The 55,238-nt window shown below is 40.2% G+C and overlaps 2 protein-coding genes across 2 annotated transcripts; both read left to right on the forward strand.

Annotated features, from left to right (window-relative positions):
• The first annotated feature begins 4,845 nt into the window (after window positions 1-4,845).
• On the forward strand, window positions 4,846-13,143 carry PSMA1 (proteasome 20S subunit alpha 1). Its single transcript, XM_032188956.1, has 10 exons — window positions 4,846-4,929; window positions 5,130-5,174; window positions 8,031-8,132; window positions 8,643-8,746; window positions 9,545-9,633; window positions 9,967-10,037; window positions 10,502-10,631; window positions 11,255-11,334; window positions 12,250-12,354; window positions 12,797-13,143. Exons 1-10 carry the CDS (start codon window positions 4,927-4,929, stop codon window positions 12,851-12,853), a joined length of 786 nt encoding a protein of 261 aa, XP_032044847.1. The 5' UTR covers window positions 4,846-4,926; the 3' UTR covers window positions 12,854-13,143.
• A 426-nt stretch (window positions 13,144-13,569) lies between these two features.
• On the forward strand, window positions 13,570-31,856 carry COPB1 (COPI coat complex subunit beta 1). Its single transcript, XM_032188400.1, has 22 exons — window positions 13,570-13,645; window positions 15,376-15,527; window positions 16,181-16,410; window positions 17,022-17,191; window positions 17,857-17,971; window positions 18,578-18,670; window positions 19,014-19,151; window positions 20,194-20,313; window positions 20,740-20,847; window positions 20,941-21,087; window positions 21,512-21,657; window positions 22,623-22,719; window positions 22,951-23,111; window positions 23,803-23,923; window positions 24,322-24,549; window positions 24,721-24,900; window positions 25,482-25,626; window positions 27,143-27,262; window positions 27,711-27,856; window positions 29,311-29,400; window positions 30,135-30,290; window positions 31,532-31,856. Exons 2-22 carry the CDS (start codon window positions 15,437-15,439, stop codon window positions 31,589-31,591), a joined length of 2,862 nt encoding a protein of 953 aa, XP_032044291.1. The 5' UTR covers window positions 13,570-13,645; window positions 15,376-15,436; the 3' UTR covers window positions 31,592-31,856.
• Window positions 31,857-55,238: the final 23,382 nt, after the last annotated feature.

Below are 55,238 nucleotides of genomic sequence, written 5' to 3' on the forward strand. Positions count from 1 at the left end.
TCTAGGGTCAAGTATGTATGTTTACAGCAGCTGTCATAAATATTTGCTGTCAGTCTTAACCTAGTTGATGGACATGTCATCATATTTGACTGTCCCATGCAGATGCTTAAAATTAAGTAATTCTAGATGTTATAAAGTAGCCATTAATGATAGCCATTAATAGCCATAAATTTATTAGCTGTATTGCTTCCGAGTATAGACAGTTTGCAGTTTGCATTGTCAAGAGAGTAAGACAGCTCTCAAAAAAAAAAAAAAACAAAAAAACCCACCAAAAATCAAAATGTACAGTCCTGAATGTGTTGTGACAATATCCAATTTAATCTTAAGTAGCCTTATTTTGATAAAACATTCATGAAGATGGAACATTGGCTTCACATTTCTGTCTAAATAAGGGTATTTGGGGCATTCTTAAGGCCAGTTTTACCGTATATATTGAGATCCAGGTTCATGGCATTAAAATCAAAGGACAAAAATCATCAACTTGAGAAATGTAAGAGTTTAATGTGAGGTGATGGTGAATCATGGTGACTTGAGACTAAATTAGGTTTAAACGTAGTCCTACTAAATATGGCATATAAAGTAAAGGGTCTTCTACAACATGTGATTGCTATTTCTGCCCTATGTATTTGTAGACTACAGTGGATAAGATTTAATAGGGGAGTGAAGACTACTTTTCAAGGCCTGTTCATTTTCCTGATTATCATTTCTAAGAGAGTCTTGTACTCATTTTCAGAAAAGCGTACCCACCATTTCATATATTGGCCTAGGTGACTTGAGTATCAAATGTACTTGGACCATAGGATAGAAAAAAAGATCTAACTGTACAAATAAAATTCTTCCTGTCTCAAGATTTTGTTATTCTTAGTTTCTTACAACATCCCACATTTCCCTTTAACAGGTGTAGCATTGTTACAAAGCCACAACAAAGACTGCCTAAAACTTTTTGTTTCATTAATAATTTATTTTTTATTGTTTGTTTGTTGTCGTTTGTTTGTTACCTAATATTTAAATTTGCAATGGCAAAATGGAAAGGCAGTATGTGAAACAGCGGTATTTTGTAGCTTCTATTGGTATGCTGGCATACTTATTATAGAGCATCAATGTTATTTCATAGCAGCTTCTAATATTTTGTTTCCACGTGTTCTTGGTTATGCCACCTGTTGTAGGAGTGGTCTGTCACTTTGCCTGGCTCGTGACCTTTTCTCCATTCATTTTCTTTAGCTAACCCAGTACCTTACAAGTCTCCTGAGGCTAATATTGACCACTTATTTTGCCCAGTAATAATAATCAAATTCCCAACACCTACTAGATATTAAACAATGGTTTTCATTATTATTATTATTTGAGGAATATTGAGATTAATTGATAATGCTCTTATTCTTATATGTAAACAGCTACTTACTGGAGAAAGCTGTACAACACAAGTCATGAAATGCAGGCTAAGGAAATTAAAGTAATGGATTTGAATCTTACAGTGGTACCATTCCTACCTGTTAAAAGGTAACAGCACTGCCGTTTGCCAGTAATAAGTCGTCCATCTGCCAGGAGTGGCTCCATTATCTCCCTGTCCTTTCCCCTTTCCCAAGGGGATGAAGATGCCACCTTAATTCAGTCTGTCTCTTATTTTAGCACAACAGTTTTCTTTCCTTTTTTTTGCAGTCTGCCGTCCCTACACAGCACAAAATGTGCAGATGCTGGGTGTGTTACTGTTGGAGCCAAAAAAAAACACACCGTAAAACTACAGGATCATAGTACTCAGCAGCACAATGGTTAATGCAGATTGATCATGAGTGGTATCCCAAAGGTGGACTTGGTGGAATATCATTTCCTCTAATGAATCAGCAGTAGGGAGGGCGTAAGTGCCCTTCCCTTTTAGTTCCTGTATGTTAATCTCTTCAGAGCCAGCCTGCCATTGCTCAGATGTCAGATGCTGTTTATAACTACGTTGGGAATGTAACAGAACAAAAGAGCATCATTAATTTCTCTTGAGACTTTATATGCTCATTTTAGGTTTGCTGTTTTTTTCCCTGCTGCAATTGATTCAAATATTGTATCAGCAGTTTTGCAAGGTGGCCTGAAAAGGCATCCTGTCTATGAATTTGTCCAGCTGATCTTTGAATCTGTGACCAAATTGTGTTCAGTTGCAAGCATTTCCACAGTGCAGATATTCTGTGTCTCTGTAAGTATCCTTGTCTTTTCTTGAACCTGCTGCTTTTAATGGCACCCAATTCCAGCATCGGAGGAGAAGTGAGAAGCACACATTTTCCTGCTGTGTCAATCAGCTATGCCTGCATTGCTCTAATCTTTTGGCAAGGATTTTTATCTCCTATGAAGCTGTCTAAAACTGTCAGATCACTTCATGCATGCCACTGTACACCATTAAATATATCAGGAGTGACATTTTCCCTAGTGCAGAGGTCACCACCACACTTGTCCATTGCTTAAACTTTACTGACACCATAATTTAAGGCCTTCATTCAAATTTTCGTAACAACTTTAGATGACTGGAAAACCACAAACTTCATTCATTTCAGTAACTGTTTGTTCAGTAATATGTACATTTGGGAAAAATATATATAATTATTTTTTTTTTGGTTTGATAACTTCGTTAACTGAAAAAGAGCTATTTGATTTTGCCTTGCTGATTCCTTTCTCTCATTTTTGTACTTTTAAACGGTAGTGCACCCAAGATGTGAATAGAAATAAACTGCAAAAGCACTGGAATTGCACCTGCTTGTAAAGGGCTCAGACTGAGCCTAAGGACACGGGAGTACTCAGAGGGAAGTGAATGACTTCCTTGCCCTCTAAGCACTTCCTGGTTCGTAGAGAATACTCCTGTCTCTAATAACCTCCTGGCGTTGCTGCCTTGGGAATGTGGTAGCAGTTACGCTGTCTGAAGCACTCGGGGGAGCAGCTGAAACTCCATCCAGTGCCTGCCTCGCTGCTTTGCCCAGCTCATCAGTAAAGGAGGGAAAGAAGCTCCCGTGCAACACTTTTCACTGCCACAGTACTTGAGCCAGTTTGGTTTTGAGGAATTTCTTAATAGCTGGACTTCATAGCTTGAAGTTTTGGATGTATTTTTCTATCCACACATTTAAAAAAAAAAAAATGCAGGAAAATGCTGAAGTTGCAATTTAATGTACCTATGTAATAGTTGATATGGCCTCTAAAAATTCTTCATTTGTATAGATTTCCTCTAATTCTCTAGTGTGAAGTTTTAAAAAATCCTGCCTCTTTATTACCAGAAATGTGGTTCCTAACATTACTTCCTGTTCTTATCAGTATATATACAGAACAATAGAGTCTTGGCGTAGTTTAGCATTCTATGAAAACTAATATACTTTTGCCAAAAGAAAGGAAATATCTGTCTTGTTCCGTTACTGCAGGTGGAGTAAGCAGACCTTTCGGGAGTCACTTATTGCTGTAAGGAAGTTGTTACAGAATGGCATTATAGCGGAGACTACAGGAGTATTTGCTGAAAGTTCACTGTAACTTGAAGGCTGGTAGGCTCACTTAAAATGTTTATATATCCTGTTTATATATCAGTGTTGAAGAAAGAAAGTTATTTCACATCAAAGTATTTTTTTTATTATTATTTATTAATCACAAAGCTTAAACGTAAGTTAGATAATTAAAATTAGTCTGTTTAGATTTCTTTTCTAGACAACACTGTGATCCTCTGCAATGAAAAGTTTTGTACAAATTCACCAGCGCTAAGAGAAATGTTATCGTTGGTCCCACAATAACCAAAAGGTACACACGCAGTACGGGTTTGATTTGAGTCTTGTGATTCCAGCACCCGGTACATGTTGAAAAAATAAAACATACAAATATGGTACCACCTGATTCTTGTTTGTCTTCACGCTTGAGTCCTCCAACCCTACAGAGAAGTTTTCCTAGTAACTTTTTTGTAACTTTTTTTTTTTTTTTTACTCGCTTTTCAGTTACAGTTGTACACACATTGTAACCATCCAAAATAAGAGCTCTGGTAAGCAATTCATTTCTGTTAAACACTATTAGTTTTCTACTTTTAGTGTGAGAGCAAAAAGGCCCAATTAGAAATGTAATGGCATCTTAGCTGGAATTCAGACACAGTGGCTACACTTAGTGTGTCACTAAGACACCCCATTTTCTAGCATTATTCACAACAGTGCTTGTCATTTGGCTGTTATATTATTTCAGAGGCTTCCTGTACTTTTTTTTTTCCCAAAACATAAGAGGATATCCAGGCTGCTGGAGCTGATTAACAGTGGCTGGTGTTTTGCTCCTACCAGCTGTTGTTGCTGTTGTTGTTTTTTGTTTAGTGTTAGCTACTTAAGCTTATGACCTTTGTTAGCATGGATGCTGTATGAAAATGTAATTGCAGATTGGGAAGCCCAACACATCGTACGCTTTGTGCTTGCGATAAAAGGGCAAGGGCTAAAAATACAGCTTTAAAACGGGCTTCTAGTGACTTCAGAATAAGTAGCTCTGAACCCTTTGGTCTCCTGAGGCAAGATGTGCGATTTGTGCGTTCAGGACCGTGTTTAATTCTGTCTGCGTGGATAATTCACACCCTGGCTTCAGGTGTACAAAGCTTGGCTTGTTTCTGTGCCAGGCCAGCAGCTCTCACTGCTTCCAGCCTCCTTTCAGCTCCAGGAGCTGGGGTTCTCCCCATCCTTTCCCCTTCTGCTCTCACAAAACCCGTCATTTTGAGGAGAAAACCATTAAGACTGGGAAATAAATAAATAAATAAAGTGTGTGGGGGGGGATAAGGAGAGGCGGGCCGGGGCGGGGCCGGGCCGCTCGGTGAGTCGGGGCGCGGCTGGTGCCGCCTGGCCGCCCGCAGCCCGAGCCGTCGCTGCCCGAGCGCCGCAGCCGCCGCTTCGCAGCCCCGGAGGAGCCGGAGCCGGAGCCGCCGTCGGGGGAGGCGGAGGCGGGGGCAGGATGGTGGGAGGCCGCGGCGGGCACCGGGGCACCGGGGGGAGGCCGGGGGGCTGCGGCGGCGGCTGTGGGGGGGGAGAACGGAGACGGAAGGGAGCGAGGCCGTGAGTCAGCACCCGGCGGGGCCTGGGGATGGGGCCTGGGGATGGGGACGGGGACGGGGCTGGGGCCGGGGCCGTGCTGATGGCCGTGCTTTGTGCCCGCAGTTCCGCAACCAGTACGACAACGACGTGACCGTGTGGAGCCCGCAGGTGAGGCCCCGCCGCAGGCCGCAGCGGGAGCCCGGCGCCATCGCGGCCCGGCGGGGATTTTGGGGGGGTCGGGGGGGTGGGAGCGGTCCCGGTCATTAGTGGGAAAGCGTTTTCCCCTAATTGATCCACCAAGGGCTTCCCTGGTGGATAATAACACAAACTAATAACACAAAATAATAACGCGGACTAAGTCCAGGCCTAGTGCTCAGGAGGAAATGTGCTGGCTGCTTCAAGCAAGGCACAACAGCAGCCGCGCATCCTCCTGACCCGAAGCATGGAAATCCTGACTTATTTTATTATTTTTAGAAGAAATAAGCGAATCTTAAAGTTAAAATGCCCGCAAGCATCCCTGTTCAATAAATGCTAACCCTAAAGCTTATAATCATAGCGCTGAGAGACTGCTCAGCTGTGGGTGTCCTCAGCTTCCCACATGGTGCAGTGTTAGGGAGGCTTCGTGCTACCTGTGTGCGAGGCCATGTGAGATTTGCACTTGAATTGGTAACTCCATTACCTTTGAATCACACAGAATCACAGAATTTTCTAGGTTGGAAGAGACCTCAAGATCATCGAGTCCAACCTCTGACCTAACGCTAGCAGTCCCCACTAAACCATTTCCCTAAGCTCTACATCTAAACGTATTTTGAAGACTTCCAGGGATGGTGACTCCACCACTTCCCTGGGCAGCCTCAGTTCCACATTGTACGTGTGTTCTTCTAAAACTTACAAAGGCTGTGCTGAGTTAAGAACAGGTGTCTTAGGGTTTTAGAAGCAAACACCTGATGGAGCTGAGGTGGTTAATTGCCTCTTTTTCTGCTATGCATGCTTCAAAGTAAGGAACTTATGGAAAATAGGAGTCTTTTCTCCACTTGGTAAAGCTCAAGACGTGTTTTAACTACAGCAACGTGGCTTGTTTTTTACAAACCTACTATACCACTGGTTTGTGGGTTTGTATTACTACTGAAAATTTTCATCTCGTGGTATTGTTTTCGAAAGATACATTTTAAAATAATTGAAACAACCTTTTGGTGCTTTTCATCCTACACGAACATAACCTTGAATGTTTGAATGTACTTTAGTCAATGCCATGATAGCTGTAGATGGCTTCGAACTGCTTTGAGAAATCCAATTGTTTATCTCAAAGGATGATGAAAGCTTTGAGGAGATTTAACATACAAGAATGTGCCAATGATACAAGCAGCAACTTTTGGTTAAGGAGATGTGCACTGGAAAATGTTCAGTGCAGATATTTACTGTTACCTTCAAACTTCAGTGCATGCTGTGAATAACGTGCAGCTAAATTGTCTTTGTCCAGTTCACACGGACACGCACGTGTGCATAAGCGTGTTATTCCACGTGTTCAATACATTCTGTGTGTGCCTTGTATATTCCTTACAGCAGTCTGTATTACTCTCTGTTACTAATGTCTTTTTAGTATCTGAAAAGTTAAAAGTCAGAATTCTAATCCAGAATTGGAAACCTACATCTGTCTCTCATCCCTCTTAATGATCGTCTTTCCTGACAGATTCTGTATCAGAAACTTTAGTTTTGTTTTTTCATCTCTTACTTTAAAATTACTTTCAGTAGACTTGTACGGTTTTTAGGCTTTCAGTAGCTATCATGAAATGATCAGCAACACTCATTGCTACTTTTTCCATAAAGTGCCTTGAAAATATGAACAGCACTTTGATAAAAGCAGTTTAAAATCACTGCTCCACACATTCCTGCAGGTGGCTGGGTCACCGAGGCTATTATGTGACACCATAATAATTCTGGGCATTGTTAGTAGAGGAGCGAAGAATAACCGTTTTGGGGGAATATTTTCTAATATGGTTTTAAAGGGAAGGGGATACAAGATTAAAGGCTAGGCAGGGCTTCCTGGCTTTATAGCCTTGCAAGTCGTTCATGACAGTTGATAAATATCTGCTGGATGGGTCACCATGTTTCTACACTGCTCTTGGACATGAAGTACCTGTGTGTAGGATATGCTAAGCATCTAGGAGATCTCTCTAAATAAATCAAAACCCTTTTACAAACCATATACATATATATATATAACGGAACTAATAAATGGAACTAATGCGAGGTGATTTTCTTTGCGTTATCACTAGCACATTCCTGTTGTAACAGCTCCAGCAGCGTGCTGTGTTTTAATACATCGCAACTGATAGGGGACAACCGTGTGCTGCATTTGGTAATTCCCGTTCTTGCACAGCAGCAGCGAACACACTGATTATTTGAAATAGGCTGGCCAACTAGGGTGTGGAAAATTAGCTGCGTTGCCCTCCGTGATAGTACTGAAAGGATGTCACCTTGTTTTCCCACAAAGCTGCAGGCTGACTCTGCAGAACTTGGGGGGGAATTAATTTTCTTTGAGACCTCTACTCCTCTTTCAGGCTTTACTGCAGTTGACTAATAACTTGTTCAGAAGTTATTGGGGAATGGATGGTGAGACACAACAATTGCGTAAGACTCGTTTCTTCAGGAAACTCGATTAAAAGTTACATGTCCAGCTGGAAGTTCCATCTTTGAATCGCTTTGTCTTCAGTAGAGTCAGTATCTAACACAACGACAAAAGTTTTGTGATCCTGACAACATCAGACTAGTTCACCCTTTCAATTTTTTTTTCATGTTTCTTTATATGCAATAGTGAGTGTCTCAGGGGCAGCCAGATTTGTGTGGGTTAGTGGTGACGAGTTTGTAAAAGAAAGAGGAAATAATTGCTTGTAGACTTAAACTGCTATGCAGTCAGTTTACCTGTTGGGGTGGGGGGAATCAAAGGTCTGTACATCAAAAAAACATTGAAAGTTAATATTGAGGATTAATTTTAAAATGATTACCTTTGATTTTATTCTTCAGGGGCGAATCCATCAAATCGAATATGCCATGGAAGCTGTGAAACAAGGCTCAGCTACTGTGGGGCTGAAATCAAAAACGCATGCCGTCCTGGTAGCTTTAAAGGTAAGTTTAAAACTTTGTTTTTAAAATGGCAATGTTAGTACGAAAGTTCTAGTTTGTCAAATTAGTTTAACACAGTCTGCACTTACTTATGTAACGTAAATGTAATCCCAGTTTCCTTTTGCTTTAGTACCAGTATAGAAACGTATTTTCAGTACCTATGCTAAGCAGATTTTCACAAAATCGTGAATGAAGTGAGTGAAAATTTTTCCTTTTAAAAGATAAACACTCCTCTATTTTTTTTTTGTTAGTTATTAAGTAGTAAAACTTCATTTTCTTTAAAATTTGAGCAAGTGTCTGTTCTTTCTTCCTCTTAGTCTCCTACTGAAATGGAGCTAGGTTTTTTTTTTTGGTCTTCTGTTGCAAGTTTATAGGTTGTGGGTTTATTTTTGTTGTTGTTTTTTTGACTGTTTCATGATTATATTCAGTTCTTGCAGTAAATGTTAGCAGATTTCTCCACAGTGCTTGGCAAACTGGTCAGTCTGCCACGTAGCTTTCTCCTTTTATGCGTAGAGAGCACAGTCTGAGCTGGCAGCCCATCAGAAAAAAATCCTGTACGTAGACAACCATATCGGTATCTCCATTGCTGGACTTACTGCTGATGCAAGACTCTTGTGGTGAGTGTCTTAGTTGTTGACATACACAGTTCTGCAATAATAAGTGAAAGTTCATTTGTAGACTATTGCGAATGAAATCTTATGGTCAGCTAAGGATTAGTCTCGCTCTGTTCTACTATGCCAAAGACCTCAGTATGAAATTCTGGCAGATTTTTAAGTTGTTGGCAGAAATCTTGTTTGTTTGGCACTAAATTTTGCTCTTTGGTTTTGTTATAAGTAAGGCAGTCCTGTCTGGTTTCCTCCGTGTGATGGGGTTTCCAAGCCATCTGAGAGTGTGCATCACCTATATCCCTCTAGTAGCTGCTACAGTGTACATGCACTTAAAGTTACTAAAAGCATACAGTGCCTTGTGTGTCAGCTAGAGGGGTTTGCCTTTTACCTGTAGGCCACATAATTTCATCAAATGAGGTAAATATACGCTGAAAGAGGTTTGATGAGAAAAGACAAAGAAGGCATCGGAATAATTACCAAAATAAAACCTAATTGCTGTAATGTTGCAAAGAAATGTTACCATCTAACTGTGTTTTTTTTCCAGATGACCCATCTGTAGCCTGTGTGAACTTCCACCCTCCCTTTATTTGTATGGCTGAAGTACTAATACTTCTTAAAGCTTGTGGTCTGCTTTCTAAATAACAGCTATAGGTCAGATGAAACGAAATTATGTAATGCCTCTGACCCTTTTTCTCAACAAGCTGAGCAGAAACAAAAATACGCTTACCTTAACAGGCGAATATTGAGAAACTCATTGTGACTTTAATCTGTGCATTGATTTTATTTTTATTTTTTTTTTCCTCCTAGCAATTTCATGCGTCAGGAGTGTCTGGATTCTAGATTTGTGTTCGATAGACCTCTTCCAGTGTCTCGATTAGTGTCACTAATCGGAAGCAGTATCCTTTTTTTCTTTTAACACTCCTTCACATTTTAAGGTTATTTTACACTTGCTCTCAAAATTAGTTTTACATGTCACAACTTAAAAGTCGTACTAAAATGAAAAAGTTAATTCAAAGTTAAATTTTTCTTTATTTAAGATGCTTGTATATTCTCTCAGAGAGTGTTGATATTCAAGATGAGTCCTGAGATCTATTTCTTCAAGCATAGCCTTTGATACTACAAGAGGCTTTGCACAAACTACACAGTGATTTTGGTGCATCTCTGCTTCTTTCTTAAGAAAATGTTTTAGGTGCGTGTTCCTTTGAGATTGTTTCCTTAGCTTTCTTCAGAAACGCAGATACCGACCCAGCGTTACGGCAGACGACCATATGGCGTGGGACTGCTTATTGCAGGTTATGATGTAAGTAAGATTTTTGACGTGAAGAAGGTTGAAGGAAATTGTCAGTGTGCCTGAAATCTGCTGTACAATGAGCCTTGCCATTGTGCAGATAAGGCAGTGTGTGTAAAATACCTTTTGCAAGCCATGAAGTAGGAAGCATACACAAGCATGATACAGTTTATGGAGCAGAGAAGGCAATGGTTTCGGTGCCAGCTATATTCTCTGTGTAAAAACTGCATTTTAATGAAAAAAGTGTAAACAAAGGTTTCTGTAGAGCACTATGTTTTACATTTTTTTACAATAGCTCTGAATGAACTGGATAAGAACAGTGGTATGATAAGCAGTACAGAATTACTCAGTGCATACATATAAGCTAATGTATCATGAAACAAAACTGTTAGAAAATATCATGTGTTCTAGCAGCAGACAGACTTGCTACGAGTTTATACGTTTGTTTAATGGTTTGTGTTTTTTCTTCCTTTTAGGATATGGGCCCTCACATCTTCCAAACTTGTCCCTCTGCAAACTATTTTGACTGTAAAGCCATGTCCATTGGTGCTCGTTCACAGTCAGCACGAACTTACTTGGAGAGACACATGACTGAATTTACTGACTGTGAGTAAAGAAGCCCTGGCTATCTAGTGGTCTTTATCAGTTACACAGTTTTTCTGCTACTGCTTCATTCTTTGGATCTTAGTAAGACAAGAAAATAAATTTGGGGGGCCGAGTTTGGCACAAGTGTAAATCTGCACGAGGACAAAACTGTAAAGCAAGTATTACAAATTTTCCTGTCTAACATCTGGATGCTTGTTCAATCTAATGAAAAGAGAAGTTGTGCTCAGAAAAGCAGAGCAAAAAGTAAGAGGCCTCTGTCCTGTTTAACCCAGGGAAATACTTCTTTCTGTATCAGAGCAGGCATAGTATGTCAGAGCAAATACTTAGGTGGTACATCTAAAATTGCAAATTTATTTTTATATGAAACCAATGATGTGAAGACAAAAAAGGTGGAAAGATAGCTTGATTATTGCCGCTTTGGAGGCAGTGCGGTTGCCAAAACCAGATGCATTCAATTTCAGATGTACAGCTTCCAAAGGTATATTTTTTTTTAACCAACTCTGCGTTTAGTACCAGAAATACCGAAGGAGAGGGGTTGCATCAACTGAGAATGGGAGTAAGGGGAAAATGAGTCTAGAGGTAATGCCATGTTCTGTATTTATCTTCCTGCTTTTATTTTTAAGGTAATCTAAATGAGCTAGTTAAACATGGACTGCGTGCTCTCAGAGAGACTCTTCCTGCTGAACAGGATCTGACCACCAAGGTATATATGCTGGGTTTACTTAATAAGAAATTGTACTGCCATTGTTTTTGGTAATGGCCATGACAAAACTGACATAAAGTATGGCTGGGACTGAAACCTGGAAGCCAAACACTTGGTAGATAGTATCATCTGTGTTTTGTATGGCACCAGTTTGCTTACAGCTTCCTTAACTATCTGCGATTTATTTTTCTTTACAGAAGTGATACTTTATCTAAATATGACATTGCTTCCCGGGTGGCTTCATTATATTTTAAAGTTAGACCAATATTTCATGTGTGTTGTGTACAACTAGAATTATTAGCTTTGCATTATAAGCATGGTCACTAATTGACCTGATGGTGTAAGGGAATATAATACATAAAATATTGATTAAATATCCAGGGTCAAAAAGTTGCAGAAGCTGTAGACAGGAAACATGAACTGAGCAACTGTTGAATAAGAAGCTTCTAAGCTGGTCTGTTACCAGCAAAAGTTGTTCTCTTTGTGGCTAGTCTTGCCCTTATCCATGTTTAATATAAATTTTCGTTCTTATCCCATCCTGATGTTTTCTAGAGATCTCTTACAATATTGAAAGTGCAAAATGAGATGGAAATCAATTTTGAAAAATCAGGTATTTGTTATCAGAAAGGGAAAAAGGAAGCTGAAAGCCTTGAATGGTGGTTTTACTGTTAAGATTTTTTAAACATGGTAGTTTTTCCAGGGAGTAAATCTCCCTCCTTTTCCTTTTCTAGTACAAACTACGAAAGACGGAGTCTCTCTTGAAATTTCCTTTCTTCCTTAAGTAGACACAAATAGCACAATGAGTTTTATTATTCCAGGGGGAAGCTTTTGTCTGTTTCACAAGTGAAAGCTGTAAAGCCACAGAGTTATTTGCAGAAAAATGGTTCTCATTTCTTTCCAAACTTTGCTTAACAGAATGTTTCCATTGGAATTGTTGGCAAAGACATGGAGTTTACCATCTATGATGATGATGATGTAGCACCATTCCTAGAAGGTCTTGAGGAGAGACCACAGAGAAAGGTGTGTGTTTTGAATGTAACTAAGCAGGCTGTGTTAAAGGACACTTTGTGATGTTTTTATGTTTGTCATTTAAGTCTACTGAAGTTTTAGGAATGTGATTTTTAAAATTAGAAGTTACTACCTGACAACTGGAGACACTATATAATCTTAGCCAGAGACTAAGATGCGTATTGAATCAATTTATGCTGAATTGTTGGCAGGCATTTCCAGTGAAATTTCCTTTCCTCATCTATGATCAAGTTTGTACTGTTTTTGTACAGTGAAAGTACTGTTTTGTACTTTCTTGTAACAGAAGTGGCTACATGTGTTTCTCATGCATATAGCAAAGTGTATCCTCAGACTCGTAATGATCTGTATTAGCAGCTCTGTCCTTCTCCATGCTTAATTTGGATTTAATATGTATATGGATTTAATATGTTTTTTTTTTTTTTCTCTATTTAAGCCTGCTCCGCCTGCTGATGAACCTGCGGAAAAATCAGAGGAGCCCATGGAGCACTAATTCGTGGAAGAGTTCCTCTATGTTAACCTCTGTGTAATCATACAGGAACATTTATCTCTTTGATGGTAACTATCCTCACTGATACGTGTCTGATGCTGATGCACTGTGAGGATTACTGTTTAAAAAAAAAAAAAGAGGCAAACTGGTGCACCTATCCTTAAAAAGTTCAAAACTGGGTTTGTTGTCGTGGAGGGGAAAGGGGTAACCATTTTCTAACGAGGACATGATACTGTTTTTTTAAGGAAAAGCGTACTGTCTACTTGGAAATAAAGAACTTTCTGGGAATAATATACTGCCTCTTGCTTTTGTTGCGTGGTTTGTTTTTGAATCTGAGCAAGTGGAAGGCGCGGGTCTGGGCGCTGAGGGGGAGCAGGAAGGGCGGGCCGGGCCTGAGGCGCTTTGTCAGGCGCTTCCCTCCATTCCCGCCCATCCCTGACGGGCGGGGGGAAGGAGGAGGCGGGGCCGCCCTGCGGCGCCTCCCCCCGGCCCGTTCCGCGTTGCCGCGGCGCGGGCTGGCCCCGCCGGCCGCCGTAGCATCGATGTGGCCGGGCGGGCGCGGCTCCACGTCAGCCATCGGCGGGCAGGGCCGGGCCGCGCCGCGCACAGCGGGACGGGAGCGGAGCGGAGCTCGCCCCTTCCCCTGCCTCCCCTGCCTCCCCCTTCCCCTTCCTCCTCCTCCTCCTCCTCCTCCTCCTCCTCAGGGCCCCGCGGAGGAGCTGGGGCTGCGTGAGGCGCTGGGGGGCGGCTGCGGGGCGCTGAGGCCTCCCGGGCGAGGCGGGCGCGGAGCTGCAGGTGGGTGACGGCCGCAGTCGGCTGGGGCTGAGGGAAGCGGCCTCTGAAAAGGCTCTGGTCGCGGTGTTGTTTATTTTATTTTATTATTATTTTTTTTAACGGTGTTTGTGGCGCTCACGCGCGTTGTGTGCTTGTGGGGGAGGCTCACGGTGGCACTGCGCAGCCTGAGGTGCCCGTTTGGTGGGAAAAAGGGGGAAAAAAAAAGGGATTTTGGGTCTCATAATGGCTTTTCTCATCCGTTTATTTGTTCGAAAGCTGCAGCTCCACGTCTCACGGTGCCTTGTCCTTCACCAGTGTGGGGCGGTGCTTGCAGCCCGGCTGGGAGTGGGGTGGTGTTGGCTGCAGGGTAAATGGGAGCATTTACAGAAGGGCAGGAGCTGCTGGCCCTAGGCAGCAACTCCCTAACCCATCGTGTCGCTGGAAGCCTTGTGGGGTGGACGTCCCTGAGCTTCAGAGGGAAGGGGATCTGCAAGGAGACGCAGCCCTGAGCAGGGGAGCCTGGTGTTCCCCTCTTCTGGAGGAATCATAAATGTCGATAGGGGTCTCTTTGTTCCTTTGGCTCTGGCATTTGGTCGTGACAACAATTAAACAAACGAAATGTGGGCTTTTCATGCAGTGTTTTAAAATACGTGCAGCGTGTTGTAGAGTACAAAGCTATCTTGCTTGTTGTAATGAATTATGAAAGGTAAGTCTAAGACTACAAAAATTAATTGCAATAAAAGCATATAGTAGTCATTTTTTGACACGTTTTTCTTCACACAGTTAGAAAACACAAATCCGGACATGTAATAAGAAGTAAGAAGTTGTTGTGGTTGTTAGTGTTGGTACCATAGCATTAACTGAGCAAGCTCAAACTTGAGCATTTTCCCATTACTTTATAAATGGAATAGAAAACTTGTTTTGATCCTAGAAGTCTATTATACAAGGAAGAAACAAACAGGAAAATAGAATTGAACTTAATTGTTCTTTTTTTTTTTTAATCTCAGCTGCTAGACACACAGTGGCTTTGATAGAACTGTAACATGCTCTTCCTCTGTTTAAAAAAAAAAATAAAATCTTTCCTCGTTAATATCGTTAATATGTCAGCACTTATAGGAACAGGTAAACAGTAGAGTTGGGCAGGTCTGATGGTTCTTGGCAGGTAAAGGGGTAGTCCTGCTTTCCTCTTTGTCATGCCTTTTTTTTTTTCTTTTCTCCCACTGCCAGTTTCTACTCTGATAGGTCTTGTGCTCATCTTCAAAGCTTCCTTCATAGGCTGAAGGCTTCTCGCCCCTTAACCCCCCCCTTTTTTTTTTCTGATTTTTTTTTTGTCTGCCTTTGCAGCTTGGGTCAGTTTACCTGGAGTGGCACAGGAGTGCAAGAAAGGGAGTGGGAATGCAGCCAGGATCAGAGGGATGAGTGGACGAAGGAAAAGCTGCTTCATGCCTTCAGTTGCAGTTGGGCGTCTGCGTCAGTTGCCTTTAACTGTGCTCCCAGTGTTGAAGAAATTCCTTTCATTTCTGTGTTTGTTTGTTTGCTTTTTCCTTTGAGAAACTTCACACTCCGGGTTGTTTTGTACTAGCAGGAATGCTTTAGTGTAACAGAAAGTTGGGAAGTCTTTTGAAGGTGACTTCTCAAGAAATCCAACAACAGTCTCTTCAAATCATGAAGTCAGTTGCAAAAATTGTTTTTGTGTTGTTTGTTAGTAAACTCTGTTAACTTTGGGATGTCTTTATTTGCTTGGATTTTAGGTTGTCTGATATTTGTGTCAAAACAATTCTTCCACTGAGGAAACATCTGTAAGGAAGAACCATGACTGCTGCAGAGAACGTGTGTTACACGTTAATCAATGTCCCGATGGATTCAGAACCACCTTCTGAAATCAGCTTAAAAAATGACCTAGGCAAGTAATGGGCCATGACTTGAAGGATACTTCATCATGCCTGCTCTATCCTTGCGTACTCTCATGATACTTTTGCTAGAATATTGTTTGCATTTTATAAACTGAAGTCCATTTACGTTTTTTTTTGTTGTTCTGTTGATTTCCAAAACGTGTAAATTCTTCTTTTTGCTGTGTTTTGGGAAACTTCCTTGTGTTTATCTTATGTGATTTTTCTTCTAATTCTGAGCAAAACTTTAAAATCACTTACAGTCTTTGTGTGAAGTAATACATTGATGGACCTGGGTGGATTTAGATATTAGATATTTAGATATCATTACATCATAATGAGTTGTAGCACTGCATTGGAGTATTCTGGTTTAAAATGCTGTTTAAATGCGTTGAAGCAGTGGTAGAATCTGTTTAACTCAGTTAATTCCAATATATTGATCACAAGAATAAATCTGAACTCCAGACTCACTGTTTAAATATCTCTTTCTTCCTCTTTATGCTTTTAGAAGTAAGGATGTGAATTTTATTGGGATTCTGTGTTGCATTCTTCAGGGGAATCTTCTGATGTGTAAGATTGGTATTCCTGTTAACTGACCATGATGTGTTAGTCTTCCCGACTATGTAATTAATATGATTTGCTTTCTTGAATTTTCTGTCCTCTCTAGAAAAAGGAGATGTCAAGTTAAAGACAGAGGCCTTGAAGAAAGTAATCATTATGATTCTGAATGGTGAAAAACTGCCTGGGCTTCTGATGACCATCATACGCTTTGTGCTGCCTCTTCAAGATCATACCATCAAAAAACTGCTGCTTGTCTTTTGGGAGATAGTGCCAAAGACCACTCCAGATGGCAGGCTTCTGCAAGAAATGATCCTCGTGTGCGATGCCTACAGAAAGGTGGCCTGTTGCTTATTTCATTTCTCATGTTCCCATGCAGCATCCTTCTATAAAGTATATGATTTTCTGTCATATAAAATGCATATCAGTGTTTTAAGAAGGTGAATTTCATAAAAAGACAACGAGGTGTCCTCATAGACATTTGGAACTTGAACCATCTTAGTGTGGGCAAAGGCTAGCAAGCGTCTTAATGGAATCATAGAGTGGCTTGGGTTGGCAGGGACCTTCATGATGATTTAATTCCAACCCCCCTGCTGCAGGCAGGGGTGGGGATGCCACCCACTAGGTCAGGTTGGCCAAGGCCCCATCCAGCCTGGCCTTGAACACCTCCAGGGATGGGGCATCCGCAGCTTCTCTTGGCAACCTGTTCACCACCCTTACAGTGGAGAATTTCCTCCTAATGTCTAGTCTAAATCTATCCTTTCTTAGTTTCAGACCATTCCCCCTTGTCCTATCATTATCTACCCAAATAAAGAGTCCTTCTCTGTCTTTTCCTAAGACCCCTTTAAGTATCGAAAGGTCACAGTGAGGTTTCTCTGGAGAGCTTCATCTGAGCTTAACGGTTAGGATGCAAAGCCTGGTATTTCAAATATGCTGCCTGTTGGTTTTAGGATCTTCAGCACCCAAATGAGTTTATCCGGGGCTCTACACTCCGTTTTCTCTGTAAGCTGAAAGAAGCTGAACTGTTGGAACCTTTGATGCCAGCCATTCGTGCGTGCCTAGAACATCGTCACAGCTATGTGCGCAGAAACGCGGTTCTTGCGATTTACACGATTTATAGGTAAATGCCAGAAACTCTTTCACTTTGTAGGTAAAGAAGACCATGGCTAGCAGCTTTGGAAACCTCATAAACATACATCAATGGCTGTTAATTTGGTGGGAGCGGGGAGGAGAAGGAGAAGGTTGATTTTTTTGTTTGTTTGTTCGTTTGTTTTTTCCTTCTGTAAAGTCATAATTTGGAAAAGTGAAACGTTCTGCTGTTGCCATCTGAAATGTGACTAAGATCCTTATATCACAGGTTAATTAGTATGGCAAATAAATGCCTTTCTTAGTTATCTAAACTTCATTAATAGTAATCATTGTCCGCACTTAGAAATACAGAAGAATCTTTATAGGACTATACACACACAAAATTATTTAAAGTGAGACATTCCTTATGTACTACAGTTACATACTAAGCAGTATTGCAGTGTTTGTTTTTTTTCACCTAAACCATGTGACTAAACATTACTATTAAACTGAAATCATTGTTCTGGTAATGTTTTCACTGTTATGATAGCAGGTAATTTTTTATGCTGAGTCTCTTCAGTTTCAAATAATTACACAAAAGCTATGTATCACTGCTCATCCTCTTTCAATTTTGTAAACTCTTGTCTTTAGGATATGCAGTTAAAAGCTGTGTTTTATCTCTCACCAGTAGTACTTTTACTTGTGTTTTTTTCAAAGAAATTTTGAACATCTTATACCTGATGCTCCCGAATTGATCCATGATTTCCTGGTGAATGAGAAGGATGCAAGCTGCAAAAGAAATGCATTTATGATGCTAATTCATGCAGATCAGGTAAGGATAACTGCCCTCAAACTCATTTGGTTTAAATAGTTGAAAATGTTGCAGGTAACTAGCCAGTAGTTTGTTGGAAGTTTAAACTATTTAAATTCATTAAAAACAAACAAAAACACAACAATATGTGGCAGTGTTGCACCATTTGTGGAGTATTTCTAAACTGCAAATAAATTAAAGCAGATTGTTGGTGCTGTCTTTCTTTAAAAGGAGAGTTGCTGTATTTGAAGAAGGCATACATTGCTGCTGAAAACTGTAATCAGTTTTGCCAAATAAGCCTAACTAGACTGAGAAATACTCTATTATCTACTTCTGTAGGTAGCTTTTGCAGTCATATGGGAAAGAGATGGCGATTTCTGTTCAGTGTTTTGGTTACTTTGGTGATAATTGAATCTTGTGCCTGATTCCAATTAGTCTTGTCTCTTTGCCCTCTATATATACAAAAAGGATTAATTTGCTCTTTAGGTTTAATGTTTTTTCATATTTTTTTTTTAAACTTGAAGGGTTGAATATATGTGGTTCAGTTCCAATTTTTAAAATGCATTTTTCTTTGAAATGTAGCTGAGAACTCGGAATAATTTAGAATAATTTCTTATATTTGTTTAGGATCGAGCACTGGATTATTTGAGTACCTGTATTGACCAGGTCCAGACATTTGGAGACATACTGCAGTTGGTTATTGTTGAACTAATTTATAAGGTAAAAGGAAAATGTATTGTGGCACACTGAAAGATAGATGCATGTTTTAGATTATATTAGACTGCTTTATGGAAGGGTAGGACACAGTTGCAAAAGGCTTTTTAGCTAGCCCTTAGTCCACGTCAAGACCTTGTAGCATTGCATAGAATTGTCAATAAAAGCTTTTTATTACCTTTTGCAAAGTGTCATTCAGGGTTGGAAAAATCTGTTCTTATCTCCAGAAAAGTTCTGTCAACTCTTGCTTGATTTTCTCCCCGTAGTAAGATAGTTGCTATTCTACCAACTATATGGTTGCTGTTCTTTTTTCTTTATATGCCAATGATGCATTGTTCTTTGAATCTAGGTGTGTCATGCAAATCCATCAGAAAGGGCTCGGTTTATTCGCTGCATCTACAACTTACTGCAGTCATCGAGTCCTGCTGTGAAATATGAAGCTGCAGGAACACTGGTTACACTCTCCAGTGCTCCAACAGCAATCAAGGTATAATTTGGTGTTTTCAGACATTTCAGTAGCTTTTAGTGTCACATAATGCTGTATGCTGTACGTTGTACTTCTAAAGACTGAAGGCTTCAGTGAAATGGAGTGTTTGACGCTTCACATTTGAAACTGTCTCAAAATATCTCCTAAAACTGGTCTGTTTCATGTCATGTGTCACCCCCGCCCTCCTCCCTTAAATACTGAGACTGTATTTTGCAGACCTGTGGCTAGTGGACTTTACTTCACTTGGTTGTGGGCAAGCTTGAATACTGTGCAAACTGTTCCAGTAGTTGCTACCAACCTGCAGTCTTCTTGGCATACTTAGCAAAGTAGACAAATGCTGAAGATTTGCAGACATAGAATTACTTTCTTTACTCATAAATATTATTCTTTCTAGACCAGGGTGGAAATGTAAAGTATTGAAGATTTACAATGAGTATTGCTTGACCTTGTGTTTATATATTTATCTTTGTACAGCTGATTAAGAACACACAGAAATTCTAAAGTTGTATTGAAAGTTCAAAAATAGAATATTGTAGTCTAGATTAAAAGTAAAAAACATTTTAGATAGCTTCAAAAGGTCAGAAAGTGTATCAATACTTACATTCTTGCTTTAGTGTAGTTGTTTTCGTTGAGTACGAATATTGTACGTAGAAGGTGTCATTGAAGCCTTATCTAGATATGCTAATACTGGCATCTGTTTCAAATTAATTTTCATGTCCTGTTGTATACTTAAGAACGGACCCAGAGCATGCAAAGAAATTTATTATTTTATGGTTTTGCTTGAATTTGAAACCAAGTCTATATATTGTAAGCTGCTGCCACTGTTAGTCTTCCCGTATGGTTGTTGTAACGACCTGGTGGAATCATCTTTACAGTTCGCCAGAAAGCTTGAAAACTGTTCTCAGGTTCATTTCTGTGCCAACTTATTGAGTAGTTGCTTTAATAATAAAGTAGAAGCTGTCTTTTCCTGACCTTCTCACAAAAATGTGCTTGCTTCTCCTCTCCGTTACTTAAAAAATGGTTTTGATCCTTTTAATTTTAGGCAGCTGCCCAATGCTACATAGATCTGATCATTAAAGAGAGTGACAATAATGTGAAACTGATTGTTTTGGATCGGTTGGTTGAATTAAAGGAGCATCCATCCCATGAACGCGTGTTACAGGTATGTAAGCTCTCTTTTCCTGCAAGCTTATTTGAAGGACTTTCCTTCCCTAAATGTTTTAAGATACCGTAGTGAAAAATGTACTTCTGAAATTTAAACCTTCAGTTGATATAACTCTTGAAATTAAATGAACGGCCTTTTATGCTTAGGCTCACTGCTTTTATTGCTTGCATAAGAACTAACAATGGTAAATGCTGCCTAACTTAGTTATGTAGCTTGCCCGGTAAACGTTAAAATACATTAAATGAACACTGTGAGATTGCTAATCCCTAGTATGTTGCTTGTTTGTATATTTTATACTCTGTTAGTATATTTTATACTCTGTTTCCCCAATGTCCTTGGAAATCGTTACGGACTTAAAAATTAGAACTGCCTGAGGAGGAAGTCGTTTGAAGTAATAAAGCTGTTATTATTTTTATTGTTTAGGATTTAGTTATGGACATCCTCAGGGTGTTGAGTACCCCAGATCTGGAAGTGCGCAAAAAAACCCTTCAGCTGGCTCTGGATCTTGTCTCTTCAAGAAATGTGGAGGAGGTAAAATATATATAACTTGCGTTTCATTACATTAATCTTAATTCTTTGGAAAAATACATGGCTCTCTTCAATTGTATTTGATCTTTTCTGCAGCTTGTGATTGTTCTAAAGAAAGAAGTCATTAAGACTAATAATGTGACAGAGCATGAAGATACCGACAAATACAGACAGCTGCTTGTTCGGACTTTGCATTCCTGTAGTGTTCGGTTTCCAGACATGGCTGCGAATGTTATTCCAGTGGTATGGAAACATTTAATTCTATCGTCATTTAATTATGTCCTAGCTGTATCAAAATACTTGCTAACCACCTGCACAAAAGAATAAGTGAAGCTAAGGTGTTTCTAATATTGGGCTTCAATAAACAATGCTATTTTTAATCACTAAGGAGATGTGGAGCTTTTGATACTGTAGTTACTGTCATCTTAGACTTTTATTTTTAAATGTCTGAAGAACGCGAGCTGAAAAGTACCTTTACTAAAAAGTGCGATAATCTCTATAATAAGAAAAATAATTTGTGGATTATGATAACTGATGAAATGTACTTAAGGTTGTTTGACTTCAGCTTTATTAAATAAGAGATGTATATGCATCTGAATGGAGAAGAAATACAATTGTACAAACATAACTGTTGTTCTTTGTGCTCATATTTACTCTGTTGTGCTAGCTGATGGAGTTCCTTAGTGATAACAACGAAGCAGCAGCTGCTGATGTGCTGGAATTTGTGCGGGAAGCAATCCAGCGATTTGATAACCTCAGACCTCTTATCGTTGAGAAGATGCTTGAAGTGTTTCACGCAATTAAATCTGTCAAGTGAGTCACAACTAGGATACTAAACCAATACTGGAGCACCATATGCCTCTCTTGCATTGAATGTGTACTGTCATTAATTATGTACTGCCAGCCTTGCAGCCCATGCACACAATAGATGCCAGGGGTAGAGGACTTGTAGAGGCATGGTTTCCCTCTTGCCTGTTAATACATAAAATAGATCGGGTGACTGTTGCATTGAATGAAGGAAAGCACTTCAGCTTTTGTTTCTATGATGTAACTGTTAATCGTATTTGTTAGTGGGTAGTATTGTTGAAGGCCAATGCTGAAGTGATATATTTGTTGAAATAGAGTTAATAAGGGAATATTGCAGCAGGAATATATTTGTATATATTTGTCAAAAAAAATCTAAAATATGAATCTGCAAAGCATCCTGAGTATCTTGCAGGGCACTAAAAACTTGGCATTGTAATGGATATACTAAGGTTCAGTCTTACACAGAAAATTCTCCTGGTCACGCACTGCTTTGCGATTCTTCCAATACATGGGATACTTCTTATTCTTTGCTCCATCATTATGTCGTTAAGAGAAAGGAAAAAAAAAAAAAACAAAACTGTAACATTGCTACTCTTTCCTTAATCTTCACTCATACTTCTTTTTTTTTTCACTCTGTCCTGTCTGACGAGAAGTTAGTTTGTCTTAGGTAATTGGACAAATTACAGCTGACTATTAATGTGCAATAGAGTTATTTTTTTATCATAATGAAATTTAATTTTAGGAATATCAATCATAGCACACATGGAATAAGTTAGAAGCTGAGAAGAAATCTTATTTGCTATACTTACTATTTTATTAAGAATGAAAGTTATTCATCAAACTTGCTTTCTGTCAATCGCATCCTTTTGAATTTGTCAAGGCTGGCCTTGTCGTGGCCACCTGGCTATCAGTGGCTTCTCTTGATGTACGTTTATCATTGAAGCATGACTAAATTACTGTTCTTGTCTTAGGATTTATCGAGGAGCTTTGTGGATCCTTGGAGAGTACTGCAGCACAAAGGAAGATATACAGAGTGTAATGACAGAAGTTCGCAGATCACTTGGAGAGGTGTGTTTGTTTTATGATACTAGCTTTTTGTGGTTTATCTTACTACATGCAGTGTGCTAAAAAATCAATTCAGATGGAACAGGGTTTTGTGATATAATAGTGTGTGCACAAGAAACTGCAGGGTCTGGTGAGTTCTGAGAGGGATCTAAGGCATTGTATGCAATGTCATGAGGTTTATGCGTGGGCAGAAGGCTTCTGTGTATATTTCAACATCTACCTATTTGTGTTTAGATCCCGATTGTAGAATCTGAGATCAAGAAAGAAGCTGGTGAGCTAAAACCTGAAGAAGAAGTGTCTGTCGGTCCAGCTCAAAAATTGGTGACAGAGATGGGTACTTACGCGACACAGAGTGCTCTAAGTAGCTCCCGACCCGCCAAAAAAGAAGAAGACAGGTATTTAAGATGCCATACTAAACTGGGAGTACTCAGTTTTGTTTTGTTTTTTAAGTGGTATTCTCTCTCATGTAGAGTTTAGTGGTTGAGGTGACTTCCTGTTTTTAAGGTATTATCTCAAATAGATGATATCTGGCAAGAAGTTGCACAACTGCTGAATATTTGCAATCAAATCTTATTGCATATCAAAAAGGACCGTATTAGTTACAGTATCTTGAATTCTATATAAATCTTTATAATGTGTACTTGAAGTTCCATTACAGTTTTATTTGGATGCAGAGGTATTGCCTTTAGAGTAAAAACTGTTTCTTTTTTTTCTTAGTATCACCTTGCATTATTTAACCTCTGCTATATTTCATTTCATTGATAAGACATATTTTTTTTATAATATTTTATAAATATATTTTCTTAATTACTGCAGATGGGCTACTTTGTCTTGAGTGCTCATTATCACCTTAGTGCTGTGATACTCAGGGTGGAGATTACTCAATACATCTTTCACTCTGTATTTTGTGTGGAATTGGCTACATGGCTTGTATATGCCATCTGGAAAAAATACTTTGGGGGGGGGATAACAACTTCAGACCTTTCAAGCTTGTTTTCTGTACAGCATGGACACTAATGTATGAAGATAAGTATTTTTAAAAGTATCTTCCAAAACTAGTTTTCTGATAACTGTCTGTCTTTGCAGACCTCCATTACGAGGATTCCTGCTCGATGGCGATTTCTTTGTTGCAGCTTCCCTAGCTACAACTTTAACTAAGATTGCTTTACGATATGTGTCACTAGTTCAGGAAAAGAAGAAACAAAATGTGAGTCATATCTGTGCTTTCTCTGTAGTTGCAAAGAAGAGCTGGTTGGGTCTTTGTTTGTTTGTTTGGTCGGTCTGTTTTTTGTTGTTGTTTGGTGGGTTTTTAAGCAGATGTGAAATGGGTTAAGTCCTGAGTGATAAGCCAATTACAGAATTGTATAGTAGCAATAATTTGGGTTGCAGATAGGGCCTACTGCTTTCCAGACATGCTGCCTAGATGATTTCTTAGGTCATGGTACTTCTGTTTCTAGACAACTACAAAAATCGTTTTTTCCATAGATATTTACAAGTTTAATTTGCACCTGTTTACAAAATAAGTCAGAAAGAACCATTTCTGTAAAGCTGTGTAAAAATGCAATAACCACTTTCCATTCTATTTTCCTTTGTCTTCCTTCTCAGTCCTTCATTGCTGAAGCTATGTTGCTGATGGCCACTATTCTCCATTTGGGAAAGTCTTCTCTTCCCAAGAAGCCAATTACAGATGATGATGTAGATCGTATTTCCTTGTGTCTGAAAGTTTTGTCAGAATGTTCTCCACTTATGAATGATATTTTCAACAAAGAGTGCAGACAGTCCCTCTCTCATATGCTGTCAGCCAAGCTAGAAGAAGAGAAACTTTCCCAGAAGGTGAGATATAATAAATACATAATCATAAAATCATTTTTTACTGATGTTCCCATCCAAGCAGGTCCCAGAAATGTCACCATTTGACTATGTTCAATTTAGTCATTATTTGACTGTTTTCTGCGCTAAGGTTCATAACTAATTGTGAAATTGTGAATATTTGTCTTTTTGCAGAAAGAATCAGAGAAGAGGAATGTGACAGTTCAGCCAGATGATCCCATTTCCTTCATGCAGCTTACTGCTAAAAACGAAATGAGTTCAAAAGAAGACCAGTTTCAGCTCAGCCTTCTTGCAGCAATGGGAAACACACAGAGGAAAGAGGCTGCTGATCCTCTTGCATCCAAACTTAATAAGGTAATCTAAAAGTCAGCGTTAATTATATTCCCTTTGTGCTGCTCATGTGCAGGATCAATTATGGGAGATGCAGGCTGGAACTAATGTACCAGGCTATGCTTAGAAAGACCCATGTGTGTGTTATGATTTTGTGAATTCAGTTCAGAACACATTTCATCTGGAAGGGTTTTACAAATTGTAGTGTGTACACAAGGGGACAGGGAAGGAAGGATGGAATTAAAAATCCATTTGTATGAATAACATGGAAAATCACTGTGATTTAGCTATAAGTCATATGATTTGGTTTATTTTGGAAGGCTTATGCAAGAAATACGAATTTTGTTTTCCAGAATGTTACTTTTATATATTTTCTAGACTAAATTCATGGTGTTCAGCTGAAGCAGTTATTTTGTCTATTTTCTTTCTAGAAAGACAGTTCTGTGAAATTGAAGCCTCTTTGCATGCCTGTTCTCTTTGTTTTGGAGGCTCATGCTAAAAAACAATGAATTCACTTGGAATGTATTAATTTGGCATTGTTTGTCGTGATTTCTTGTTTTGAAATGGTTTATGAGAAAAACACCTTAACTTCTGTTCCTTTGCAGGTTACTCAGCTGACAGGTTTCTCAGACCCTGTTTATGCAGAAGCGTACGTGCACGTCAACCAGTACGACATTGTTTTGGATGTGCTTGTGGTAAACCAGACCAGTGATACTCTGCAGAACTGCACGCTAGAGCTCGCCACACTAGGTAAGGAGTACTGGTGGAAACAAAGCAACTCTTTGGCAACAGTGAGCTGCTGGGTACTGACACCCTGTTTTAAGTAGGTACTTAAACACTTCTAAATACTTACAAATTTATCCTTGCTAGTTGACATTTTGAAAGTTTTTTTTTTTTTAATTCCCTTAAAAATATTTTTCCTTCCAAATGCTGGAATACTTGTATCTATTGGCACTGAGAGATAGCATCAGATGTCACACGCAGTAATCAGATTTTGAACTGTCGGTGTGTTTTCTCCTGGAAAAAGAGCATTCTATTTTCCCTTTTTCCTGACATGTAGAAAGTTTTCGATGTAGTTATTCCTCATTGTACTTTTACTGTAGAGCAAGATGACAAAATCCAGGTTGGCATGGAGCAAATGTGAGGCACTAAAAACAATCTGCCCTGGGTGATTCTTGCGCTCATCCAGAAGTGCTTGAATACGGTGTACTCAGCTGAAACTATTCCCTGTGCTAACAGCTGTACTGGTGGCATGTTTGAACAATACTGAGGCTGCAGAAACTTTTGGGTTTGGGACTGGAGCAGATAATCCAAGAAGAGTAGCCAATTTCCTGTTAGTTATCTTCTGTTTTGGCAGTCAGGAGTTGAAATGTGTGTACAGCAGACTTGGAGGACATGTTATATACTTTTAGTAGATGTAAATATGACTGAGGGACATCAGCTGCCTCATGTTTTTAAGTCATTTGATAAGACTAATGATAGAGATAAAAATATATTATTTAATAGGTTTCTGTGTATCGTTCTATTTATCGACTCCGTAAAGGGGAATGCTGTAGCTAATAGTTGATTTCTTCAGATAACTTGGGGAAAAACAAAACAAACAAAAAACAACAAAGTAAACAACCACTAATGTGATGGATCACTCCTGTGTGTGTAGACCTGCTGCTGTTCATGCTGTGTTCCCAAATTGTACTGATAGAACTAAAGAGTCTCTCACAATTTGTTGCTGATGGACTAGGAAAAGTATAGCTCTCACTGTTTCCTGACAACAGTTACAATCAGAATAAAGGATACTTTGACCTGTTCTGAGATAGCTTAGCCCATGCAATGCCGAACATTGAACTTTGGGTTTGAGGCACTTGATGGCAGGGCTAGGTATTTTGATGTTGGTGGTGATTAAAGCACAGGGTAGAATTAAGTTTGCTGTTTGTTTAAAAACTATTGCCAGACTTAATCTGAAGACCATATAGGTCGGTGTTTTCATTTGTTTTCAGTGGATTTGGGGTGAGTACACTAATATGTTAACTGAAATTTCTTAATGGAATATAAATTATTTTGTCTTGTGGGTAGGGAACTGTAGAAATGAACAAAAAAAAAAAAACAACAACAACAACAAAAAACACAAAGTAATGCCTTTATGGGATTTAGTGCAGCTCTATAGGCTTTATTGTTGAATCCCAAGAGAATAAAAACGTTGTTCCAAAAGCTAATTTTTTGACTACTGGTAACATTTCCTAACACCCCACCTCCCAATTTCTTTAAACAGGTGACTTAAAACTTGTGGAAAAACCATCTCCTTTGACTCTTGCTCCACATGACTTTGCAAACATTAAAGCTAATGTCAAAGTTGCTTCAACAGAGAATGGAATCATTTTTGGTAATATTGGTAAGTAAACAATTGTATGCGCAAAATTAACACGCAGCATTCCTTAACGGCTCGATGAGTTCCAAAATAAATACATAAAACACTTCGTACTGGAGAAGGAAATCAAGTGGCCTGCTGTGTATGAGTATTTTGTGATGAATTTTTGTTTTTTAAATTTGTATCACTTTTATGCAAACTCATGGTGGGGTGTGCTGCCTTTAGAATGATGGTCAGCAAGATTTGAACCCAAGTCTCTGCATTGAAAGTGAGCTGGGCAGCCTTGCTTGAAAGGCTGATGCACTTAACTCAAAGTTCTGTGGCAACTTGGGTAAAGCTCCTGAGAAGGGTGGAGATCAACGCTGAGCTGAGCAAGTGTTGACTGTTGTTAGCTGGCAGGTGGTAGTTGGGTACCCTTATCTATTGCAGACTCACTTCTTAAAATATGAATGTGTTTTGTTTTATATCGCAGTGTATGATGTCTCTGGAGCTGCCAGCGACAGAAACTGTGTGGTTCTCAGTGACATTCACATTGACATCATGGATTACATCCAGCCAGCTTCCTGTACAGATGCGGAGTTCAGACAGATGTGGGCAGAATTTGAGTGGGAAAACAAAGTTAGTTTTGTTTTTTGTACGCTATTTTGGGTTCTTCTGGATAAGTTAGCATCTTCTTTCTTGCTCTGTATTGGCTCATTATCTCAGGATATACACCTCATTCAGAAGTTTCTGTAATACAAGTGATTCTTTCCTATATAGTGTTTATCACCAGATAGCTCTGGCTGCATTCATTGTCTACATGTCTGTGTAAGTGCCACTGATTATCTCCAAACATAAAAAGCGTCTCTTTTTCGTAAAGAACCTGTATAGTTGATAAAATGCATTGGATGTTGGCCCCAAATAACTCATTCTTTTATTGCTCTCTGATTTTTCACAAGTTTAGCGATGCAGTACCTTTTTTTCTTACAAAAGAAGTACTTGTTTTGAGCTTTACCTCCTGTATGGAAGGTGTCAATTGCAGGGTGATTGCTGTGTGTTTCAGTCCAAAGGTGAAATAGCAAAGCATATATTTTTTTGCTGAGACTGCAGACTTATTCATAATGTTGAGCCCCTCCAGTTTTGAAATATACTGTCCTCTTTCTTGAAATGATGTGTCTTGCTTCAGGATTTTCCATGGCTTCTAAGCAGAATAACTTTATTCCTACAAGCAGAATAACTGTTATTACTACAGCAATAACATCCAGAGTACTTACAGATGATACACAGAATACCTGCATACACACAAAATTCTGGGTACACTTAGTACTAGAGGGTGCCCACGCTGTTAGCTCAGGACATTTTTAGAAGGATTTAAAGAAAATAATCTCATATGACAGAGCAATATAATTTAAGAATGGATTAGAAATGTTAAAACAGAATGAGATGTTTTACACAAACTGTACAGCCTTGTTTGCTACACGTATCTTCACATGTATTCACTTGAGACTGGAAGTAAGTGCCTGAAAGGCAACTTGTGAATAAATTTTAACCAATGATATATGAAGCCTTAGCAATTTGGAAACAAATTCTAAAATAGATTTTAAAAAGCAATTTAAACAATACCTACAATATTCAGTATGAGAAAGTCAAGGCAGCCCAGGGAGTTTTGTTGCTAGAAGGGAAAGATGAAAGTAATTTTATGATTGGTTAAAAGCAAGCTTTTGGTCTAGGTACCACTTTGTCTTCTGGCAACATGTAAACTGTATTCAGAAAAAAAAGTATACGATTTGCTGTACAGAATCTGTGTGTTCAACAACAGAATATCATATTTACCTAACACAGCTTCTAAAATGTAATAATAAAATGTAATTTCCACCCCTTAATGAGTGGATGGCAGGAGATGAAGATTTGGTGTGATTCTACCACATGATCCACCACATGATGGGGCATCCAGCTAGCTCTCTCAATATGGTATTCCTTGAGGAGAAATGTCGTTGCAATCCCTTTTATAGGGAACTTAAGAAGGGGTAGTTTCAGGAATGCCTGAGCTGCTGATTAAAGTAATTGTCCTTTTTCTTTTCCTCTTTGTGAAGGTTACTGTGAATACAAATATCATCGATCTAAATGAATACTTGCAGCACATACTGAAGTCAACCAATATGAAATGCCTTACTCCAGAGAAGGTGAGTTATTTGCTTGGTGTCTTTTTGTGACACCCTTTTCTGTGCATTTGCTTTTTTCTTTAATTTGTTTAGCATCAGTTACACATATTACTAGAAATGCCTGTGTAAAATACAAAATAGTATATATGCATCAAAGTTCTTAATGCCCTGAAACGAGTAAGAAGCAAATTGTTATTAAAATGGAGTCACTTTATCACTTTAACTGTTTCTTGTTAAGTTAGAAGAAAATCTGAATGTACAGATTTGATGAACCGTCTGTTTTCATACAGCTTCTTTATGTAGTTCAAAGTTCTTTCCTTCTCTCTCAAAGCTAACCTTTCTTTTGATAATATAGCCTTTTTGCTGTAAAACAAAATATGTACAGTAGCTGTTTGTTGCCAAGATACACAGTGTATGTATACCAGACATTATCAAATACATATATAGTAGCTAGAATAGGCATACTACCTACTTGCTCTTTTTACCATTTTTGCTGTTCATTACCTAATACCATAAAATGTCATCCTACCTTGTTCTAAGAAATAACACAGGTTGCGTATCTTTCAGTCTTAATTTTACAAAAAGACAACCACTGCTTTCCATTGCATGATTCGCACGTTTCACAAAAAGCTGTATGTGAAAGCAGAAGTTTAAATGGTAAATACTGACACCTGTCTAGCTGTACCTACAATGAATGAGAACCTGTTTATAAAGGATTTTGGTCTTTCTGAAGAGTTCAAATGTGCTTTCTGTAGGCACTTTCTGGTTATTGTGGCTTTATGGCAGCCAATCTTTATGCGCGTTCCATATTTGGAGAAGATGCCCTTGCAAATGTCAGCATTGAAAAGCCAATTCATCTCGGACCAGATGCTCCTGTCACTGGTCACATACGAATCCGTGCAAAGAGTCAGGTAATGACCACTGTTTCTTCTTGTCATTTCTGAGAAAATGTACTGAACGCTCTTAAAAACTTGCAATTTTGGGGGCTGTTAGTCAATTTCTAGTACTTAGGTAACTGGGAAAAGATTTGGATTAGATGGATATATGAACTTTAGTTTTTAAACTATCTTACAAATATTTTGTGAGGGGGCAAAATGTCTTTCTAATTAGGTGTATTTATAACATAAAACATCTTCTCTCCAAGTGTATTACCATAAAATTGGTCTGTGGACCAAGATTTCTTAATCTTTACCCATAGCACTGCAAATAGGATGTTGTGTTCCATTTGCATTTAAATAAAGATAAATTGCCCCCTGAGCTTTCGCAGTCTTTTCCTACTGAACTAGACATTTTGGTTTCTCATTCAAAGGAAGTTTTATGCATTTAATTGCTATTCACTGGTTCTTTTTCTTTTTTTTCTTTCTTTATTTTTTTTTTAAAAAAAAGCAAAACCCGAAGTCTTAGTAGAATTGCTTTTTGAAGGCACATCTATAAGTCTGCTTTGAATTTTAGAACCTCTACCCTCTGACAAAAAAACAGAGATTTAGAACTTCAATAACAAAACAGCTACTGTACTAACAAAAGTTTTTTTTACACAGCATACAATAAAGGGCAGTCTCAGTTTTCACAAAGAAACCTTTTAGTTTGTGATGTCATTGCAAAGCTTTTGGAGTAGTTTAATGCTTTTAACATGCTTACAGTGACGTTTTTACATAAGACTGCACTCGGTTGCATATACCAGCTTGATCTCATCTTCAGATCACTTTGCTGATGATTAGGTGGATTTACTTGGGTAATTTCTTTGGACCCTTTAGTTTCTGTGCAACATGGTTCTGTAGTGAAATTATTTTCTGTAGCCTTGATGTGTTAAATGCTACTATCAGCACTGAGACTTCCAAAAGCTGAATTTGAGTAATTGGACTAACAGGTGTAATTTCTCCAGTGGGAGTGTGCTTCCAATGAGTAGAAAGTCAAAAGGCTTAAAATTATTTATTTTTCTGCATCTTATATTGAAGGCAAGCTTAGTAGCCTTTACCTAGTGGTAAGAAGGTGTGCACTAGAATTTATGTAACTAAGTGGACAGTTAGAAATACTTTGTTTCCCATGCCACTAGCTTCATAGGTTTCTGTATGTGGAACTTCACTTTAATATAGATAAAGTGATTTATTTTTTTAATTATCAGTGTCATAAATTTCTTTCTTTTTCCTTACAGGGAATGGCTCTGAGCCTTGGAGATAAGATCAATCTGTCTCAGAAGAAAACAAGTTTATAAATTTTACGTAATGTCTTTTCAGGTCTTTCACAATTTAACTGTAGGTATGTGGCTTTTGGGATCCAGAACATCGTATATTCTTCAGTGTTCTGTAATTGTAGAAGCCAAGCTTTTGAGCTGAAAGCATTCCAGCAGATAATTTATAGGTTCTTCATGATTGATACTGAGCAAAACTTAATTTTTTTTCCTTTGTCCTGGACATCATCTTTTCTTTGTCTCTAATATATACTGATGCTCACAGTACAATAAACAAATTATACCTATACTGTCTTGTGTGTAAATTAAAAATTAGGTATTTGATTAGTACTGAATATTCAGCCTGGGTTATTTTAATACTCTAGGAAAATGCTTCTTGCTTTCTGAAAGTGTTTACAGTAATGACTAGGCCTAAATTACATGAACGTGATCATGGCACTTAAAATACTCTAATGTAGTAGTATATGCTTGACAACTACATCAAAGGCTGCATCTTTTGCATCTTTTTAATGGTTGGTTCAGTAATGTAATCACTTGGCACAGACAAGATTATAATATCAGAAAAGGACACTGTTAAAACTCATCCATTTCCAGCAAGCAGTAGAATCTTAAACTTTCTTAGCATTTAAATCTCTTTTGGAACATTACCATCACAGGAATCATAACATCCTCAGTGTTGTGGTTTTGTTTGTTTGTTTTTTAGTTAAAAGCAAGAAAGACAGCAACTTGCAATATTAAAGCTGTAGAAATGTAAGCAGTGTTTTCAGTGGATGCAGCCATTAGCCATGTATTTGAGCTGAGGAAGGAAGGAGTGAGACTCATAGCGATCTTGCGTTGAAAAGCAGTGAATTGAACCATGTTGAGGATTTGTGGAAAAGGAAGAATTGTGAGTGGAGTTCAGGTCAGGATATGAAAACCATTTGGCTACTAAGTGTTATGCAAATTAGCAGTAGATTAAAGCATGTACACATTAGATTGAAAATACATTTAGCTGAATCTGTTGAGCATTAATCTGAATTTGTTAAATTGTTGTAAGCAATTAATTCTGCAGAAGAGCCTCCGGAGCCAACACAACTCTTCCAGCTGGCAGAAAGTCCTCCTGATGAAATTGAACAGCTGTGGTCCTGCTCCAGTAGGACAGAAGAGAAGTGAATTAGTATCCTGAGTAGCCGATTTCCAAACCATGTAAGGCCTCAGTGATGAAAGTACCTATTCTGCACTCTGAGTAAGGACAGGATAGAGCACACATGTAAAATCGGAAATGAAAGACTCCAGGCTGCTGTGTTTTATCCAGCTAAAGGATAGCTTTAAAAGTACGATGCTAAACCTGAGCTAATGAGTGACATTCATACAAATATTTCATTGTCTACTCTTCCCAGTATTACTTTTTGCCAGCTCACTTTCATCTCTCCATATAAGTGTTATGTTCACTTAGTTCCTTTTCGTTCCTATCCTGTTTTTAAGCTTAGGTGCTAGAAGAGTATAGTTTGTCCATAGTGTGAAGAAAAAAAAAAAAGACCTGTCAACGTCTGAAGCATTGCACTGAAACAGTTGCTCAATTCTGAATTCTGAGTACATTTTATCTTTGTGATAGAAATCACAAAGTCAACAGAAGTCAGCTGTCAGTATTTATTATTTTTTGAGCCATTAGCAGTGGAAGCCATTCTGAATCTAGTGGCCTGTACCGAAATTTGCATTAGTGTACACCAGTGTATGTACTTGTGTACAGGCTTCTCAGTAACAGATGCGAAGCCTGTGTCTTTTATTAAATATTCTGAATTTGACATACGTGACTTCCAGAAGCTATGGCTTATTTTACTACTTTCACATAGGCACACACACTTATTACATGCAATATGATAAAGGTCTTTATAAATAAGAGAGGCTGTTGCCATGTCTTAATGTCTGAGCAGAGGGAAAAAAAAAAAAAACAAAAAACAAAAAACTTTAAAGCTACTTCTGAAGGTTCTTACTTCCTTTTGTGCTTCTGCGAGCACTGAATAAGTCACAGTAATATGTCTCAGATATAAGTAGTAGATACTGTTGATATTAATTACTATGATGTGACTTAAAACCTTTGCCTGCAATAGTAGGTAGAATCCAGCTCTTAGTAAATGTTAGAGGTGGTAAGTGTGTGTAACGTGGTTTCGCTGAGTGACTTCAGTGAGCTTTGCATGTTTTGAAATGCCTTTTGGGTTCTGGCATTGTTATGCTTTTTAATGCAAGTTCCAGTGCATGTGCTGCATACCAGCAGGAGCTGAAGCCCTGCATATGCAGCTCTGCCCTGATAATGAAGTTAAGTCTCTACATGATCTCACAGCAGTGGGAGTTCAGAGCGGTTGCATTGCCTGCTGTGAAGTTACGCCAGAATCACAGGGATATATTACAGATAATCAGAATATCACCTTAGTTGCTTAGTATGTTGTAAATTTGGGAGGGATGATGGGAGAAAAGTATAGAAAGATGTTATGTTTGCTCTCCCTTGAAACTCTGTGTACATGGGTATGCTGCTTTTCATGGAGGGGAAGAGAGGGATTTTGTTCTCTCAACTATTTTAAGCCAAACCAAGAGAGAAGAAAATCCAGGGGCTCCAGTGAATGATTTCATCTCTGCAAAGGCATCGTGATTAGCAGGGCACTAGCAGAGATGGTAATAGCTGCATGAATGCTGGCACAATGAGAGGGATTTGCTGACTGCAGCCAAGGAAGGATGTTTTTGAAGGAGGAGAACGATTCCCAGTATCTGTTTTCCAAGCCTTGTTTCAGTCACAATCTGTAGTCCCGTTTGGAGAATAGAAAATGATCTTTGTTTGTGTAAACGTCAATATTTCATGTGACTAATAAATCAACTGAGAGGGTCAATTAATTTAACTTAGTTTAGGATATCTTTTGCTGTCAGGACTTTATGCAAGGACATGAAAGCACCTGTTCAGTGCAAGCTGACTTGAGGATTCCTTTTCCATCTGTCATGTATTTCAATAGCTCTCCTACAGAATTGATCTTGTGCAGAAGTTTTTATTGGCAGTATGAATCTTGCCAGTAACCAGAACACTTCAGAAAAAAAACAAGCTAGATGCCTGTTTCCTATCTAAAGTTTAGAATGCAATTCGGTCCTATTTAGATATGTCCTGTTGTGAATGGGCTCAGATTTTGCTCAGTAACTCACATTATAGGCTGGTTTTGGTTCAGAACACCTCTTTAAAATAGCTTTTGTGCCCTGAGGAAAGATCAGCTGAGAGATTGTCTGTCTGTCTGTGTACAAAGACAGAATTCTTAAGTTGTGTCACTGGAGAGAGGTGACCCACTGGTCTTCCAGTGCTCTTGAGCAGACGTGTGGGGTCAGCTCAGTTGCCATTGCTCACGACAGCTGTACTTGGGACAACTACCACAACCGTTTACAGGCTGGGGAAGCCAGGAGCACAAGAACCACGGATACACCACTGGTCACTTTAAAAAAACCTCTTGTTCTTCAGAGAACAAGGGCTCTGAAATAATTCCTGTTGAAAAGTATTAATGTAAACATTTTCCAGGTATTAGAGAACCACGTTCTGCACATGTAAAGAAATACCTTACACAGACCATCCTACCTTAGGATCCACTTACAACTTTTTCATTGCAGCAAAATTTAGTAAAGGATAATTTCGATCTGTGGCTCTGCTATATTTTTTTAACACTTCATATGAGGAGGTTAGTAGCCTGTTCTCTGGGCAGCAGTAAGTACGTATTGCATACATGATGCTTGAGTTTCAGAAACTTGGATAGCAAGTACAGGAAGAAATTGCCATCAGGAATAAACAGAGCAAGACAACTTGCTTTTGCATTAGAAGTTGTAAAAAGTCATTACATGGCGCAGTGCTGGCAAAGCAGGAATCTGGTTGCTCCTTTGCCCCAGCTCCTAAGGTGCAGCTGCTGCAAGTCAGGCAGGTTTCATTGACAGGGCTCGGTAAGGATTTGAATTTCTGTTCTGTTCAGATGGTGCCGGAGAAGCAGGAATGCTTACATAGTGTCAGGCACAATATCAGCAACGCTATTGTTTAGGAGAGGAAGAAGTCGTCCCAATAAAACGTGAAGGTAGGTGATACAAAACAAAACCAGGTCGTAGAGGAACCTACCTTGTGCGTTGAGGTTTGAGAAAATTTGGAAATGGGCTCTGTAAAGACACCTGAATACATCCGTTAGAAGCGTGAGGCCTCATGTAAAGGCTTTATGGCGCAGAGCTGCAGCTCTGTTGGGAAGATGGCCAGTTAATCCACGGCTTGGGCAGCCCACACAGTGACACCTACCAGTTAGCTGTGCCATGACACAAAGTCAGGTATTTTATAAGGTTCCTAAATTTTTCATGTCTTGCTACACCAGAGGGTGCTGTCTCACAAGTGATAAATGTTAATACAGTGTTGTGTTTAAAAAAAAAAAAAATGTAAGGAGGAAGAAAATAATGGAGATCTGTCTGCAGGTTTTATTATAAAAATGATGCCGTGCAATTTTGGCCCACCCTCAGGGTTACTTCCAGTGTGTTTTTCTTTTTTTGTGTGTATTTTCAGGTTGCTTAGCAATGCATAACCAGTGCACTGTGATGTTGACAGCTCAGCTTACTAATACAGTACATCTGTTTCGATGCTGACTTTCTCTAGAGATTTTACTTTACTAAACCAGAATGGGATAGATTTGGCCGTATACAGCTGGCCTAGGGAGGGTCTCTTGTTTGAAAGACATGAGGATGAGTTCATTAGGAGAGGGATACTGATGAAACACAGAAAATTCTAACCATGACTTCACCTGTGTATTTGTAATATTAATAGAGGCTTTTTTATTATTATTTATTTATTTGAAGAACAGAATAGAGAATAGCTAGCAAACGTGTTTGCTTTTGAAAGAGGAGCACAATTCTTATAGCTATAGATTGTAGACTTTTTATAATTGAGTTCGATGAATTTAGATGTTGGCAAAAACAGGTGTAAAATCTGTTATCTCTGTGTCTTGCAAGTCCCTGTTTTGCTCTTTCTTTTACTGGAATTTCATTGAGAGGAAGCAAAATAGGTCTGCAGCTATTCTGGCTCCAGTACAACAGTGGAGTTAGTGGGTCTCTGTTCCTACATCTCGCGCTGTTTTTCAGGCTTGCTGTTTCAATTTCTCCCTGTGATGTCTGATCAGAGCTCTAGTGCTTTACTGCAGTTGGCCACATCTGCGTTTTGCCACTAAAAATACAGAAAACAAAAGGACCCTGGTGTTACCATACAAAAGTTGTAAGAATATCATTGTTTTAATTATTTGTTAAGTTTAGAAATGCTGTCTGCCTTCTGTACTTAGAAAGGTTAGGAAACCATTTTCTTACACAGAAATTGTCATTTGAATTTTGAAATGCGGTAATGAGTTCTTATTCTGATCTTTTAGAATAACTTTTCTGTCACTTATTTTCAGACTCAAGAGTAAAGAATTACTGCCACTGAGTTGTCCTTAAGCTGTACACTTAGTACACAAGGATACATAAATATTTCAATAGTGTGCAGAAGCTTCACTCTAAATGAGATTCCCCGTGACCTTTTTCTTCCCCTAATTTAAATATTTAATGTTACCGACATCTGCAGATCTCATGTACTGTCCAAAACTAACACGATGTGTCGCATAGGCATTCATGTCCCTGTTTTTAATTGTTTTTCAAATGAAATTTGTCATTCTTTCCTACACCCATTGGATTCCATGGCGTTAGTGAACCAGTTTCCCCTTTGAGCTGTGACTGCTGAAACTCATGAAAGGTTTGTATGCAGACGCATGTGCTATTTAACAACAAATTCTTTTCGGAGGCCAGAAATAGCCAATGAATGGTGCAACTTTGCTCGTAGTTCAATAGTGAGCTTGGACACCTGGTGCCAGAGTCGCAACAGATCAAATCAAAGCTGGTGTCTGATGGTGCTCACTTCAACCATCAACTTACCTGTTTCATTTCTATCTCATTCAGTGGCTGCTCCAGATGTTATCCCCTGCCTTCTCAGGCTGTTCCTGTGCCTGTCTGACTCGACGTAAGACAGCTTATCCCAGTGACCAAGCACATGGTTGTGTGTACCAGATGGAAGTTCTGCACCAGGCTTTGGTCTATTAGGTCTTAAGCAATATCCTTGCTTGCTTACAGGATTCTGATATCTGAAATCTGCAATTTGGACCAGCCCACGTGGTTAGTTCGGTGTTACGCACAGATCTGATACCAGCCTGGAAGGCAAGTGCCCCCTTTTGTTTGGCTAGTGCAGCTGGCGTCACTGTGTGGGAAGCGACTGTGTTCACCAGTTCCTTACAATCAGCTAGGTGTTGAGGTGGGTTGCTTTCCTAAGGAGAAAGTGAATTCTTTTTCTGTAGGAACTACAGTTCTTCGCAGTGCTCTCATCCTCGAGCGTCCTGCAACATGCCCTTCACCTGTGCTTGAGGTAGGTGGAGAAAAAGAAAAGGCCACGAGTCTGTAACTGGTGGCGCATGCAGCAAAGGACGTGCCACTGCCTGCTGCAGCCCTGTGAGCCCCACATGTATCACCCACTGTTTCTATAAATCCACTCTTCCCCAGTTTACCCGGTTGCTTTCACAGGCAGAGGCGCTTGCCTGCTCGCACAGCATCTCCCCATCTCGCAGGCACATTCTGCTTTTCTGGTTCATCCAGCACAGATGAGGTGGTCTCAGAAGAGCATTTCGTGCCAGGCATGACAGCTTCTCCCTGAGCTGTGCCACCCTGTCCCAGGGTGCCTGTGCCTCTGTCTCGTCGCCTTCTGACATGTAAAAACTAACAGCATGATTGACAAAACTCAAAGTGTGCCTCTTCCAGTTTACCTATCATACAAAAATTCATGCTGCCATCACGGAAAACAAATTCATCTTTTACTTAATTAGCAGGAATTGCCTTGGATTCCTACACTAGATTTTTTTTTAAGCACATCATGCCGAATTTTCTTGTAAAAAATGCAAGCAAATAAGCCATTCAACCCCTGAGGTGTTTGACCTGTCAATACTTACCCTCCCATGCCTGTATTTTAATGCATGTAATGCTATGCTAATGCATCTTTACCAGGGGATATAACTATTCCAGGGTTCGTATGCCTACCCCATAAGTAAGAACAGGTGTTTTTTTTCCTACGCCTGTTCTCACTTACACTCAAGGCGTACGAGTTCAGCAGCGATACTATATCCAGCCTTAATAAATGGGAACGTTGCCTTAGAAACACTGCCACTCCGAGAGAGGTGCGGAGTGCCAGGGAAACCTGTTCTCTCAGCGTGCAGATGCTAAAAGCAGATGAAGACATTTATCAGTGAATCAGTTGGGCTTATTATTTATGGAAAATACAGATCATGGGAGCCTATGGAATGCGTTTGTTAATTAACTGAAAAATCAGGATTTGTGCTTGTTCCAGCCAATTCCTCGTGTGTTATTGCACAGCATGACGATACAAGCCCTAATACATGCTTCTGGAAGTATAAAGGAGTCCCAAACTTCCCAAGTTATATGTATATATATTAAAGCACACAAATACTGAGGCTGCAAGTCTTGTTTAACCTCTGCTTCTTCTTGTTGTGGTTGCAAATGGATTTCGGCATTACTAATTTTCCTGGAAACTACAGGGGGTTGTAATTGGGGCAACTGTGTTTTCAAAAGCTCACGCTTGACTTTTGTAGCAGCATTTAACGGATGCTACATGGGATTAGGTCTTGAGAATGAAACAGATTTCCACATTTTCTCTCACACACTTGGGAAACCACCTTGCGGTCCCAGTTTCCATGGCTGTGAAGTGGAGCTATGCTGCTGCCTTTATGTGTTTTGAGATCTGCTGGTGAAGAGTTGAGCAGAACATCTCAGCTGCTGTTCTTCTGAAAATCTAGCCAACAGTCCCAACTCTCCAGCTAGCCAGCAAATAGGCACCTAACTGGGCTCAGTCAGCTGTCAGAGAAAGGTGTCGGTGAGTGCAGCAGGACAGAATTGGGGACTAAGCAGCTGGGCAGGCTTTGCAAAAGAGCACTGGTAACAGCCCCCTGTCAGAAGAACAGAGACTTCAGCATCTTTATCCTGTGATTTCCATGTTGTCATAGTTTGATATGAAGATAGTGAACTCTCAGCAAAGTAAGGCTAGTTGTTGACGTGCTCAAAAGCTACGAAACAGCTACCTGGCATGTTGTTAAGCAGCGGCAGGACCGCTCTGCAGGAGGGACAGCCCCACGGATTTCGGACGACCTTTTCAGTGAGCCAAAGAAATGAAATCGATTTGAAAGGTGAGGTTGGCAGGCTTGTCCTGCTGCTCCCATGCAGCCTTTACTGAAAAGATTTGTGCAACAACTTGTTGGTTATAATGAAAACATGTTTTCTGGCTCTGTTTGCTGATGTGTCTTTGATAGACAGAAGCCAAGCTGCCTTTGGAGGGGACGCGTGGTGGTCCTGCTGTCACCTACTAGGCAGTAGTTTTTGGAAGCTCCTTTCCAAGTAAAACTTAAATTGTCCGCGTGTCCCTGGGTGCAGAGAGCCAAATGCACTTCTACGGGGATTCATCGCGTGCTATCTTGATCCCTTTGAGCAGAATTAATACTTCATTAGCGCTCTCTTTGTGGAGCAAAATGTGGAATCTTTATAACATTTTTAAAGAATGTTTCTAACCTCGGTGAAGCCCACGAGTGTGTGGCTGTCACATAACTCGTGTCTGCTGAACCAGTTCTCATCTCCCCCCGTGTGCCACTTTTCCTTTACGTAAGAGCCTGTGCCTTTATATATAGTTGGCAGGAGGTCTGTTTCCCAAGAAAGTGTTTTAAAAACTTGATGCTGATGGATACAACCCAAATCTACAGCTTATGAGTACTTCCTAATGGTTGCTCTTTTCCTTCAGTATAGTCCCTGAAGTATTCCCATGCTTTAGGATTGGAAATGCGTTTTTCACAGCTTTCTCCTGCATGGTATGTTGGGATACCACTCGCTGAGCACGTGTGCATCAGACGTGAATACCTATTCTACCCAATAAGTGTTGAAATTAATAATATTTGATTACAGGATTCAAACAAAATATATTGCTTTGTTCCATCAGTCAGGATGTTGGTCAGGTGTAAGTGCTGATGTAAATCAGAAGGCTTTCAGATTTTGTTCACAAATGTAGAGGTTGTCTTGCTTAGACAATGGTGACGAACACAAAGCCACAGAATGAAGAAACACCGTGGTAGTAAAAGAAATCTAGACAGGTGGGAGGAGACGAGGAAGCCATCGCTTTTTTGACTACAAATAAGAAATATTGACTTACAAAGACCTTATTAGCTATAAATTTGATCAGACCCATTGTTTCAAAGCAGCCTTAAGCTCTTGAAGGTGTTATTTCGTCTGTGGTTAGGAACTTCTTAACCTCCCCATCTATTCTGCTGTGCACTGAGACGCTAATGATTGCTTGTGAGCAACGTTAAGGAAGACCAGATGCCCTCCAGTGTTCCAACACGTCAAATTTTTCACAGAGAGACAGGATAATAGCATTATATTTAATTACAGGTGACAGATGTTGAGGATTGTGCGAATGTATGAGTAACGCAAGAATGCAAAGCTTCCAGAACATGGATTGTTTTTCCCCTGGGTATAAGCAATTCAAAGGAACTTTGTTTCAATTAAAATTGTGTTTTCCTTTATGATATTAAACTTCCTAGTAACCACAGGTAGTACTCTGAAGCACGGTTGAAATAATGAGATTACTGATGTTAATACAATTTTCTCAGCCTTAAAAAAAAAAAAAAAAAAAAAAAAAAGGCTGTAAGCAACTGAATGCTTTCAAGCTCAAATAAGAATATAGTGCTGTATATACCACTGTGTATTTGCTTCAGGTTGCAACAAAACAGGCTGATTTAGGGGATTGGAGAGGAGCAGGTCTTGCTATTTTAGGAAGAATCTGGCTTTTTAACATCGTGTTTTGTGGTGAATAGCGCTTAGAGTAAGTTGAAATTGCATTTGATTAATTGGGAGCTTGGAAAGGGAATGACATCTAAAGCAATGGTAGGGCTCATTTACAGAGACGTCTTTCCTGAAACACTAATACCCAGAAAATGAGAGTGGCAGTGATGGATAATGCAGGTCTGTTGTGCAGTGAGTCTGTAGCACGTGAGAGAAGTTTTCCTGGGTGACGTAAGTGGTGCAGGTATTAAACCACTTGTCCTTTCATGTCTTAAATATGGTATAGCTTGAACGTTATAGATTATCATATAAAGTTGGGTCATCTGAAAAGTATGTGGAATTGGTGCCCTTCATGTAGTTGAGCTCCATGTTACCCTTTCAAAATCCAGCGGAACTGCCTGGATTGCCCAATGGCAACCCAATGCATTTTTGTTTGACTTTCAGAAGTTAAGTGAGCATTTAGAGATACAGGTCTTGTGTTGGTTCTTTACATGCAGAAATCAAGCACGGGTGAAAATAGGATCTAAGCTGGAGAATAGCTGCCTGATGATCGTCTCTGCTGTGCGGTGTGGATCCAAGGAAGCATAACTTCATGTACAGCTATGCTGCAGTATCAATAATGCTAGAACAGTGTTAAATCAAGCTTTTTCTGTGCTAGATACGGGACTAGTCCATGAGATCGTTGATATGACACACCAGGAAGGTTGTCATTTGCTAGAGGTTGGTCCTGAAGTGGCAAGGAAACCTGTAAGTGTAAGATCCAGCTTAGATCTTCCTATTATTCTAAATTCCTTGAAGACTTCTTGAAGATTAAAAATCAATCAATTTTTCCATCTCTGTCAAGCCAGTAGTCTTATGGAAGCATTTCTTGTGTTCCAAGACAAGGGCTCTGACAGGAGACAAATGCAGTCAGTTATGCTGGCAGACTCCTTCTCTGCCTGACCTCACCCCAATGGCACTTCAGAAGTGTGGGTTCATTATTTTGCTTAGGTGAATCATTCAAAATTGTCATTCATCTGAAACAGTTTATCAAAGACCGATGGGATTTTGAGAAAAAAATGGCTTAGCGATACTTCATCTAGCAGACTGCTGAGAGATTAAAGGAGTCTATGAGATATTTGTTAACTTCTTTTGCTATCTCTGCGTATAAGAAAGGAATCTGCTTTAAATTGATTGAAATGAAGGATTACTGTCGTTGTCAGTGAGCAGTTTTTAATGCACAATGCAAACACAAATTGTTCAGATGTTTGCCACTAGTAACTACCAGATTAGTCTTAATTAAAAAAAAAAATCTTTCAAATAAGAATTACTACTAATACTAATACTAATAGAAATACTAATTATTTCTGAATATATCATATTTTTTTAACAATTGAGAATGCTGTTGGATGTATATATAGCCCTTAGGGGTACAGAGAAATGCTTCTCGTGGTTGTTGAAGAAAATGGCTGCTGTGATGCTCACCGTTCTCTCAAGTTTTCTCAAGCAGTTAAAGTATACCATCGAGCTGTGATACCAGATGTAATTATTCACTAGATGCAAGTGTATATTTAATCCTGAAAGGTAGGAGTGTTAAGTAGGCAGGATGGAGTTCGCACATATGGAATTTTACATTCTTTAATGATGCTGGAGCAGGCTAAAGCTTATTCTCTGGTTTTGTATCTGCATGTCAAAGCGTGAACGCAAATCAAAACCTCTGTTGGTACAGATCAGTCACAGGGGCAAATATGCAACCGCAAGTTAATTAGTGCGAGCTATGTCAGTGAAGGGGAACTTGCCTTTCCCAAAAGGTACCCCAGAAACTGTACTTGAGCCAGAACACTTTAACTAGATGAGCTCTTCCCACCGTAAAATTGTTGTGAATATTAGATAAGTTTTATGGAGGCAGGAATGGTATGCATGTAACATGCTAGACATGTTTGGACCATGGTATGCTGTGCCACCGGTTATGACTTTGTTATCTGAGTGATGATATGAATTTCAGATGATTTTTGTCTTCTCTTTACCTAGCGTTATATATTTTCTCACTCTGTGAGAGGCACGACACAAGATTGTGGGAATGAAACAAGGGAAGGTTGCCTGTAGGAAGGGAAATCCCTGCTGTAACTACGAGGCAAAAAATCACAGTGGTGGCTGTTAAGCCCTGGAACAGGTTGCTCTAAGAGGCTCTGGAGTTGCTGTCTTTGGAAATGGTCAAAGCTCGACTGGACATGGTCTTGAACAACCTGATCTCACTTTGAACTTAGCCCTGCTTTGAGTCTGGATGAGGAAACCTCCAGGCACTCTTCAAGCTTTCTGTAATTCTGTAGTTCCCCACGGTTGTCTGTTGTCTTAGTGGCTGGCTTATAATTCATTTATGAATACTTAACGGGCCCCCATGACTAGCAGATGGAAAAAGGAGAACAGAGTATTGCTGAGAGATTATTTTTTATTTTGATGGTCAGCAGAAAGACAGTTCAGTGGTGCAAGGGAAAAGCAGATGGAAGCAGCAACGCTAAAATCAGATGAGGTTAAGATTAGTATTTAGCAGAACGTGTTTTGTGTGCAATAGCTAATAACATATCCATACATCATATTTTAAAGGCAAAGCATTTTTAAAATAGTTTTTGTCCAGCATTCTGCAAATGGAGGATTTGGGTATTTTTTTCAGGAGATGATTGTCTCTAATGAAGTGTTTTATGGCTAAGACCATTGTTGGAATAAAAACATTGGCTACTTCTGCCTGCAGCTTCCACATCTAAATTGCATGTACACTCATTAGCTCTAACTTCTTCCTTTCTTACTGATCTTATTCATTAACGAATACTGTGGTTCCTTTATTGCATCTTCCTCATTCTGGATCATTATAGGGTCACTAATGTAATTCTTCCCTGTGGGTATATACTGGCTGTTCTTGCTCATTTCACAACATGGTAATTATGGAGAAACCAGAGGTTGCACATTATGAAAACAATGGAGTTCAATTTAGAATCAGTGTCAGCTGTAGGGGAAAATCCGCTTACGCACTCACAGCGTTGGCTTTATTTTTTTTTTTTTTTTGCCTTGTTTTAATAGGAAGGGACCTGGCCTTCTTAGCCAATACTTTGTACAAAGCAGAGTCCCGTGGCAGCATTCCTTTTTTCATCACCAGTTGGATTCGAGATCCTGTTACATTTTCAATGAAATTGTCTTTCATTTTATTCCACCAAATGCAGCTGGGGTCCTGAGGCCTCCATTATTCCAGTCCCTCGTCTCCTTTCGTCAAGAAGCTGTGGCTGCGTGAGTGCTGCGGCAAGAGCAAATCCCACAGGTGTCGGAGGGCTGCACGCCCGCTCCACCTCCACCCATGCATCAAATATGAGCTCGCGTCTCCAGTGACCGAACTTTCTGCACCACCAGGCTCCAGGCCTCTCTCTAATGCTCTTATTTCTGCGTGGGTCACAGGGGAGCCTCTCAGGCTTTTAATCTATAGCTTATTGTTTAAAGATTTATTTGTTTTGGGAGGCCGCGGCCAAGACTTGAGCGCAGGCCGACACCCATGGAAGGAAGCTGTAAAACTGGAAGCGTGTCCACTGCTTCTCCAGCTGGGTGCCTCGTCTGTGATAAGACTGTTTGGAAGGATTCAGGTCATTCATAAATGTCATCTTAAAACTGCAAATGCTTCTTTTTTTTCTTGTTTACTGTAGAAATGTGAGAGAAAATGAGGTGTAACCAGCAAGTCCCTAGATGTTGCAGAATATTGCAGAAAAGCATCTTCCTTTTCTTTTTTCTTTCTTTCTTTTTTTTTTTTTTTTGGTAGGAGTGCCTTGTTTCCATGGCTACCCTTTGTTAAGATTCCTGCTGTTGGGATCAACCTGAATTCTGCCAGTCCCCCGGTGTCCCCAGAGGTGGGACAGCCTGGTCTCAGGAAGGGGGAGGGCAGAGGGTATTCACCCAGCCGGCAGCCCCTGCACGAACCAGCACGCCTGGCTTTTAAAGAAGGCAATCTCAGGTTTCTTTCTGTGCCTTCACCCTCCAGCTGACTTCCCCCCGCTTTGGGGACACGCTGCCCTAACAGGCAAATTAATTAAGCCCAGAAACTGTGAAGAAAATGCTGGTATTTCTCCCCAGTGCCAAATCAAGACAATACAGTTGAGGGAACACTGCAATTCTTGCCCCAACCCCTCTGCTAGCTCAGTGATCAGCTTGTATTCTACTTTAAAAAAAATAATAATAAATACCCAAAACAAAGCAGTAACCTCACTCTCGGAATTACTGTTAATTACAAACTGAGACTTCAATGTTTGTCTCAGATTTTCCTGTGATGTTTTCCTTTTCCAGATTCTCCATCTCCTGTGCAGGCAGCAACAAGTTGTTGGAAGGAAGCGCTAAGTTTTGGTCCATCTCATATGGATCGGGTTGCTTATGAAGTAGTTTTCTACTTATTCACAGATATATCTGTAATGAATGGGAAAAGTTTCTGAAAGTTGAATGGTTTTGGTCACTTTTTAAAGTTTTCTTGGTTGTTCCTGTGAGTTTGAAGTGTCACATATGGATCACTCGCTTCCCTCTCTCTGTTGAATTCGCATGTTCTTGTCAATGATGTGTGTCCAGAAGCAGTAGACTTCAAAACTATTCATGGGTATTTCTAATTTCTCATTATCTTTCTCCCTTTGGAATTGATTGCATATATCTGGGGCTTCCTCTCTTGTCACAAAAAGGAGCAATGCTGCTTGCAGCCTTTTCTCCTACTTATCTGTGTCTGTAGCCATGAGGTACAAGAGAAATCTCAGCTTCTATTTTCTTTAATTTTCCGCTAAATTTCCTTTGAAGGCTATCTTTCCTGGAGGCTTCAACTGATCCATTTTCCTTTCATTTCCTTCTCTCTTTTTTTTTTTTTCTTTTTTTTTTTTTTTTTGGCACCGCATAATGTGTTTGTGTAAAGGAGAAGAAAGGAGAGAAGAAAGTCTACCCTTCTGTTGACATAAAAACTCTTCAGTTCTTCTGGGCTCTCTGCTTGGGTATCCTGAATACAGCTGTGTATTTCTTCTGTGCTGTGAAAGGGATAGCATGCTGCTGTAAAAAAAAAGACTATTTGAAATCGTGTTCCTTTTGTGCTTTTTACATGGTCCTTCTGCAGCAGATCTGTTGTCCATATATATTCATTTAATCATAGCTCTTTGTGTGACTGATTTTAAACCAAGTTCTTGTTACCACTTATTTTCTAGGTCATCTGGAGCCAACACAGCTAAAACGTTTCTCCTGCCTTGGAGAGGGCACGGGGGGTGGCAGATGGCTTCTGCTCTGCTCTAGGACAGGAGGTCGTAGCGTGCTTGCAGAGGATGTCTGCTAGGACAAGAAGATCAGGTAAAAAGCAGAGCTGCTCTGTTGGAGTGAGTCGCACGTGTGTGCAAGAAGCTGCATCCTGCGTGCCCCTCCTGCTGCTGCCTGCTGCAGGACATGCATGTGCCCGTGGCTCTCTGGAGTGCTTCTGGCTCTTGCCACACTGTCGGTGGCACCTGGCTGCTTAGGAAGGCCCTGTGGACAGGCTGGGACTGGGTTTGCAGACTGCTCCTTTGAAGGACCACACTGAGATACTGGAATGGCTCTCTCTTTCCCTATATTCCTGCAAGGTAGTAGGGGTTGGCTATTTTTGACCTGTTCTGTCTCCTGGTGGGGTTTATCTAGAAAAATTTAGGGGCCTTCCTAGATAAGAGAATTCATTGATGGCATCTTTTCCTGGGCATGCCACGCATTTGTCTTTTACTTAGATCTTCAAGACTAGGGCTTTCTCTTCAAACAAATTCATCTTTTCACATTTTTGAACCCACTTTCTCACCAGAGCTTCTGGACATTTTTATTATTTTTTTTTAATGTCTCACTGTGTGTTTCTGAAGGTGCCTGTGAGATGTCTGGGACTTTGGTATTTAAAAATTATTTGTTTGTATATATATGTGTGTATATATATATATATATATATAACTGAAGTTGTTTGGGTTAGAGGAAAACTATATGGTGCACTTCAGATCAGCCCTTCTTCAGTCACATCTTATCTTCCTCCTCTGAGGGGCTGTGGGGTGGCTGACAGCAAGAAGTCCCCTTGCACTAAGTACACTCTATGCTGGAATTTAAGTCTCATTTAAAGCTACACTTCACTCAATATTGTGACTAATTCTCTTAGAAGGATGAAGGATTTCATCTGTTAGTGTCTCAGTTGAAGAACATAATCATAAATCTTTGAGAAAAGCAAGTTTTGTGTTCACAGCAGAGCTGAGGTAGCTTTCTTACGTGTTTGTGTTCTGTATCCCCATCACCTGCTCACCCATACTGCTTTTTCTTCTGCTTTTCCAGGATGACTTAGTTCCCCTCCTGAATTTCTCTGGGCAAGCAGCAGCATTTGGGCTGATCTGTAGTTATGAACGTGCTGCTGGGCAGGTCAGTGTCAATATGCTTGTCAGTCAGCTGGTTGCTCCTCCCGAGATGGAAAGCAACAACCTGAGGGTTGTAGCTGTTTCTTCTCTCTGTCTGGCTACTTGCCTAGGTTTCTATCCCCCATGCTACTGATTTGCATGTGAGGGGGAAAAAAAATACACTTTTCACCTCCAGTTGTCTTTCAAATTTGGCTAAAATTGGTATTAGCCGGACATACCAGCTTGCTATGCTGAAAAACATCAGCATGCTCCTACGTAGCCCCAAGTCATCTTAAATTTTATTAAAATATTTGCCCACCGGCCTTAGGAGATACCGATAGATGAGCTTTCATTCTTATTTTTTCCTGTGGCATCTTATTTATTTACGGGGAGCCATTTGATAGAATATATAGCACGTGGACCTTTGGCTATGTGAGTTTAGTAGATGCCCATTGTGCAGAAGATTAATAAAATTATCTGACTGTGTTACATTTCCTCTTTCTTCATTGTACGAGCAGTGTTGACATGTGCAGTACACTGATACAGATTGTACTGTTTCATCCAAGTACACACAGTCCTATTCTCCCTATTTTTTTGCATTTAAATCGAAGCACTTGTAGTTGTGAATGATGGGATTTATTTCATTAATGGTATCTTTGCTGCGGGCAGTGGCATTGAGTCTCTTTGTCCTGATGAAGTCTTTTCCATGACAATGATAATTTATGACTTGGTGTTTGTTTCGGTGACAAGGAGATGACTGTACTTCGTTTGTGTTTATTTTTCAGTCTTGAATTCTTTGGCCAAAAATAGACAACATGGGCTGGAGCATATGCAAATATCCTTATTTCAAACTTAGCATTATCTATTAATGGATTATTTTAAACTGGAGATGACAGCTCAAGAAAACCAACGCACTCCTTAAACGTATCCTTAATTTGTATTGAAAACGATCTGAGATTTGAGATCTAGCTTTGCTAGTGGGGAGCGTCCATCCTCCCTCCAGCTTCTGCAAGGGGCTAGGATGCAGCTGCGTTGGCCGGGCCTTGTTTGGGGTACCGGGAAACCCTCTGCAGGGAGAAATCTGCTGGGTGCTTGTGCCACCCCTTACAGCCCGCTGCAAGAAGCAGCACCACGGGGACACCGTTCCAGTGTCGCCCTGAGGTCCTGGCTCTGCGCTGGGGCAGGAGCCGGCTCCCATCAGAAGTGCTTCCCGCCTGTGTGCTGCCACTTGGAGACCTTCCACTGCAAATATTGATCCAGCTCACACCGCTCAGCTTAGGAGAGCTGGGCAGATGAAAGTATTCGGCCTCGCAGCCGCAAGGTATTGCAGATGACTACGATGTGAATCAGATCCTGCGCCTATCTGCAAGGTACCGAGTTTGCAATTCCTTTCCACTCCCTGCCCACGCAGTCTTGAGCCCAGAGATCAGGCTGGCACGCAGTCTCCTGGTTCGTGTTCCTGTCTTGAACACATCCTCTTCTTTCTCTGCATGGTGTGCTTACGATATGGCACTGGGCACGGTGGAAATATTTGGAGATCTTTTGGCTCCGGCCACGTCACTGCTTGTTCAGCCTGATGTCGTGAGTCACAGGTCTGGATTCTTTGCACTGAATCAGATGTTAGAGATGCAAAAGGTCTGTTGGGTCACCCAGCACACCCTGGGCTGGTTGCTCATTGCAGGATGTAAGCCTGGCTTTTATTCTGCCAGGAGAAAAGTACTTTTTCTCGGCAGGTCTGGATTGCTGTGTGGATCCGTGGTTCCTCGTTCCTTTGTGTTCATGGAAAGCTTTCGGTGTTCAGATTCAGAAAGCCCGTGTTGTTTCTTTTTGACTGCTCATGTGTGAGTTGCCACAGCAAAGGCAGAATGAAAGTCACAGCACAGCAGATAATTAAAGGAGAAAAAGTTCCTAAACAGAGGGATTTTAGGATTTGTGCCACCTGCGTGCCAAACACAGCACGTGTATCTTCTCTGGTTTGTCCTGTTCTTTTTCTGCTACATTAACAAGCATTGGTAGTATCTAGCAAAATAAATAAATAACTAAATAACAAAGGCACCTTGTTTGTTGTTTCACTTAGGAGAAACTGGTGAAAAGGTGAAAGCAAGAGGTGCTGCAGGGAGCACACCCGGTGTCTTTGAAAAGGCACCGCGCCGCCGGAGCAGAGGCTGTCACCCCGTGCTCTGACAGCCAGCCCTCCCTCCCTCGCTGGCAGGTTTTTCATGCTTCAGGGTGAGCTTCCTTCCCCGTCTGCCTGTCTTCTGCATCATGTCCGTGCACCTCAGAGTCTGACGGTCTCACCAAAGAAACCAGTGTCAGTCGGAAGCTGTGCACGAGGGTTAATTTGTATTCGATTTTCTGCACAGCAAGGCGGAGGAGAAAGGTGAGGACCCTTTCTGATTTTGCTGAACAGGCCTTATAAATCATCTTAGTGCCCTACTTAGGGGAACAAAAACCTTCATCTCGCTGCTCAGGAGAGGCAGCTACCATTTCAAACAGCCTCTGCCCTCTCGCACCCCCCGAACCAGCCTGATGACACAGGTGCAGAGGAGGGCTGGCAGTGGCCCTAGCCCACGTTGGTCCGAGCTGGAGCTGCTCCCTGCAGCGACCAAGTGGATTATAAAGCCAAGCAGAGGGCAGCTGGGATGTGTTTGTCAGAGTGGATGATAACAGAATAACAGTTGTGGAGCTGCAACAGAAAGGGGACAACATCTCCCTTCCCTTGCTTTAACCCCACCCTATTGCTCGGAGTTAGTGATGTGTAAAAAATGAGGGAGGGGTTGGTTTTGCTTTTAGTCAATAGCATTTTTTTAATGTTTGAGGGAGTAAAAATTCACGCTCTGTTGCTCAGGATGGGAGATCTTGCCAAAGTCATTCCAGTCATGCCTCAAGCCTCCTTGGGAATTCAGCTATTGATGTTCATGCTAAAAGCTAAAAAGCTGTGTCAGAGAAAGCCTCGAAATGTTTGGGTTTTTTGTTTGTTTGTTTTTAAAGTTTTTATGTATCTATCTTAACATGTTAGCTTTTGGTTTAAAACAAGCAGTTTTTAGAAACTGCAATCTTTCCCCAGATTCTGATGGCCTGAGTCAGGAGTTACGGGCCCCAGCTGCCACCAGAAGAGGGGATGCTTTCCAGGGAGGTGAATGACCAGCTCTGGCTGGTGATGCTTTTGAAGGTTGCACTTGTTCTGCTGCAGTATCTGTTCAAGTGGGAAATTGTGCTTCCCAGGTCAGTGTTGGTATTGTTTCTTTTAGTTTTTTTGAAGCTTTTATTTGCATTTTCCTTACTAGTGCCTGTGAAGCAGTCCTAGAAGGCGGTGAGAAGTCAACGTTCCTCTCTTCTCAGAGGCTTCACGGGTCCCATCCGGGGGTGCTGCCTACCTTGGTTGTTCAGACACATCTTTCAGAGAAAAGGCAGGCTACCCAGCAGTTCAGAAAAATGTGTTTTTGCTGCTGCCGCTCGATTGTATCTAAAATAAGGAAAATAAATACTATGAACCTAAAATAAATAAATCTGGAAGATGTTTGGCTTGGAGTTCTTAGTCTGTTCAATGATGTCTGTCTTGGAAAGGGCAGATGAATCTCACGTTTCCAAGAAGACTATATATAGAGCGGTGCAGTCTCATTTACTGATATGATGAAGCTAATTTAGCTGTAAATTCAATTTTATATCTTCACCAAGAAAGAAAAGTCACCACGCTGTGAGAATGAATTCCCAGCAAACATCTAAACAGAGACTGTCTCCATTCCCCTTTTTATGCCAAATCACAAAAATGGTGTCCCCTTGAAGCTTTGTACTTAGAAAGCCTTTGTAGATTCAGAACCAACTGTTGTCTGAAATAGCTCTACAAGTTTCCTTTTAATGTCTCTATGGCTCGTGTTCTGGGTTTAATGGTTACTAAAGCCTCCTGGAGTTAAAAGCAATATCATATTTTTTTATTAATTAAAAACCAAGAAGGAAGAAGAGAGAATCATTTGGTAATCTGCCTGGTGCCTTTCCAATAAATGATTGATAATATACGCTTCTAGATATCAAGCAATTCATTAAGCCTTTCAGCACCGAGTAGGCCAATAATGGATACAGAATATCATTTAAATCCCTACTAAAATAGAATAATCCTTACTGGAAATGGTGAGCCTTTGACAGTGCACTCTAGTGTAGGGAGGCTGAGATTTACCTGAGGTGGGATTCAGTGGGACAGGCAGTTTATTGTCACTCACTCACAAAATGCTCCAGGAATTTCTTCCCTTCTTCTGAGCTTTTCCTCACGTCACCCAACTTTGACTTACAGCCTAGACTGTGAAATGTAGTTTGGTTTCTGAGGCAAGGTTTTCAATTTCAGCCTGAACAGAGTAAAATATTGACTTGACATTTATGGGGATGCTGACTCACGGAATGAGTTACCTGATTAAAATGAGGACAAGCAATCTCCTAGGATATGAAAAATGTGATGAATAGTAAAGAAGTAATGGTTGATAGTAATTAGAGAAGGTTATATGATGTCTGTAGATTTGTAGGACCTCGTACTGAATGAACTGCAGAAGTTAGATAGCAGACCCTTCAATAGAAAAGCAGAAAATCTCAGTGAACTTTAAAATGTGATTAACTTGAGAGTTTGTTTAGTGCGGGTCTTACTGTGTCAGGTGAGTATTTATCAGCTGTGTACAGGTTTCCACCTTTCTCCTCCAGCGAAGGGGTAAGGGCAAGGCTCGCTTCCAGGTCTATTTAAAACTGGGACTCTACCATGCATTTTTTCATAACTTTTAAATTGCTTTCCCCTACCTAAATCTTGAGTGACTCCCCATGAATAAAAACAAACTGAAATAATGAGAAAACCTCATGGCAAACTCTTACAGGGACCATTAGCACAGCTTTAGAAGACAGCGTGTGGGCAAGTAAGGAGCCATGTGCTTAAAGTTCTCTTTTCATCACCTTTTCTGTTGCCTGTTTTCTTACCTACCCGGATCATCCTTTGCTGTTTGGTGTCTCCGCTGTCAGAACCTGATGCTGTGCTGCAGCTGGCTGAGCTGGCACAGGATTTGGCCTCTTTTTTTTTTTTTTTTTTTTTCCTTCTTATTACTAGAAGTGGCAAAATTTGTGTTATTTCTCTCTCTGTTTTGTTCAGAAATAGTTTCCTAATTTGCCTGATGTTCCTAGGCACGACCTTAATTAAAGCTGTAATCTGGCAGATAACCTGAAAGTTAACTTTCAAGAGGCAGATCAATCATCTTTTCCTATGAAATTTGTCATGCTCTGTGCATCACCCCAGACTACGCCAAGTTCTTCACTGGAACTGTGGGGAGGCACTGTGAGGGAGCACTGTAAAATCTCTCCAGGAAGGGCAGATGAGGGCCGAAAATGTGCTTTTATCCCAAAGGCAGAGGAACAGGGCATGGAAATGAAAAATGGCTATAGCAAGAGCTGATGGCATATGTATTTTAAACTAACCAGCTGCCAGAATAATGCTACTTGACTGTAATGATCTCTTTTAGTGAAATTAGGAAAACTGTGAAATGGATCAATATTGAAATGGACGGGTTAAACCACAACACTTAGTCTTTCTTGTCTTCTTTAGACACTTCTATTTCTTTTGCTCTGATGCTTTCACTTTATTCACTGTGTGTGTGTGTGTATATACGATAGGAATGATTATACATAGGAATATTTTATCCATGGCATATGTGCTACAGCTCTTGGAAACTCTCAGCAATTACCCTGTCCTTACTGTCATTGCTATTTCTGGATTTACAGATGCATCAAATATAGCTTGAGGGCACTGCATTACATTGATACATGGTCTCTGATCTGACATTTACCATCTTTTTAAACAAACAACGCAAAAAACTTCCGTAAACTGTAATTCTGCCTCCAAAGTGCTTTAACAAAGTCTAATTTTTAGCAAGGTATAGCTGGAGGCAGGAGATGATGTTGAAGGCATGGAGGTTCAGCAAGAGATGCTTAGGAAAGCCCTCAGGGAGAAGGGCAAAGTAAGGAAGAGCTGTGTGGGTCTCGGGAGGCCAAGGAGCGAAGCCAGCAATAACCTCACCGAGTGGTGGTCAAGCTTCTCCAGTGAGGGATGTCTTGGGTGAGAGTTTAATTGAAGAAATGAGTGCTAGTGAAGTGATGCCTCAGATGCTGAGGCTCTTGCCTGCAGAGAGATTAATGAGTGGCAAGGAAGACAGGAATAAGAAGTAGGTGGGGAGAGAGAAATCCAGAATCGGTTTACTAGAAATTTGTGACAGGGCAGGCAAGAGCTTCTTGTTACTGAATAAATTACTGTCACTGCAAATACTGTGTGAGTGGATCCATTCTTTCTCCCTAACATGCATCTTGTTTAAGCTACGTCTGCCTCTTCCAGGATTTCAGGTGGCGGTGAAGGGCTAGTGCCAACAGGACCGCCGCTCCGCTCTAGTGTTTGTCCAGCGTCGTCATACGTGTGGGGGTTTATTCTTTGCTTTTCTCATTCTACTGATTTGTTTCAGCTGCTGCTGGGGCTTTATTATTTGTAGTGTTGATTTTTATGCGTGGTATTTGAGGAAGGGCGAAGTCCAAGATCGCCGGTGACTAGTGCAAACAGGAACTCCTGGGCAGGTGCTGTCTGGAATTGAAGGACTCAGCAGACTTTGCCCTCAAAGAATGTATGTATTGAATCCCAGTCCTTGTGCTTTACTTCTCCTAGGCTTGTCCTTTTAAAATGTTTAATAAACGTAGGTATTGAATGCTGAATTACAGAGTACCTCCTGCCTTGGATACTTACATTTATCACTATTGTTAGTAGTGAATAGTTTTGGAAATAATGACTGGATAAAGACAAACATCTCACTGCAAAAGCGCAGCATGTGTACCACTTCCAAAAGTTCACCTGACCTCTCCGGCAATGTCAACGGGAGGTCCTGGGGACTCTCCAGCAGCGCAGGTTCCTTGCTGAAGACTGAGGTAACGTGAGTGACACCGTGATTGTGACCCTGGGCAAACCTTTTGCATGTCTTCTTCAGCCTACCCTGTTGCAGTCCCTGTGCGGGACGGCTGTCTCGGTGTAAAGGTGGAAGGGAATTGCCCCTGTTTATCAGGTTATCAGTTACCGAGAAGCAATGTACTTTGTGGCGAACTTCCAGATGGCTTCCAGATAAACACTACACCATTAAAAAAGTGGTTGTATGTCCTTTTTCTCCATGTGCCTTTCACAGGGGCTGCAGGAGCCCTTTTTCTGTCATAATTTATAGTTCAGATTTCGTATTAGCTCTGCGGTAACATCCTCACCCATTGCAATCAGTGTTGCATTAATTCCTTGCATTAATTTGAACTGTTCAAATGGCACTCTGGGGGTGATTTGCTGAGTACCTTGCTTACCTTGCGGTGATTTCCAGCCTCTGTGTTAGCTGTGCTTGCCATTGCTCAGGAACCCAATATTGAAATGAAATCCA

This window comes from Aythya fuligula, chromosome 5, assembly GCF_009819795.1.
Source record: "Aythya fuligula isolate bAytFul2 chromosome 5, bAytFul2.pri, whole genome shotgun sequence".
In the NCBI taxonomy this organism is placed as follows: Eukaryota; Metazoa; Chordata; class Aves; order Anseriformes; family Anatidae; genus Aythya; species Aythya fuligula.

Bases quoted from the DNA above. Each gene is read 5' to 3' on its own strand.
- PSMA1 (XM_032188956.1), top strand. The intron at 10,038-10,501 runs GTAAGTAAGATT...TCTTCCTTTTAG, and splicing joins TGCTTATTGCAGGTTATGAT to GATATGGGCCCTCACATCTT. The intron at 11,335-12,249 runs GTATATATGCTG...TTTGCTTAACAG, and splicing joins AACAGGATCTGACCACCAAG to AATGTTTCCATTGGAATTGT.
- COPB1 (XM_032188400.1), top strand. From the start codon at position 15,437: ATGACTGCTGCAGAGAACGTGTGTTACACGTTAATCAATGTCCCGATG. The intron at 20,314-20,739 runs GTATGTAAGCTC...TTTATTGTTTAG, and splicing joins CCCATGAACGCGTGTTACAG to GATTTAGTTATGGACATCCT. The intron at 21,658-22,622 runs GTGAGTCACAAC...TTCTTGTCTTAG, and splicing joins CACGCAATTAAATCTGTCAA to GATTTATCGAGGAGCTTTGT.